Source organism: Rhinolophus ferrumequinum, chromosome 3 (genome assembly GCF_004115265.2).
Source record: "Rhinolophus ferrumequinum isolate MPI-CBG mRhiFer1 chromosome 3, mRhiFer1_v1.p, whole genome shotgun sequence".
In the NCBI taxonomy this organism is placed as follows: domain Eukaryota; kingdom Metazoa; phylum Chordata; class Mammalia; order Chiroptera; family Rhinolophidae; genus Rhinolophus; species Rhinolophus ferrumequinum.
In genome coordinates this window covers 20,203,153-20,274,972 of record NC_046286.1, presented here as the reverse complement: position 1 = coordinate 20,274,972, position 71,820 = coordinate 20,203,153, and the positions used below count along the sequence as shown (strand labels likewise).

At 41.4% G+C, this 71,820-nt stretch overlaps 2 protein-coding genes across 3 annotated transcripts; both read left to right on the top strand.

The window, feature by feature from the left end:
• The first annotated feature begins 26,589 nt into the window (after positions 1–26,589).
• MCM3 (minichromosome maintenance complex component 3) lies at positions 26,590–46,215 on the top strand. 2 transcript variants are annotated; one of them, XM_033103343.1, is made up of 17 exons: positions 26,590–26,836; positions 27,915–28,027; positions 28,441–28,649; positions 29,136–29,266; positions 31,553–31,791; positions 32,693–32,801; positions 33,580–33,733; positions 34,313–34,444; positions 35,234–35,442; positions 37,372–37,546; positions 37,939–38,065; positions 38,895–39,045; positions 42,027–42,167; positions 43,148–43,251; positions 43,705–43,790; positions 44,245–44,314; positions 45,488–46,215. In XM_033103343.1, exons 1-17 carry the CDS (start codon positions 26,759–26,761, stop codon positions 45,684–45,686), a joined length of 2,427 nt encoding a protein of 808 aa, XP_032959234.1. In that variant the 5' UTR covers positions 26,590–26,758; the 3' UTR covers positions 45,687–46,215. The 2 variants fall into 2 exon arrangements, with proteins under 2 accessions (XP_032959234.1, XP_032959235.1); XM_033103344.1 differs by lacking the exon at positions 27,915–28,027 and having other exon boundaries at positions 26,784–26,836.
• A 16,856-nt stretch (positions 46,216–63,071) lies between these two features.
• On the top strand, positions 63,072–66,840 carry IL17F (interleukin 17F). The gene is made up of 3 exons (XM_033103290.1): positions 63,072–63,080; positions 65,128–65,333; positions 66,576–66,840. The coding sequence occupies exons 1-3, from the start codon at positions 63,072–63,074 to the stop codon at positions 66,838–66,840; spliced, it is 480 nt and encodes a 159-aa protein (XP_032959181.1).
• Positions 66,841–71,820: the final 4,980 nt, after the last annotated feature.

Here is a 71,820-nt window from a genome sequence, read left to right as displayed (position 1 = left end):
TTCAGAAAAAAAAAAAAAAAAGGAAAGAAGAAAAGATAGGTCTGATTACGTGGCCTGAGACACTGAACAAGAAGATGTCTCCAGAGGGTAAGAGAACTGTCAAAAACCCCACACTGAAGATACAATGAACAATAGGAAGCTAAGAAGCTGAGAGCTGGGGAGCCTCAGTAGGCCGAAATGCAAATTCATTAATGAGGTCAGATTGAAAAAAGGCCCCACTGGGAAAAAGGGCGTAGATGCACGGCAAGTGTCTGAGTCCGTCCGGACTGCCAAAACAAAATGCCACAGACTGGGTGGCTTACACAGCAGAAATCTATTTCTTATAGTTTCACAGGCTGAGGAGTCTAAGATCAAGGTGCCGACAAAGTAGGTTTCATTCTGAGGCCTGTTCTCTTGGCTTGCAGGTGGCTATCATCTCGGCGAGTGTTCACATGACCTCTTCTTTGTGGGTACAGGAGAAAGAGGGAGAGAGAGAGAGCTAGCTCTCGGGTACCTCTTCCTATAAGGGTACTAACTCCATATCATGACCTCATCTAACTCTAAGTACCACCCAAAGGCCCAATCCCCAAATACTCTCACATTGGGGGTGAGGGCTGCAACATATGAATTAAGCAGGGGCATAATTCAGTCCCTAGCTGAAGGATCCTCCTAAAAGAGGACCGGCGTGGGCCAATATTAGAAAAAAATAAGCATTTTTTTTTTTAAAGGCATTGGAATAATGCAGAAAAGAGTGGGGGTTTCCTATTTAGGCAGACCTGGGCTGAATCCTATTTACTAACCGTGCGGCCTTAGATAAGTTACTTAACCTATCTGAACCATAGTTTCCATAGCTGTAAAATGCAGATAAAAATGCTTGCATCATGAGGTAGTTGTAAGAATTAATAAGATAGAGGGTTTAAACTACCTGGCATAGAGAAAAGACCTTTTAAAAGTTTTGATGGAACACGGAAGGTACAGTTAGTTATGTTGCTCAGGAGGGGGAGTTGTGATGGTAATATGTGACAAAAAGAAATTGTTAAGTGCTAAAGTGCTCTGTTTCATGAGTACTGGTCTCACTGAGTGGGAGGTAGGACTGAGTAACTTCTCCAGTACCTTCCAATGCTGAAGTCCTGTAAATCCATATATTCTATTCATCTCATCTGCTTTGTTGTTCCTTTCAATTCCTGCTCAGCACTCTCACAAATATTGTCTCATTTAATCTTTACTACAATCTGACAACAACAACAACAAAAACAACATAATCATAATAGCTATTATTACTCCCATTTTGCAGATGTGCAAACCAAAGCTCATAGAATTGGATTACTTAGCCCAAGATCATCCTGCTAGAGAATGACAGAATCTGGATTTGCATCCAGGATTTCCTGGCATCCACCTCGGAACACCAGCTTCCCTGCTCCAACTTTTGTGAAGTTGAGTATTCATCATACAAGTATCAGTAGGAAGATTGTAAGAGAACGCCTGGCTTTGAATGAGCTTATGTTTTCTAGCTTGGACAAATTCTGGCTGGGGTATCAATAGAATTTATATATGAGAAGACTGTTGGCAGTTTTTCAGGGACTGTGGAGCCAGGGAGGGGTGCCAGAAGACTGTAGATGGTACACACTGTTCCAATTTGTGAAAAAAGGAAGAAAGTTGATTCTGCAAACTGTAGATGCTAGTCCTGGGCAAGTTCTTGAAGGGCAATTTGTGAACATAAAAAAATGGAAGGAACTAATAATTACAAGGTGCTAACAAATTTCACTGAGAAGAAATTATTCCAGATGAAATTCACTCCCCTTTTTGATGAGGTAAAAGACTGGTATGATTTTATTTAGACAGTGCATTTTGCTCATTATGAGCAAGTCAGAAATGTGTAGACTGGAGGATAGACATCTGGATTCATAACAAGTTGAAAATTTATTTTTTTCTAATTAATAAAGAATTTGAAATTTTATTGTTTCCATAAAAATATAATTTTTTGGTTATTTACATTTAAAATTGAGAAATTGTAGATTTCCATGCACTTCTAAGAAGTAAAAGAGAGAGATCCTCTGTTTACTTTGTCCAGTTTTCCCCAGTGGTTGTATTTTGCAAAACTATAGTATAATGGTACAATCAGGAGACCCATATTGATACAACCCACTGATCTTATTCAGATTTCCTCAGTTTTACTTCTACTCATTTGTGTGTGTGTGTATGTGTATTAAATTCTAGACAATTTTATCACCTATGTAGTATTGCCTGTCCACCACCACCATCAAGACTGAAGAGCTCCATCTACCATCACCATCAAGACTAAAGAGCTCCAACTGGAAAATGATTTTTAATGGAGGATAAGGAATTTTAACTAAGCCTGGAAGAACAAAGGAGGGGAGAGATATTTCAAGTGAGAGAAACGCAAAAAAAAAAAAAAAAATCAGAGACAGGGATGAATATTGGATGCGGGGCAGGACATCAGCTCTATTAAAGGGAAAGTTTGCTGAATTATAGAAGAGGTAATTAGGTTAGATAAGATGGACAGCCACATTATAAATGGCCTTGAACATCAGGAACCATATCACTCATATTAAAAATAGTATACTACCTAACCCTTAGAAGGCATTCACATATTCATCCTTGCGGCCAAGGGTACAAAGAAGCATCAGTGTTTTGCACTTGCTGTTCCCTCTGCACAAAACACTCTTCTCTAGATACTCAGATCTGAATCCATATTATTATTCCAGTCTCAGCTTAAAGGTCACCTCTGCAAGGAGGACTTCCCTGATCACCCATCAAGGAGTGCCCACCCTACTCACTTTATCCCAGCTCCTTGCTTCATTTCTTTCATAGCACATACTATTTTTTAAAAAATCTTATGTGCTTGTTTACTTGTTTATTATTTCTTTCCCCTCCATGAATATATACTTTTTATGAGAAAAGAACTTTTGACTGTTTTGTTTACTGCTGTATCTCTCTGCTGAGAAAAGCACCAGCACACAGTAGGTACTTCATAGTTGTTGAATTAATTAAACAGGCTGCCTGTAGATGTTGTGGCATACACGGCTTTGAAGCTTCTTTGGTCTTGCCTCCCTCTTCCTATTTTTCCTTCCTATTCCCTCTGACATTGTGGGTTCAGAACAAATAAATATAAAATGGGAGAGTTCCATCATTACTCCTGTGTAGGTTTCCCAAATTTCACTTCAAACCATACAAAAAACATGTGCTGAGTAGTGAAGGGATAGAAGGATATTGTTTATTATGCAATCAGGCTCCAAAATAGTCCATTCATTGATTTACAGACTTTGTGCCCATATTAAGAATTAGGCAGCCACCAAGAGACCATATCTTCAAAAAGCTCAGAGCCCAATGCGGAAGACAGGCACATAAAATGATAGCAAGTGTGAAAAGCACAATAATGGAGGCATGAACTAGGTGTAATGCTGATAGCCACTTAACATCTGAGTCAGAAAAAGATTCATAGAGAAGATACCATTGAGATTGGGACTGGAAACAACAGTAGGTATTTACGGGATAATAAATCAGAACTAGAAAAGCACTGAAACATAGGGCAGCTTTACATACTCTTGAAGATAACTCTACCCCCTCCCCACCAGGATTTTTGGTTTTTTTCCTTCTTCTCTCCTTTCTTTCCTTCCTCCCTCCCTTCCTTCCTTCTTTCGTTCCTTCCTTTTTTCCTTCCTTCCATCATTCAATAGTTTTTGAGCATCTGTATCTATCTGTAGAGATACAAAAAGGCAGACTCACCTCCGTGACCTCAAGTTGTTCCGAGGTACAGACACCAGAGTTCCACTCTGGAATCAGACCTGGGTTCAAACCCAGCCCCACCAGCTCACTAGCTTTGTGAACTGTGGAAGTAACTCAACCTCTCTAAGTCTCAGCTTTCTCATCCATAAAATGGGGATAGTAACAGTACTGTACTAACCTTATAGGGTTGTCTTGTGTACAGTAAGTATTCAATAAATATGGCTGTTTTTATTATTTTCAATAAACTATGAAAAGCAATGGGACTAGAGAAGAGGAAAAGAAAGAACACAGAATCCCAATGTTAATCACGACCATATCCTTTCACACGTCTTTTTTTTTCATAGGTCTTTTGATACTCTTTTATCAGCTCCTTTTCGTTTATGGTGATGCATTAATTTACTATGGCCAAACTCACTTCTTTTTCTGGTCAACAATCAGTTTGCATAGGTTTTATATGAGGGCTTCAACTTGGCTTCCCCAAATATTTTCTCATGCTTGGAAGAGGCAGATCAAAGGCCCCAAAGAGTCCCTATGGGGTATGAGTGTACTCAGTAGAAAAGATGAGGGTCAGTCAGCCTTCTGGGAAGGGGCGCCACCAAGTGGTTAGACCTGGAATAGAGCAGAGGCCCTCGGCCAAATGCCCACAGGGAACCACCTAGCAGATAGCACTGTGTGAGTGCTTCTTGGTAAGGACTGTATCTATCGCATCTAAGAATTGGTTTTTGCTGATATGTGGAAAATATAAGTCCAGTATTGACGGAAGGTATGAATCTTTTTTTTTTTCCAAAAATGCTGGAAAACCAGAATTTTTGTAAGAAGTCTCCTACTTTTCTAATGTTAGCAAATGATTTTAAAAAATTGGAACAAAACACACCTGCAGGCAGGACTCAGCCCCCCTGGCCATGAGTTGGCCTCTGAGAATGTTTGGTGTTTCAGGGGCAAACAGCCTCCCAGCCTTGTACATGCTCCCTTACAGAGGAGGAAGTGGGCTCTGGAAGCCACAGGGCTGGTTGTAGAAGCAACAGGACTAGAACTGTGCTGACAAAGCCTCCATAATCTTGTTGTTGCAAGTTGAAGTTAAGCATATTTCTCTAACAAAGTCCTCTAGTGGTCTTGCACCAAGGACTATCACTTCTGTGAATTTGGTTTTGTAATCACTCAGGGAACTCTTGAATGCAAAGAGAGGAAGTGGAAAGCCAGAACTTGAAGGTTTTGTTTTGTTTGGGGTTTTGTTTGTTTGTTTTTTAATTTGAGTGCTTTTTTCTTTCTGTCTTCTCTCACTTTTCTCTCTTTTTCATTCTAACTGGCCGGTATGCAGGGTGGGTGCCAGTTGGAAGTGGACACCACCCCGACTACCAACTTCCAGTGCCCGCGGGTGTGGGGTGCAGATCGGGAGACAGCGGGTTCTCACTTGCCCTGTACTGGAACCCGAAGTTCAGGCCCTTTTCTGAGGTGAACCAGGGAATCAGGAAAGCAAGTGTTTCAGGTCAGTCCACGCTTCATCTATATCTATACTGCAAGGACGCAGTGCAAGTTGTCAAGTTTAAAACATCTTTTCCTTTAGAAACTACCAGGAGGGGTTTGACGTGGGCGGGGTGGGGAGGGACAGCAAACCTTTGGGAGGATGGAGGGATTCCAGCAGTAAGTAAAGGTGAACTGGGGATCAGCTTGTGTGAGAGAAACTTAAAATAAAATTCTTAAATTGTCTTTACCTATTTCTCTTCCTTTTTTTTTCTTTAAGGGTGTGTGCTGGGGGAAGGGAGGAGACAGGAACCCATATATGTCTTCCTCTTTTCACCAACTAATTAATAGAAAGAGGCTCGTTAGCAGCAGGACTTGCTCATAGGTAGACAATGGGATGAGGAGAAAAACAGCTGGAAACGCCCCTTCACCTCCATCTCTCCTCATGGGATCCAATGCGACCAAATCTATCACTGCTTAGAGGAGCTTTAAATGGTTCCTGAAAAGACCTTACATCTAAGATGGTTACTTGAGTTAATAATAACTAAAGAGGAAGTGAACTCACTAGACATGGGGGAGGAGGAATCACTAAAGGCTGATCATGACCATGTTTCATATCAGAGGAAATCGAAGGCAAAGAAAGCAGAACAGAAACTCAAGTTTTTCTCTTGATCAGTGGTGGGGGGCGGTCTACTAAGTTGTCATTTGCAAGAGGAAAATGTCAGAAAGTTTAGTAAAAGAGAAATTTTCCAGACAGGTGGGCAGGATATACTATTATAGCAAGACTACAGTAAGCCCCAGTGTTGTGACTGTGACTAATAAAATCTTTCCCACCCAGAAAGTGAGAGTTTTAGGAAATGTTTAATTACCGCATGAAAGGATTTGTCTAAATCATTAAAGGTCTAAGTGCCAGAATGTCCAGCCCTGCCCAAGTCAGGAATCAGCCCCCAACACTAAACACAGATTTTCCAGTTAGAAACAGCTACCTAGAGAGGGATGACTAAATCCTGCATATTCTTTCTCCAAGCTGCTGATCCAATCACCCACAGGAAGTTTAGTGCTATCTCACTTTATCCCCTGTGCCTATCATATTCCTAGCACATAATAAGGCTCAATAAATACTTGTGGAATGCATTGCCGAGTTCATAATGTTTACCACATTATATTTGTTAGACTACCTTAGAAACAAGCCCTGAGATGCAATTTCAGCCATACTGGCTGACATCCACTGGCATCTGGCCTTTTAAATTAACCTCAGGACATTAGAGCAGCAAGGGAACTTGAGGATCAGGTGAGTCCAACCTATGTGTTTTACAAGGAGAACACCTGAAACACAGTTCTCTTAGGAAGGTAACTTTCCTAAGGTCACACAGCCTGTGGAGCGAAGATATGAACACTGCTAGTTCTGCCTAGGATGGACTCCAGAGAAAGAGAAGTCCAAAGGATGCATGATATTATGGAAGCAGATTTTCTTTAAGGAAAGGAAAAAAAAACACAACCATCAGGAAAGGCATTACAGTGGTGTATGGGGGAGTCCTTTGCAGCCTCTTCGTACTAGTGTCAGGCAGCGCTAAGTGACTTGGCAATGTGAGAGCTCTGAGATCTAGAACTACCCTGTACTAATGTTAAAGTCTGTTCTCCCCGTCGTAGCTCATTCTGAAAACTCTAAGGAATAATTGATCTTTCCTTTCTTTGTATTCCTGTGAGGTAGGTCCTTCTTCGTAATAAAGAAGCTGAAATCCTGAGTGAAATAAAGAACGAACTAACCATTTCTTCACGTGCATCCTTGTGGGGACAAGTAAAACTGGTCAGGGCAAGTAAAACTGACTGGTGAAGTAGTCTGATTTTTCTGTGTTCTCCCTGATTTTAGTGTGTGGGAGGGGACTTCCCATAGAATTTCACCAATGTGTTTGCTGGATGAAGAGAGAAGTCTAGGAGAAATTAACAGTCCTTTAGAAGTAGTCATTAAGGAAAGGAAGTCAGTCTGTGATGAAAAGAAGGCAAACTGATATCCACACTAAGAACGTAGTCTTATCTGTTCTGAGCCATTTTGTCCTGGCTCTCGTCCTGCTCACTGAATTCATAAAAGAAAATGGACAGAAGTTGCTGATGTGTGGTTACACAGGTGTAATTACATTCATACCCTCGGCCAGCTCATAATGGCATGCCTGATATTCATCAGCTCACTCAACCCTGAGCTTCCTGGCGCCCACACCTGCCTGGGGGATAAATGTGTCATTGACCATTATCAGGAAAGGTATACACTCACACATCACTCTGCCCGACTCAGCTCAATGGCACCCATGACCCCCAAAGCATGCTTGAAGGATCCAGCGCAGGAAGGGCCGCAGCTTCTTGCACAAGCAACCAAGGTAATGCGAGCCACTGCTGTCACACCTGGCTGGGGCTGAGAGTGAGGAGACTGAGAAGGTGGCTGCCCTGGTCCAGGTTCACCTCAATCAATCTGTCCTCCATACCTGGGGGACCCAAGCAGTCATCCATTCTCTGCTTATAGATGCCTGCTGCGTGCCTCTCCCTTGGAGGATGAGCCCATAGAACGGGGGTGCTCCCTACACTATCTCATCTTTGGCAGGCCCTCTGAGCAGGTCAACTTCACCCCCAGAGGTGGAGGCAAGCCTTCCGATATCTCAGAGGACATTTTACTCTATGCGGCCAAAAAGCTGGCCCCACATATTCAAAGGGAAGCTACCCACATGAAGTTGCCTCTCTCTGTGCCTCAGAAAGTAGCCAGTGGAATGGATCAGCTGGCCTCCTTGGTACCTCCGCATTGTGTGGCTGAGCTCTCTGGGGTGGGCAGATCGAGTATTGATCCAGCATACCTTCTACGAGGTTGTGGGTTCCATCTGTGCTGCCTTTCAGCACCTCCAGGAAAACCAGCCTGACCAGGAGGTCAGGAAGAGGCTCTTGACCAAATATGGCTTCCTGATGTGTGCTGGGGCTATTGGAGGCACACATATTGAGGTGTCCTGCCCCAAATCATAGGAAACAAACTGTCCAAATGGGCGTCAGTACTTTTGAGTAGTTTTGGAAGCCATGGTTGGTCCTGACCTTTGTTTCACCCAAATGTTTGTCAGCTGCCCAGGATTCAGCCATAATTCACATGTGTTGGAGGCAAGTCAGTTTTGCCATAGAGGAGATGCAGGCACTCTCTTATCCCATCCAAGAAAAAATAGGAGGCCATGCCATAGGGCCTGTCCTCGTTGGTGGTGGAGCGTACCTTCTCCATCAGTGGCTGATGGCCCCATACCATCAACCTGTTACCCTGGAGGAGCTGCATTTCAATCACTGGCTCTTGGCTGTGGGGGGCACTGTTGAGCAGACCTTCAGGCAGTTGAAAGGCCAGTGACAGTGTCTCCAGGGTAAGGCACTGCGTCGGGCAGAGGGCATCTATGAGGTAGTCACGGGCTGCTGCTTGCTGCATGATCTGTGAGGTCTGCCCAGAGTGGGACCTGAGCCTCTCCCCGACTATGGCATGGAGCAGAACCAGACGGCAGAGTGGCATGCAAACCATGAGGCTCAAAGGCAGTTGGGGTCCCAGGTGGGCCCAACCATCGGTCGGCATCTGGCATTCTAGGTCCAGCCAACCCAGGGTGATGACTATCCATCCTGCTTTTCCACTTGACTTTCTCCTTCAGGCCCTCTTCCTTCCTTCCATGTTAAGCATCCCCTCTCCCTTCTGGGGGTTAATATCTGTACACTCCAAGGGTGCTGTATCTTTCTATAAAAGTGCCAAGAAAGGGCATGCGGCCCGATCATCCCCAGCAGAAGGGGGACAAATGGTCTGCACTGTCAAAAGGACCTGTAAGAAGCTTGTTATAGGTGTGTGGCTGCTTTGTAGCCTGAGCAATTTACAGTGGCAGATGTACTCATCTGTTGGTTCTACTTTACATTTCCTGAGTGCCAATTTTATCAGCCATAAAGACATACGCATTTTCATAAACACCTACATTTACACCTGTACACACATGCCTGTCCTTCTCTGAACCAACCCTGTTCAAATAATAATAACCTGTGCTTGTTTCCGAATTTCTGGACACCACCTATATGCCTTGACTTTCTTTCACATCTTTTAAAGATGGTGACCCCTTTCTCCACCTTTAAAACCAGTTGCACAGCATCTTCCTTCCTTTCTGATCTCTGCTTCTGTTACCATATCCCCTTCTCCATTCTGCTTTTCCAGCTGATACCCCGCCTTGCTTCTTTTGAGCTCTGAAGTTCCTTTTATCTCTGTCAATGATGCCGTGTTCCCCAGCTCAGACAGAGTGCTTAACAACTGGGAGAGGATAGAGGTATGCTGAAGAAACCCTTCAAGTCATGAAGCCATCTCCCAAACTCTCCTTCCTGGGTAGCGCATATACTCTGGAGATCATTCATTCACTGAACTTTTTATGTCCCAGATACGTACTAGGCGCTAGCAATGTGAAGCTGAAAAAGATGCAGATCTTGCCTTCAAGAATTACAGTGGGAGAAAAATGCTGAGCAAGCCAATAAAGAACAATAAGATATGACGTGAGAAGAGCTGGGCATATGGCTATCTAGAGGAGAGGCACCAAATTGAGTAGACCCCCTAAGAGTTTACCCTTGAGCTGAGTGGTAAAGGACGAGCATGGTGGAGGGAGCTCCAGGAAGTGAGACTTGCAGAAGGCAAAAGGGTGAAAGTAGTGTGGTCCTCTGGTGAGATGGAAGTGTGGGCCTGCAGAGGCAGGCAGGGGCCTGCATGCCAAGCTAACGGGGTTGGACTGCAAGGGGTGACATGATCAGTTGGGTCTTTTGAAAAGATAACCCTTAGTAATACAGAGAGATAAATTGGTGGGGGAAGAAAGGGAAGAAGCTGGGGACAGTAGGACCAGCTAGGAAGTCAGTGGGGGAATATGTGACAACTGGAGGCTGAACTGTACAGCCGTGTGTGTGTGGGGGTTGGGGGTGGGGAAGTGGTCGGGAAGTGAGGAAGATTTTAGGGTGAAAGAATATACCATAAGGAGAAAGCCCTACTAGTTGAAAAGTGTAACTAAAAAAAAAAAAAAAAGTTTTCGTTAGTCTTTTTTTATCTCTTTGAAGATTTATGGGTCATCTGAGGGGAGGTGACAGGTAATTTACAGATACCTTTTTTTTTCTTGCATATGAATTATAATTTTATTAAATTCTGTGGGTGGTGAACACACAACGGGATTCATAGATGATGTAATACAGAATTGTACACCTGAAATTTATGTAACTTTACTAACAATTGTCACCCCAATAAACTTTAATTAAAAAAAATTATGTTATCCTATGATATTGGAGGTACAGCAAAAAAAAAAAAATTATTAAATTCCGTGTAGTGAACTAAAAACTTGAGCTCTGTGGACCATATTTAAATAAAAATAAATTTCACATGAGTTTAGAGAAAATTTACATTTTAACAATAATGAGTCTTCTAATCCTCAAAAAATGGTATGCCCCTTCATTTATTTAGGTATTTTAAATTTTGAATCAGTAATATTTTTTGGTTATCTGTGCAGAAATTTTGTACAGTCTTGTTAAATATATCCCTAGATATTTGGTTTTTCATACTATTGTACATGTATCATTTTTCAATTAGATACATGATTCAATTAGATGAGATATTAATCTAATAATTTATTGTTAACATGTAGATGTATAATAATTTCTTATTATCTCTGTTTTTAGAATTTCTATGTACACAATAACACCATATGCAAATAAATGATTTCCTCTCTCTTTTTAAAATTCTTCTACCTTCTATTTTTCTTGCTGAGTAGGATCTCCAGTACAATGTTGAATAAAAGTGATGATAACTGACGTCTTTATTCTTTCCCAAACTCAGGGTTAAAACATTCAATATTTCAACCTTAAGTTGATTTTTTTTGGTGTATATTTTTTAAGATATCCATTATCAGGTTGAAAAAGCTCTTTTCTATTCCTACTTCACTAAGAGTTATTATCATGAATAAATGTTGAGTAAATGTGGGTTTATCAAATGTCATTAATGCATGTACTAAAGCATAATGCATCTACTAAAGCATAATCATATATTTTTTCTCCTTTATTATAAAAAGTGAATTTATTGATTCATTTTTCAAACGTTAAACCAACTTTATTGCTGGAAAACTCTAACTTGCTGCCTATTATTCTTTTTAAATGTTTGTGAATTTAATTTGCAAGAATTGTGTTTAAAATCTTTGCCTCTATGTTAATAAAAAATATATATTGGTGAAAAAAAATATAAGTTTCACAATACTTGTTATAGTCCGACCAATGTTTATGATGTACTGAGCTCCTAAGTTTTACCACTCTGCTTCACCAATAGCTTTTGCAATATAAATGCCTTTTAATGTTAATGATAATAATAAAGCAGAGAAGGAACCCTTTATTTTGGTTAGGGGACACTGTACTTGTTGAGGTAAGGCAGGTATTTAACTATTTGCCAATTTGGGGGTGAGGAGGAAGAGGAATGAGCCTTGTTCCTGCACTGGCTGAGGTTTGAGGTGAGGGAAGGCTGGTGGTCTTATGGCCCCAAGAATCAGTGACCAGTGGAGAGGTGATGGCACGCAAACCTTGGATCAGAAGAGTAAAACCACACCTCAGGCCCATCTTTCACTTGCCCCCACACTCTGCCAAGAGATAACTGACGGGAAGGTAGTGGTTCCTGTTGAGATTAAGGTAAACTTGGGTAAACCCCTAACTTAGAAAGGTTCTGGACTGGGGAGTCCATCTCCTAGGACCCCAAGGTCTTGGAACCTCTCCAAATCTCAGCTTCTTGCTTGTAACTTGACAGAGCTCCACTGAAGTCACCAAGTGTCCTTCTAGCTGTAGCATTGTATTACTTCTAGTATGAAAATGTCATTGTCTTTACTCATTATAGACCCAGCAGCTTTCTCTGAAATCTCAGACAAGTTTGAATGATGATCAGAGTTGATCTCAGTTCCTGGCTTATAAGAGACTTATAAGCTGGGTGGCAGTGGAAAGAGGGAAAGGGCCCCGTTTCTCCTGTCCCCTGCCATGATTAAACTTCAGGAACCACGGAAGGCAAGTGTATACCCAGAGTCCTGGGCCATGGCTACAGCAGGGCCCTGGGCTGAGTGGGGAATTGAGCAACTGAGCAGAGGCTGAGACAGTCAAAGGTACAGAAAGAGAAAAGCCTCACCAATGATCATTAGGCAAGAGAGCTTCAAAGGGAACCCTCTTCCCTCCGTGTAGAATGACACGTCCTTTCAGGGAGTTTGAAAATATCCACCAAAACACCTACCTCTAAGGATTAGTTGGAGATGAGCATTTATGAGTTAAGTGTGTGTAGAGCTCCTACTCTCTGTATAATACTGTCAATGAGATACCAAGAATGCTTGGAGACCTTAAGGCCTAAAAATAGGCAGTGTCCATGCTTAAGAGAATAAAAACAATCATACACAAAAGGGTTACCGCAATACCACACATACAAAAGAACGTTCAGGAGAAGGCTCAGGCAGTTGTCACCCTCAGCTCACTTTGTGCTTCAGGAAGTCCAGGGAGGAAGACAAGTTGGAGTGTTTGGTGATAATAAGGAGACTGGCTACCATTGCCATTTTCATCGCAGTGACCAGAGCAGGAGGCTGCAATTGAGTTGGTAGAGACTCATTCCCAGGACTACTTTACGTTTGGATAAGGGGTTGGGGAGCATGGCTTTCTCTGAAGAGCCTCTTGTCCCCAATTTGGCCACAATCAGAAAGGGCTTCCTGGATCACATAAAGTAGGTCTCATCCCTAGCCTCACCTGATTTCCCTTCTCGTTCATTTTCTTTAGAGCGCTAATCATTTATGTGCAGCTTTACTGTGTTTCCCCCAAAATAAGATCTAGCCGGACAATCAGCTCTAATGTGTCTTTTGGAGCAAAAATTAATATAAGACCCGGTCTTATTTTCGGGGAAACATGGTATGTATAATGCCAGGTGGATATCAGGGGGATCACTTCTTAAATTATATAAATGTCTAGCCACTTTCAGCTGTACACCTGAAATTAATATAAACTAACACTGAATGTCAATTGTAATTGGAAATGGGGGGAAACGGGGCAGGGGAATAAGAGGTCCAAATTTCCAGGTATAAAACAAATAAGTCATGGGGATGTAATGTACAGCATGGGGAATATAGTCAATAATATTGTGATCACGTGGTATGGTGTTAGATGGTTGCTAGACTTATCACGGTGATCACTTCTTTAGGTACATAAATGTTGAACAACTATAGTGTATTTCTGAAACTCATGTAATAGTATATGTTAGCTACATTTTTAATAAAAATCTTTTTAAAAAACCTGAAGCTTTACCCATAAAACAGTAACACCCCTTTGTCTCCTCCCCCAGCCTCTGGCAACCGTGATTCTACTTTCTATATCTGTAAATTTGACTACTTTAGATACCTCATGTAAGTGGAATCCTACGGTATTTGTCCTTGGGTGACTGGTTTATTTCACCTAGCACAATGTCCTCAAGGGGGCCAGTTTGTTGGCCAGGTACCTGCTCTCTGCCATTTCAGCTGCAGTAATGGCAACAACAGTCTCTTCACACCTGCAGGTCCTGGCTCTGAGCTGGAACTGGCACACTCAGCCTGCCTGTACTCCAGGGCACCCTGTAGACACCCCTGGAGTCTTTGGGGCTGATGATGGAGTCTCTCTCTGTGACTGGTTTCTGTGTGGAGACTGGCCTCCTCTGGGCTTTTGTTGGAGAAAAAGAATGACATTCTAGCTACTCTCCTTATCCTAGTCTTTCAAGGCCCCAGTTTTAAGACTGGAAAAGATCATCGTGATGGGCTGTTATCAACTACATTTAAGGCAAGAGCTAGTTAAAAGCCAGAGGAGGAATTACTGGGCTTGGGTCCTAGTGTCAGCCTTAGCATTAACTGGCAGTGTTACCTTCCCCAAATTACTTCCCTGTGAATTAGTTTCCTCATCTGTAAAACGCAAGGGTTGAAGATGGCATGGCCACCACTGTCCCTTCCAGCTTAAAATGCTGCCTCCAACACCTGTAGTTAAACCTTGCTTTCTTAAATTTTCAGCAACTTTCAGTGGATCTCAACCTTGGTTTTATCATTTGTGACTCCCTTCTCCATCCAGTCCCAAAGCACCAAGGTTTTGGTAGAATATATTTGGCCATTTATCTGTCCCAGTCCTTTGGATATCCTGGGTAAACTCCATCTCAGTTGTCTTGTCAGTCTGGGTACCAGCTGGGCTTTTCGGACTGAGGTCACTGGACAGGTCTAACGTTTCCACTTCTAGTTTAAAATGATACTCCATCTCTCTCTCCATCTCTGGTTCTGGTGCCTCCTGCTGCTGTTGCTCACTCATCTTTCTGCTCATTACCTTTTTTCCTTCCTTGGCAGGTGGTGGTGGTGGTTGAGATCCCATGCCCGCGTCTGCTCCCTGAGGTTGTCTGGGCTGCTGCTGCCCGTGATCTCCTTTGTAGAAGGAGCTGTCCGAGAATACAGGATGCCCATGTGGGCCTTCTTGCAGGCCACCTTGAGAGCCTTGAACTTGGTATGGCAGTGGTGTGCATGCCGGACACATCTCTGCTTCTGAAGGCTCCTGGTCATATCTGTATAGACTGAAGTGTTATGGTGAACTGTCTTCAGGCACCTTTTAATGGCAGGCTCCTTTGATGGCAAGTAGGTGCTGGATCTTTGCTGGAGCCCAGCGGACCCCACATGGATTCTGCTATGGTACCTGGGATGGTCCCACTGGCTCCTGGCCTGGGAGCATGAGGGCTGAGACCATCAGTGGAAGTCCTGGACTGGTTCTGTCAAAGCAAAATAGCACTGGACACTTGTAAAGGTGGCAAGGCAGATTTTATTCAGACTACTGCAGTGAGGACAAGAGACGTCAATACAAACTGAGCTCAACACCAACTAAAGGTGATGGAGGTTTTCTAAGGGGCTAAAGGGAGTTAGCCCCTTAGAGGTAACTAAAACAGGTTATAAGGGAGTGAAAGGGGAAGAGCAAAAATGGTCTAGGGAAGTCTATAGGGATCTGAAAGGGGGACTATGGGGAAATGGAAAATTACAGAAAGTAGGTGAGTGGAAAATGAATGAAAACAGTTGCAATGTGGTTGGGACAAAGTACATTTTGTAGTTTGGAAGAATTGTGTTTTCTTGAGCAAAGACTTAGTACAGGGACTTGGGGTAGCCTGCAGGGACGCAGCCTAGTACAGGCAGAAGCCAGGCTAACGTTTGGTCAAGTCTCTTGGCAGAGTGTCCAGGCAAGGTCCTTTGTGTCACGTGGAAGTTCCTATTTCACAGTTCCTTCCTGGCACATAGTCTCCCTATTGGAGCAGCCCAGAGGCTGAGGGCCAGTAAGGCTGGGATGCCTTTTCTTTCTTTGCAACCCCCAGTGGGTGATGGGAAAGTCAAGGTGGGCCACACCTAGGCCAGTTTAACATGAATGGCGCTGTACTCTGTTTCTACCTCTGTTGCAGAGTGGCTGGAAAGGAATGACAACGTTATGGAGGAAAGGACTCCCAGAAAAGCCCTTCCTACTGCAGAATTTGTTGTGGCTGCTGCTTTTTTGTGTTCCTTTAGCTGCTGGAGATTACCAGGGATGTGCCTGGTACGACAGACGATACTGTGGAGGTTCCAAGATAGTAGAGCTTGCTAATGTCATAGGCCCTTACGCTCCGCCCTGCTTCTCTCAAGTTATAGCCTATGACAGAGAGGGACAGAATCAGAGAGTCTTGGGTTCATCCACCCAGGCTGACCCACCAGAGACCCCAGACATGTCCAGGATCCAACAAGACTGGATCTCAGGTGGTTTCCTCGGCCGGTCACAGCCACTCAATCTGTGATAGGGAAAGGTGTCTTGCCCCTCTTGAAGCAAAGAGCAGGTTTCCCCTATGTAAGCCACAGGTGGCTCTCCCCACTGGTGTCTGCCTCACCAAGTATGTAAAAATCTGAGCTACATTTAGACTTCCTGCTTGACATGGCTCCAGAACAGCTCACTGCTAAAAGGTCAGCAGGTCTCCCGGGCTGAACGGCTAATGAGCAAGCAGGCTCTAGGTGGGGCCAGTCACCCTCCAATAGACCGTTTGCACAAATGTCTTTGTTGGAAAATCCCTTCAATTGCCAAACAGTTCCCACAGCACAGTAAACAGAAATATCTTGCCGGGCTAGACTGATGTCTCTGTTAAGATAATGCCACCCACAGCTGTAAGCAAATGCTGATTTCTCTTGAAAAGAGAGGGTTATTATCAGACCAGTGCTGGCTTTGGAAGGCCAGGACTGGGTGTGAGAGGTGGTTAGGGGCCCCACACTTCAGCTTGGAACACAGGGGAGGAAGGACATAAACACTAGGTGTCAGGAACTGCCACATCCCTCTCCTCTATCCTCTTGACCACAGCTCTCTGACACAGCTCCCACAGGGTAAAACAAAGTCAGGTTCAGGATTCTGTGCCATTCCTGGGGCCTCCCAGAAAGGTCTCATTTCCAGACACTGGCCCCACTCCATCTTCCTTGTCTTTCCTCTGTGAAGCCAAGAAGATGGTTTCAGAATTCCAGCTTAGAGCTGGTGATAGAGAAAGCTTACATGTTGCAAATTTTGAGGGCCTGAAACGGGACCCAAGAAGGCTGTAAAGCAAAAGAGAAATCCTTGAAGGGCTTAAACAAGAGGCCAGGAAATCACTTATCTGAAGTTGTGTATTCAATGTTATTTTAACAGACATTTATTAAAGCCTGCTCTATGTAAGGTATTGTGCTAAGCATTCAGGGTAAGAAGTCGAATAAGACATGGTCCAGTGGGGGAGACAGATATGTAAACAGTAATTGCAATACAATAAAAGGAGCACCACTAGAAAATGTCAAAGCAAAGAAATGAGGGTATTCCATCCCTCTTTCTTCTACAGGGATATGTTGGGGGATGGTTCCCGTGTAAGCAAAGTCAATTGGTAGCCCTCTACCATAATGCTATCTCCTCACTGCCTCTCTTTCTTCCTCCGTCACAGCCATCCAATGGCACCCAAGCACACTCACTGGTCCCACTAATAGAATACAGTGTCTTAAGGAAAAAGAACTTCCCAATGGAACTGGGTTGTCTAGCTCCTTATTCCTCTGCTGTGAGGACTCCTTATGTTAGATTATTATTTTATGGACAGATATTTCCTAAACAACAAGAAGTCAAGTTCAAGTTCTAAGATCTAAACCAATCAGACAGAAATCGTCCAACACAGAGAAAAGAAGAAAGTATCTGGATAGATGGTTTGGCTTAATGTGTTTCTTTTGAATTTGAATTTTCATTCATGAAAGTTTGAAATTCTTATCCGTTTCAAATGATATAGTTTGAAACCCAAGTACTTGCCACCTAGATTTTATATGTTAACATTTTGTCACAATTACTTCAATTCTTTCTTTAAAATATTTAGATTCAGCTATAGATCTACTCCCCTTACCTTTGCCCCTCATCCAGAAGAAATCACTATCCTGAAGTTGGGTTGTGTCATTCATTCCCATGTATGTTGTTAGTTTTGATATATTTATGTTAATAAAAATAAATAGTAATAAATTATATGTTTTGAAACTTTATATAAAAAGTTTAATACTGTACATATCTTTTGCTATCTGACTATTTCACTTAGTATTCTCTTGATATATGAGGCTCCATTGAACTTCTGTATTCCATTATAAAAATAAACCAGTTTATTTCTTATTTATTTCTATCGTACTTGTTATGCTTTCTATTTACCATGCTGTTCTTTGATTTATTTTTTATACCTCTTTCCCTGTTTTCTGTGTATCAATAGTGCTTTCTTTATTCCTCTTTTCCCTCTTCTGTTTTGGAAATCATACATTTTCTTCCAATTTTTCTAGTCTTTATCCTTAAATTTTAAACATGAATAACTACCTTCAAAATGTCCATTCTTCTTCCAAATAAACAAAGACCTTAGAATATTTAACTTCAATCTGCTTTAGCCATTTGTCATGTTATAATTTTCTAAAGCTGTGCTAATATGGTAGCCAGTAGCCACGTAGCTACTTAAATTAAGTTAATTAATGTTAAGTAAAATTAAAATTCATTTTTTGGTTGCACAGCCACATTTTAAGTGCTTAATAGCCATATGTAGCCCATTGGACAGAACGGATATGGAACATTTCCATCATTGTAGAAAGTACTGTTGGACAATGATAGTTATTTCCATCCAGTTTTTACTCCCCCTCCAAATTAGTCATTATTATTAGTATTGATTTTTAGAGCAAATACTTCTTTAGATTTACCTTCACGTTTACCAATTTCTTAACTCACCATTGTTTTTTTTCCCCTTACTTTTGTATTCAATTTATTTCTTCCTGAAATGTATCCTTTAGAAGTCTGCAATGGACTGAATTGTATATCCCCCAAATTCATATGTCCCCACTAATACTCAATATAATTGTATTTGGAGATAGGGTTTTTAGTAGATAGTTAAGGTTAAATGAGGTCATAAGGGTGGGTCCTAATCCAATAGGATGTGTGGACTTATTAGAAGAGGAAGATATTCTCTCTCTCTCTCTCTCTCTCTCTCTCTCTCTCTCTCTCTCTCTCTCTCTCTCTCTCTCCAAGTGCTTAAAGGCCATGTGAGGACTCAGCAAGAAGGTGGACATCTGCAAGCCAGAAAAAGAGATATCACCAGAAACTGAACCCTGTCAGACCCTGATCTGATATTTTCAGTCTTGAAAACTGTGAGAAATAAAGTTCTGTTGTTTTAACCACTCAATCTATGGTATTTTGTTATGGAAGCCCTAGCAGACAAATATAGAGTCCATTCAACAAAGGTCTGGAGTATTATTCCAAAAGTCTTTATTTTGCCTCAACTCTTTAGTAACATTTTAGCAAGGTATAGAATTCTAGGTTATTATTTATTTTCTTTGGTCGTTTGAAAATATTATTCATCGTTTTCTGGCCTTTGTTGTTACAGGTGAGAAACTGGCTGTCAGTCTAAAATTTTGTTCCTCCCTTCTTTTGGGTTGCTTTTAATATTTTCCCCATATTTCTGGTGCACTGAGTTTCACTACAGAGTGTCTAAGTAAAGGCTTAATTTTATATTCCTTGTTTAGGATTCATTAATCTGAGAATTCTTATCTTTGGTCAATTCTGGAAAATTCTTAACTATTATTTTTTTGTTTCCTTTATTTTTTTCCATCTGTAATCCCCACTAGCCATTTTTGAATCTTTTCATTCTATCATTCATTTCTCTTAACTTCTCTTTATAGTTTTCATTTTTCCTACTCTGCTGCATTATGGAAATTTTCTCAGCTCCATCTCCTAGTTTATAAATTTTCTTTTCACCAGTCCATTAATTTATTCTTTCAATAACTGTATTTTTCAATTCTAAAAGTTTGATTTGTTCAAATCTACCTTTCTTTCAGGGTCTTGTTGTGTTCTGAGAATTTCTTTACCTTAAAACCACCACCACCACCACCGCCACAAACAACAACATAAAAAAAAAAAAAAAAAACCTTTATTTATGTTAGATATATTGGTTTTTTTAGGATCTAACTGAATTTCTCTAGACTTCAATTGTCTAGACTACGAAATGGGGTTTTAGACTAAATGGCCTCTCAGATGACTTCCAGCTCTAAAATTCTAGTATTCACCCTGGTATTCATTTATTTTTTTTATAAATATTGTTGGCATACTTTGCATTTCCAATTAATGAAGGTGGCATTGGAGCATAGCAGTGAATAAAAAATAATTCTTTAAAAAGCCACCTTCCCCAGACCTCTAGGGCTCTGAACCAACACTTTCCATTTTCTCATATCCCCTTCTTGTATTAGTACAGAGAGAAGCAGGTGGCTAACCAGATGAACATAGGCCAGGGAAAATGTCCATCTGGGTTTGGTTTCAGATCAGATATTTTTTGGAGGCTCATCAAAGCATCCAGTGAAAGGCTGGGGAGAAGAGGTAAACACTAAACCTCTTTGCTTTTCAGAGATTTTTGTTTTGATCACTGTAGCACTTAAAATATAAAATTAGAGTGTGAACAGTTTTTCTACACTCTCTAAAACCCACAGAATATTGGAGGGCTAGAAGAAAACTCATGAAGGCTTGTATGTATTTTTATCTAAAGATTCCCATAAGTAAGCTAGAAAAATATAGGAAGGTGCTGGAAGTGAATTGCAGGTATGAAATGGAGTGGGGAACGGAAGAGGTGATCTTAGTATATTTCTATAAAAGGCAAGTGCATGATCAATACAAGCATTTCCGCACTTTATATCCCAAGATGCCTCACAAGCATCTTCAAATTCTGCTCCTATGTAGTCAAATGTTAAGTGAGTATAGGATACACAGAGATTCAGTCTTCCCAAACCCTGGCTTCTGGTCTATCACATTGTGAATGCTGTGGACAACAACTGCATCTTAATTAAATAGCATGAAGCTAATTAAAATCAATATTCAATTTACTTCAAAGAGCACTAGTTCTTCCTTCCTCCCACCCCAAGCTCGCCAACTACAGCTATGGTGCTTTTATGATACATTTTCTTTGCCTAGATTTTAGAATAAACTTAGTTAAGGCATAATTTATGTACTCTTTACTTTATTGAGGTATAGTTTATATATACTTTGCTTTAAAATTCAACAAAATACTATTTTCTTTCTTTTTCCGTACTGTCCTAGACAAAGTTTTGGAACTAAATATCAAAGTTTATTCCTCACCTGACTACTGGAGTTTTGGGAGACTTGGTTATCTCCTAAATTTCTTTTTCTCTGCATCTTAACTGCAAAACAACTGTCCATTCTAAATTAAGATCCAAATAAAGATGATGAACATCTAGATGAATTTTGTAAGCTCTTTTGGCACTGTGTGTGAGGCACATGTATTTATTATATATTTATTGTGTGTGTGTGTATAATTTTTATCCCTCTCTGTCCCTCATTCCTACTTTCATCCAAATAGCTTTTAATCTGTCCATTTTTCTTCTGAAATGTCTCATTCTCATTCTTTTCTATCTGTCCCTTCTTTGAACACCCTTTCCAGGCCTCATTTCTTTTTATCTGATTTAAATAATCCATTCTACACATCCTCTGGCCAGTGGTCCTAAAGCACAACTTTGAAACTGTCTTTCCTTTACTCAAAAGTCATCAACGGCTTCCTTTGGCCTCCTAAATCAAGCACAGTTGTCTTACTCCATTGGTCAGTGTCCTCCACAATCAGGCCTGATGCACCCGATTGCTTCCAGTCCTCCCCTGTACTCATCTCTCCCACTCACCCTTCATTCCAAACACCTTAATCTCAAGACAAGGACTTGGTCATTTCTGCCTTTACATTTTCCTTAAAATGTCCTTGCTGCTGCATTTCCCTAGAGGAAATGCTGCACACCTTTTGATCCTCAAATTAAATACGACCCCATTTCTTTAGCTTTCCCTCATCATTCCTGTGTAAATTTGCCCTTTTTAATGCATATGGCACTTTATACCATGCCTAGAAGACACAATGCTTTTTCTCATGCTTATTTGTGCTTGTACTTCTTTTCCATACTAGATCATAAAGTTTTGATCTTTGTATCTCCATAAATACCTTGCATATAATAGAATAAAATACAGACAGCATTATTTATAGTGTGAGTAAATATTAGCATTGCAAAGCCCTGTTGGCTGAATAAAGACAGGTATTTTAAATAGTTTGAAACTTCAAAATGATGATGTACAGCTTCCTTGATGGATAAGTAGAATAAAAACTGATTATAACTAATATATAATTCACTGTCTCATACATGGCTCACATATAATTGAATGAATGAATGAATAAGCAAATGTTATAGGACACATACAGATGCTGGCCCACCTGGAAATGAGCAGATGGTATTCATCATGTCCAGAGAAAGGTCTTTCTATATCTTACACAGTAAAATAAGTAACAAAAACTACGAGGTGTGATCAAATAGTACAGTGATTGTTTAAATAAAAAATATTTATTACAGTAAAAGACACATTGCCATTCATCCTCCTCAAAATACTCCCCCTTGCGTGAACGCACTTATCCCATCATTCTTGCCACTTTCTGAAGCAGTTCTGGGAGTCCACTTTCATGAGTGTCTTTAGTTGTGCTGTCGTGGCTGCCTCGATGTCCTGAATTGATTCAAAATGTTTACCTTTCATGGTCAATTTGACTTTGGGGAAGAGCCAGAAGTCACACGGTGCCAGATTCTATGAATAAGGTGGATGAGGACACACCATAATGTTTTTATTTGACAGAAATTGCCATACCAGAAGCGATGTGTGACATGGAGTATTGTCATGATAGAGGATGAAGTAAAGACACTCATGAAGGAGGACTTCCAGAACTGCTTCAGAAAGTGGCAAGAATGATGGGATAAGTGTGTTTGAAGCAAGGGGGAGTATTTTGAGGGGGATTAATGGCAATGTGTCTTTCACTCTAATAAATTTTTTGATTTAAGCATTCACTGTATTTTGTGATCACACCTTGTAAATCAATTAAAATATTTCAAAATATAAAATATCTGTTCCCTTAATATTTAAGTAAATTCTACTGAGTCTTACTCATTTGTCCTGTTTTTGTTGTTGTTGTTGTTGTTTTTTTTTTATGAAAGGGGTTAGAGGGAATTATAGGTAAGGGGGGTTATTAATAATGAATACTTTTTTTATTGGGGAATATTGGGGAACAATGTGTTTTTCCAGGGCCCATCAGCTCTAAGTTGTTACCCTAAATAAACAAAATCAGAAATGAAAGAAGGGAAGTTATCATGGATGTCACAGAAATACAAAGGATCATCCAAGAATACTATGAAGGACTATACGCCACCAAATTCAATAACCTAAAAGAAATGGACAAGAAACACATAGCCTTCCTAGGCTGAATCATGAAGAACTGGAAAAACTAAATAGACCAATCAACAGTAAGGAAATTAAATCAGTCATCAGAAACCTTCCCAAAAGCAAAAGTCCGGGACCAGATGGCTTCACTAGTGAATTCTACCAAACCTTCAAAGAGGATCTAATACCTGTCCTACTCAACCTCTTCCAAAAAATGGAAGAACAGACAGTACTCCCTAACTCATTTTATGAGGCCAACATTACCCTGATACCAAAACCTGGTAAGGACAACACAAAAAAAGAAAACTACAGACCAATATCTATGATGAATACAGATGCAAAAATCCTAAACAAAATTCTAGCAAATCAAATGCAACAATGCATTAAAAAGATTATACATCACAACCAAGTGGGGTTCATCCCAGGGGCACATGGATGGTTCAACATACGCAAATCAATCGGTGTGATATACCACATAAACAAAATAAAGGGAAAAAATCCTGATTATATTAATAGATACAGAAAGAGCATTTGACAAGATACAACATCCATTTATGATTAAAACACTTAGTAAAATAGGTATAGAAGGAAAATACCACAACATAATAAAGGCCATATATGACAAACCCTCAGCTAATATCATAATTAATGGTAAAATACTGAAGCCTTTTGCTCTATGTTCAGGAACATGACAAGGCTGTCCCCTATGACCTCTGCTTTTCAACATAGTACTGGAAGTCCTAGCCCAGCAATCAGGCAAGAGAAAGAAATAAAGTCATCCACATTGGGAATGAAGAAGCTAAATTGTCACTTTTTGCAGATGACATGATGCTATATATAAAAAAACCTAAAGACTCCACGAAAAAGCTATTAGAAACAATAAATACAGTAAAGTTGCCGGCTACAAAATCAATGTACAAAAGTCCATTGCATTCCTATATACTAACAATGAAATCTCAGAAAAAGAAAGAAAAAAACAATTCCTTTTGCAATTGCAACAAAAATAATAAATACCTAGGAATAAACTTAACCAAGGCTGTAAAAGACCTATATACTGAAAACCATAAGACTTTTTTAAGAGTAATTGAAGAAGACACAAAGAAATGGAAAGACATTTCATATTCATGGATTGGAAGAATCAACATCGTTAAAATAGCCATATTACCCAAAGCAATATACAGATTTAATGTAATCCCCATCAAAATCCCAATAGTATTTTTTAAAGAAATAGAATCAAAAATTGTCAGATTTGTATGGAATCTCAAAAGACCCTGAATAGCCAAAGCACTCCTGAGAAAAAAGAACAATGCTGGAGGTATCACACTCCTTGACTTCAGTTTGTACTACATGGTAACAATAATCAAAACAGTATGGTATTGGCAGAAAAACAGACACACAGACCAATGGAATAGAATTGAGAACCCAAAAACAAACCCACATAAATATTGACAGATAATTTTTGATAAAGAAGCCAAAAACATACAATGGAGAAAAGACAGCCTCATCAATACATGATGCTGGGAGAATTGGAAAGCCATGTGCAAAAGAATGAAACTGGACTGCTGTCTGTCACTGTGAACCAAAATTAACTCAAAATGGACCAAAGACCTAAACATAAGACCTGAAACAATAAACTGCATGGAAGAAAACATAGGTACTAAACTTATGGACCTTGGGTTCAAAGAGCATTTTACGAATTTGACCTCAAAGGGAAGGGAAGTAAAAGCTAAAATAAATGAATGGGACTATAAAAAGCTTCTGCACAGCAAAAGAAACCATTGACAAAATAAAGAGGCAACCAACTGAATGGAAGACTTTTGCAAATAACGCCTCCGATAAGGGACAAATATCCAACATATGTAAGGAACTCATAAAACTCAACAACAAAAAAACAAACAATCCAATTAAAAAATGGGCAGAAGACCTGAAGAGACATTTCTCCAAAGAGGACATACAAATGGCCAATAGACATATGAAAAAATGCTCAACATCACTAATCATCAGAGAAATGCAAATAAAAACCACAATGAGATATCGCCTCACCCAGTTAGAATGGCCATCATCAACAAGACAAATAGTAACAAGTGTTGGAGAGGCTGTGGAGAAAAAAGGAACCCTCATACAGTGTTGGTGGGAATGCAGACTAGTGCAGCCGCTATGGAAGGCAGTGTGGAGGTTCCTCAAAAAATTAAGAATAGAATTACCATATGACCCAGCAATCTGTCTCCTGGGTAGCTACCCAAAAAATCTGAAAACATTTATCCATAAAGACGTATGTGCTCCAATGTTCATTGTAAGTTTATTTACGGTGGCCAAGACATAGAAACAACCAAAATGTCCTTTGATAGATGAATGGATAAAGAAGTTGTGATATACATACACAATGGAATACCAGTATTCTGCCATAAGAAAAGATGAAATAGTGCCATTTTTGACAACATGGATGGATTTTGAGATTATTGTGCTGAGTGAAACAAGTCAGACAGAAAAAGTTGAGAACCATATGATTTCACTGATATGTGGTAGATAAAACTGAAAACAAAAGAACAAGACAAACAAATGTAGAATCAAAAACTCATAGACACAGACAATAGTTTAGTGGTTACCAGAGGGTGGTGGGGAAGGGATGGTAGAAGAGGGTAAAAGGGATCAAATATATGGTGATGGAAGGAGAACTGACTCTGGGTGGTGAACATACAATGTGATATATATATATGATGTATTACAGAATTGTACACCTGAAATCTATGTAACTTTACTAACAATTATCACCACAAAAACTTTAATTAAAAAAAATAAAAAAATAAAAAAAACAAAAAACACACGCTGGGGCAATGAGATTATTCTTTATTGTGCATTGGATGGTTACATGGGTGTATACATGATAAAAATTCATTGAGCTGTATGTACACTTGTTTTGTGTATTTTACTTTATATAAATTACACCTCAAAATATAAGACTAAAAAAGTAAAGAAACCGCAAAAAACTAAAAACAAACAAAACTTGGAAATGCAATTTATCTTTTAATTGTAATTTCAGATTCGCTGTATCTTACTGATTGGTTCTTAAGAGTTGGCTTGGCACACTTTTTTTTCTCTTTGTGTTTATCTTTCAATAAACTGTTACTCTATTTTCCATCCCACAGATTCTCAAAATTCACTGTATTTCCCTGGATGCCGCTTGAGGGCAGCTGCTTAAGAACCATATCGAGCACACCGTATTTGAACACATTTTAAAAACCATTTGCTTTTATGTTTTCATTTCCTTCTGTTACAAACCCCCATTCTCTAACGTTTAGTCTTTGAATCCAACCTCCTGGCTCAGTGGGTTCACCCTTCAGAGGGTGAGGGAACCGCAGATTGAAAAAAATCCTCAAAACATCCGGAAAAAGGGGGAAGACTACGATTCCCAGAATTGATCGCTTCCAGATCTCGCCGGCTCTTCGGGTGCCCAATCACCAGGCTCTACGAGCCTCCTTTCGACGGCATTGGTCAGCTTCCTCATCAGTGAGGGCGGAGCCGCGAGAGAACAGAGCGCCCCGGATGGTACTTTCCCGCCGCCGCGCGGCGCTTCTTGGTAAATGAGAAGAAGAAGAAGAAGAAGAAGCTTTCGATTGGATACTATCTATTCGCATCAGCCAATGAGAATGTGTGTATCCTCCCAGAGACCCCGCCCCTTCATTGAGGTAACTTTGGTGGCGGGAAAAGTTCCGCTGTTTTCGCGCCGGGGCGGGGCTATCGAAGACCCGCCGCGGGGCTCCGGGGAGGTAGTTTGGCGTCGGCCAGCATGGCAGGGACCGTGGTACTGGACGATGTGGAACTGCGGGAGGCGCAGAGAGATTACTTGGACTTCTTGGATGACGAGGTGAGGGAGGCGCTCGGTCGCTAGGTTCTCGATCGTGGAGCTCCTAGGGACGCGGACAGGCCGAGGGAAGCCATGCGTGACGCCGCCCCACGCCGAGCAGCGACCCGGCCGGGAGAGGTAGAGGCCCGCCAGGCCTGCAGACTGCCGCGGCAGAGGTGGCGGGCGCAAGAACCTTCCATCTCGGTCTTGTGCATTTGCTCGCGGTGGAGTCAGTCCGTAGTTGGTTTCCTGTAGGTGAGCCTTAGCGATCTTATAACTTTCTTCTAAATACAAGTGATGGCGGAGTCGCGCGAAAGGCTACAGGTTTCCTTCAAGTGCAAACAAAGTGGCAAAGCCCACTTTGACCTCTTCGAAATCACTCTCGATTCTCATAATTTGGGGGGTAGGGTGGGGGGAAGTACTGCTATTCGACCGTAGTGATCCGCGGCATTGTAGGGTTCCCAGATACTGGATTAGAGACTGACTTCCTGTTGGGAGGAAAAGACTTCCTAATTTGGGAGCATTCTTTTTCAGTACCAAGAGAGATGCAGACAAAAAATGTTTGTGATGCAGGTAAAGGTCTTAGGATGTTGGTAATGCATCTTGAAGGGTTGCTGATGCTGTATCTGTAAAGAAATATCTAAGGCTCCCAACTCCATTAGGTCTGGATATGAGAACTCTTCCTGTATTATACAGATATCGGGAAATTAAATATTTTCATTCTGTATACAATTTTTAAATGAAAAGTTATCTTAATATGAATATTAAAAGCCCGTTTGATTTACATATTAACCAGGTTAGTATTTGTTGTCCTTTTAGACTTCCTATGAGCTCATTTTAATTCCCCATTAAAGGTTGAGAAATGACTGCAGACAGAAAAGCTATTGATAATGGGAATAATAGCACGGACCTTGAGGGAGACATAATCCCTACACTGTCCTTTTTCAGTGTAGATGGAATCTGAGGCTGCTGAGTGAAACTATGGGAGAAATTGGGGTTCAGCCCTGCCGCAGAGAGTGACTTCATGTGAGAGCTGCCTCTGTTTAACAACATCTTATTTTTGATTTTGTGGCTGTTATATGTGGTGGCTATTTTGCAGGAAGACCGGGGAATTTATCAGAACAAAGTTCGGGAGCTGATCAATGACAACCAGTACCGGTTGATTGTTAACGTGAATGACCTGCGCAGGAAAAATGAGAAGAGGGCTAATCGGTGAGTGGCAAGGGATTCCAAGGGGATATCCTGGCTGGCTCTGAGTGAGAATTGCTCCTCTCTCTCTTTTCTGCATTGGAACCGGCCCTGGATGAAATGTTTCTGATCTTGAAGCCCTCATTGCCTCACCAGCTACTATGTTTTCATCTTCCCAAAGTGGGTGGTTGGCCTTTTTCTCTCAAGAGCTTCTCCTTCCTTCCATGTTTAGCTGAGTATCATTTCTACGTCTTTGATGAGTTGAGGTTGGCCTTCAGTTCTGGTTATTTTCCTGAGTCTTGTAGGGTGGCAGAAGAAAGTAGTTAGATTTTCACTCCTTGTTCTTGATCATCTAAGAATGTCCACTTCTGATTCGAGGGTCAGTTTTTTTGAGTGCTGCCCCCAGCCTAATCATTCTTTCTCTTGCCCCTATGCAGCCTCCTGAGCAATGCATTTGAGGAGCTGGTGGCCTTCCAACGGGCTTTAAAGGATTTTGTGGCCTCCATTGATGCTACCTATGCGAAGCAGTATGAGGAGTTCTACATAGGATTGGAGGGCAGCTTTGGCTCCAAGCATGTCTCTCCCCGGACTCTTACTTCCTGCTTCCTTAGCTGTGTAGTCTGTGTGGAGGGCATTGTCACGAAGTGTAAGTGGGTTAACGTAAGGGTCTAAGGCAGCGGAGGTGGGATACTCTTAGAGGGGCTGGGAAAAGAAAGCAAGAGAGGTGGAGTAGAGCTGGGTCGCGAGTGTGTGGCTTCCGAAAGATGGAGCATTGAAATTATGGGGGGAAACTTGGAGGAGCTCCGAGTGTGCGCAATAATGAGGGGGACCTTGGGTGCCCACCTGTGCTAGCAGAACAATGAATTCTGCTGAGAGGGGACGAGTCTTGGGTATTGGCAGTCTCTTCATTCTAACCTTGAACGTCTATTTCTTAGTTGGTATCAGTTGTATGTAAAGTTTTACACGGGTATGGTGATATAAATATAAAACTAAATAAATGACAAGTATTATTGAAATAGCTGAAACTAGTTGGAGGAATAGTATTTGGAGTCATCATGGGCTTGCCTGCGTTAGATCCCACTTCTATCACTGTCTAGTTGGATGACTGTATATGCATGTTTTCTATTCCTAGGCTCTCTAGTTCGTCCCAAAGTTGTACGCAGTGTCCACTACTGTCCTGCTACCAAGAAGACCATAGAGCGACGTTATTCTGATCTCACCACCCTGGTGGCCTTTCCCTCCAGCTCTGTCTATCCCACCAAGGTGAGGGGAGTGAATTGATTGGGCCTCTTGGAGGTTGTAGTCAAAGATACCTGTTTTAATGCGTAGTTGGATCAAATAATGTATTTTCTGGGTTAAAACAGGTAATAACATGATAAATGGGGGCAGCCGCTTAACTCAGTTGGTTAGAGCGGGGTGCTTCTCACAACAAGGTTGCCTGTTTGATCCCCACATGGGCCACTGTGAGCTGCTACCCTCCACAACTAGATTGAAACAACTACTTGACTTGGAGCTGATGGGTCCTGGAATAATATACTTAAAATAAATAAGAGTTAACAAAAAAAAAAGTTTGCTATGTTTTAAAAAACAAAAAGATTAAAAAAATGCAAGTAATTGGATAATATTTGAAGTCTTTTAAAAGTAGGTAGGGTGACAAGTAAGCATTAACCTAAAGGAAAGTTTGATTGTTAGCCAGAGCTTAATATGGAAAGCTCACGTTTTTAAAAGAAATAATAAATATTCACTTTAGAAAATTTAGAAAATTATGGAAGGGTTGAAGGAAAACAGTCATCTAATCTACGTCAATCTTTTAGCAAAGTTATAATCATATAATTTTATAATTACTTAAAGTAATATGGAAAAACACGTATAATGTTACTATGTGCTTTTTGCAGGTATTTTACTGAAGGTTTAAGAGAAGGTTGACATAGGAAATGGCTTTATTCTTAGTGTGCAGTTTGAATTGAGGATGATGCGAGACTTTAATGAGATAAAAGAAGATGATTAATATTGATTACTTGATGTCTGAACTCATTCTATGAAAGACTACCTGTCCCCATATCAAAAATTTTAATTGAGAGCTACTATATCCAAAGAATTGTTAGGCATCCTGGAGGACACAGTTATAAATAAGACCCAGTTCTTCAATTTTACCAACTTGTGGAGGAATCGTAAACAACAAAAAACAAAGAGGAATATCTGAGAATTATAACAGAAACTTACTTTGGAATTATTTCGTGTACCTCCAGATGGCATGTTGAGGTTCAGAGGTTAAGTGACTTGCTTATGGTCTCCGTTAGTGATGACCCTAAGGAGAAGGACCTGTGTCTTTACTGTGAGGCCAGTTGCATTTCCTGTCATCTTAGACTCCTAGGCTCTCTGGAATCCTACGTGCTAGAATTTCTTCTCCAGGAAGTACTCAAGAAGTACTGTTCTACCGATTACTGTGGCCAGGCTTCTTTCCTTGAGCCGTGAAATTTACTGGACCTTGTCTCCTGGAAGTGTCTAGTGTGGTGCTTCCAAGCCTGGGTTTTGGAGTTTCACCTGCCTCAAGTCCCGGCTCTGCCACTTACGGTGTGATGTCTGAGGGAACTTGTTTAACCAATCCCAGCCTCATTTTTTTAATCTGTTGTAAAACGTGGAGAATACCTGCTTTGCTGAGTTGTGAGGGTTACATGAAACAGTTCCATGGTAATAGCACAGTGTTTTGTACATAGTAAGCACTCAATAAGTAATAGTAATTGTGGTGTTTTTTTTTGAAAATTAAATACCAAGGAAGTGAAACTTTAAAAGTGTTTTTATTGAAGTTTTAACGTACATACAGGAAGGCTCACAGAAGTGTACAGCTTGATGAAATTTCAGAAGCTGAGTATACCTGTGAGATCAGCATCCAAAACAGGAAATTGAGCCTTACTAACAATCAGAAGTCCCTCTTGAGAGCCCACGCTGCCCTGTTTGAGTACCCTGACGTATAACAGCATAGGTTACTTTTGCCTATTTTTATATTTTATCTAATAAGTACTCTTGCGTTGGCTTCTGTTTGTGAAATTCATCCATGTTGTTGTGTATAGGTGTGTTCCATACATTTTCACTGCTGTCTAGAATTCAATTGTGTGACTATACTACATTTATTTAACCACTGTGTTGCTGGCATTTGGATATTGTGTAGATTTTGGCTGTTAGGTATAGCGCTGCTGTGAACTTAGTAGTACATGACTTTGGGTGAATGTTTCTGTTGGGTATTACTAGGAGTGAAAATACTGCGTCGCAATAAGCATATATTCAGCTTTAGTAAGGGAGGTAAGAATCTTAATTTAGATGTTAATACAGCCATGGTCCCTTCAGACTAAAGATTGCCTCTTCCATTTAGGTGGTTGGTTATTAGAACAGATAAGGTTGGAAGAGCTAGAGAAAATATTTGGCTTTTGTTCCTGGACTCTGAAATCTCATGAAGTCATCTCCAAATGATATCTGTTTCCTACAACACAGGAGTGTGGTATTTCTAAGACAGGGCTGAGAAAACTCGGCTTTTCTGTGTGCTTTTTCTAGGATGAGGAAAACAATCCCCTTGAGACAGAATATGGCCTCTCCGTGTACAAGGACCACCAGACCATCACCATCCAGGAGATGCCGGAGAAGGCCCCCGCCGGCCAGCTTCCCCGCTCTGTGGATGTCATTCTGGATGATGACTTGGTGGACAAAGTGAAGCCTGGTGACCGAGTCCAGGTGGTGGGGACCTACCGTTGCCTTCCTGGGAAGAAGGGAGGCTACACCTCAGGCACCTTCAGGTAAAGGGTCAGTCATGAAGTGTTTGGAATGCTGCTGGCAGCTTCCATGTCTGATAGTATTCTTTTTGCTGTTTGGCATATTCTGGAGAGTTGTAACAGACAGATGGAGCACTCTACCTGCTTGGGAGATGGGGGTACCTTTTTCCTATGAGATAGAATGGGTAACACTGTCTTACATGAAAAGTGGGAGTTACTGCTGATATGATTATAGCCTCATGGCTTACCTGGGAGTTTCTCACATATTCCCACCTTTTTCCCATACACACTTCTGTCTGAAGCTCTGTGGGTCCGCAAGAGATAAACTCCTGAGATGATGCACCATCAGCATATTTAGATCATGGATGAAGAGAGAATCAGTCGTTGAATTCCAAACAGCTTTTTTTTTCTTTTTTTCAATTTGTTGTTCTAGATTATTAGCCTGAAAGACTCTGAGGTTAGAAATTGAAAATATCAGGATCTTTTTTTTTTTTAATTAAAGTTTATTGGGGTGACAATTGTTAATAAAGTTACATAGCTTTCAGGTGTACAATTCTGTATTACATCATCTACATATCACATTGTGTACTCATCACCTAGAGACAGTTCTCCTTCCATCACCACATATTTGATCCCTTTTACCTTCATCTACCCCCTCTCCCTTTACCCTCTGGTAACCACTAAACTATTGTCTGTGTCTTATGAGTTTTTATTTCTTCACTTGTTTGTCTTGTTCCTTTGTTGTTTTCAGTTTTATATACCACACATCATTGAAACGATATGGTTCTCAGCTTTTTCTGTCTGATTTATTTCACTTAGCATAATAATCTCAAGATCCATCCATGTTGTCACAAATAGCACTATTTCATCTTTTCTTATGGCAGAACAGTATAACAGGCTTTCTCTTAATTCTCCTCTGTCTCAGGACCGTCCTGATTGCCTGTAATGTGAAGCAAATGAGCAAGGACAGTCAGCCGTCATTCTCTGCTGAGGATATAGCCAAGATCAAGAAGTTCAGTAAAACGCGTTCCAAGGTCTGGGCATCCTTTAGGGATTTGAGGGTGGGCATGGATTTGTACGGGTTGTATTGAACATGGTTGTCTTTGTACTGGAGCAGGAGCGGGGTTCAAGGATTTTCCTCTGAAGTATTTGGTGCTAGCTTCTAATTTTGACCCAGTCAGCAAGTAAAAGGGTGTTTTTGCTGTTTGTTCTTGAATGTTTCTGTTGTGCTGGGCTGAATGAGACCTGCTGGGCTGCTAAGTAAACCTCATACAAATATGAGAATAGTAATATCTTCTTTACTGAAGACATTAGTGATACATTGTTACTTAAATTTAAAATTTTACATTATTTTTGTTTTAGTCCTCCAATTTCTTTTTCTTTTTGAAGACAATGCCCACATTTTGAATGGACAAAATATATGCATGTGTGATAAAAGTTACTGCTAAAGCACAGTATACATTCTTATTAAACCTAAAATATTTTGAACCTGGAAATACTTTTTCTGGCTTAAAAATTAAGATAATTTATTGACTAACATCAATGGAGAGTATAAAAATAAACATTTAAGTTTCGATCAGGGATCGTTTTTTTTCTTAACGATTAAATCTCTAAGCAAGTTTTGGAATCTTGGCTTCTTCTGTATCTGTTGGTAATGGTCTGATCAATATGATTTGTTTTACGATTAGAAACAGTATCTGGACTTGCGTATTTCTTTAAACATTTTCTGTAGGCTAAAATATAAAGTGGAGTTCAGACATATCCCACTGATTCTCATTAGGCTTTTTACTTCACTGGTTACTCCTCCTATAGGATATCTTTGACCAGCTGGCCAAGTCGTTGGCCCCAAGTATCCACGGGCATGACTATGTCAAGAAGGCAATCCTCTGCTTGCTCTTGGGAGGGGTGGAGCGAGTCCTAGAAAATGGCAGCCACATCCGTGGGGACATCAATATTCTTCTAATAGGTATGGTGTTAGGGATTTGCTTCAGACTCTTGGTCTTCCCTTGTGGAGTGTGTTTCTGGGAATATATTACCTGTAAGATGGTGTATTCTGTACGTGGCTGTGTTTCAGTCCTATCAAAGGGAAAAGACTAAAATGAATCTTTATTATTATCATTTCTGAGTTTCCTGCTTTAAGTATCTAAAATATATTCTTCCACAAACGGTAAAGGCAATGTGAAGGAAATAATGTTAACCACCTACCGTGATTCCCCCAAAATAAGACCTAGCCAGACTGTCAGCTCTAATGCATCTTTTGGAGCAAAAATTAATATAAGACTGGATCTTATTTTACTATAATTAAGACCAGTCTTATATTGTATTATATCTTATATTGTATTATATAAAACCAGGTCTTATATTAATTTTTGCTCCAAAAGACGCATTAGAACTGATAGTCTGGCTAGGTCTTATTTTTGGGGAAACACGGTATTAGTACTGTATATTTCTGTTATGTCAGGAGCTGTGCTAGAAAAGCAGAATTTGCTGATGGGAGGCGGGGGGAGTTTCCTAGAGAGTCACCACTGCCCCCATCCAATTACAGGGGACCCATCGGTTGCCAAGTCTCAACTTTTGCGGTACGTGCTTTGCACTGCACCCCGGGCTATCCCCACCACTGGCCGGGGCTCCTCTGGAGTGGGTCTGACGGCCGCTGTCACTACAGACCAGGAAACAGGTAAGGGAGGGTGTGAGGGTCATTGGCAAAGGTCCAACAGTGAGATCGAGTATTATTTGTTGAGCTTACGCTAGGTGTGGCTTGTGTTGGGAAGATACAGTTTGAGAGGTTAGTTTGGGCTAGTAGAAGACTGAGTATGTGGCAATAGGGGGTGATTTGACGTGTTTCCCCGAAAATAAGACCTAACTGGACCATCAGTTTTAATGCGTCTTTTGGAGCAAAAATTAGTATAAGACCCGGTCTTAATTTTACTTGCATAATATAAGACCGGGTCTTATATTAATTTTTGCTCCAAAAGATGCATTAGAGCTGATGGTCCGGTTAGGTCTTATTTTCGGGGAAACAGGGTATTTAAGTCTTTAAGTGGCCCTTTATTGACAAGAATGTCTCCAAGAAGGCTATTTGGAAGCCTTTTAAAGGAGAAAGCTTAGCAAATTAGAAGGGAAATAAAAATGAAGATTGTACTATTTCCTAAATTAGAGGAAGGGGTTTGAAGACTAGTGTGAAAAGAACAGAGCTCTAGTTGGGAAATCATTTGAGGATGAGGATGAAGAGAGAAAAATCTGTAAAGGAAGTTGGTTGGAGGTTAGCTGCTTAGGGTCAAAGTGGGACAAAGAGAAGCTGTTCAGGTTGGAGCTTGAGAGGGTAACCCACCAGGGGTTCCTCTAAGTCTCTAGGAGCGGGCTTTACTATATTCTCATGTGCGATTGTGAGAGGTGCCTGGGAAATCTCTCCCCCTTGACCCCTACGATCTGGACTGTACATGTCCTTTACCTCCCCACTTCCCAGGGGAACGCCGTCTGGAAGCGGGGGCCATGGTCCTGGCTGACCGAGGTGTGGTTTGCATCGATGAATTTGACAAGATGTCTGACATGGACCGTACGGCCATCCACGAAGTGATGGAGCAGGGTCGGGTCACCATCGCCAAGGCTGGCATCCACGCTCGACTGAATGCCCGCTGCAGTGTTTTGGCAGCAGCCAACCCCGTGTACGGCAGGGTCAGTGGAATCAGGCACTTACATAATCACTGTCCTCACCTTCATTTAGTTTTGCTGAGTCCCTGGGCTGAGAAGTTTATTCTAGGTGACCAGGGGAACAAAAGGCCAAAGACCAAACCAAGTAAGCTCATCATCTTGTTAACTGCCCTTGGTTTAGGGCTATGGTTCCTCACCCCTTCATACACATCAGAATCCCCTGGAAAAGGTATTTATTTAAAATAACTTTTTAAAAATACAAAGAAGAAAAAAATGACCTGCAGTCTCACATCCCAGGTAACCTATCTTGACATTAAAATGACAGTACTACATACACGAGGCAGGAGGATTTATAAACAGAATGGAGAGATAGAGTATGGAAATGAAAAGCCATTCTTTCCCTGTTTCTTTCCCAAGAGAGCCACTAATAGCTCTTGAGTGTTTTCAGGAAACTTAAGCATGTACCAGCATGCCATCTATCTTTGGTGTTTAGTATGACGTGGTTAGATGTAATCTTTTATATTTATCCCGTTTGGGATTTTGCTGAGTTTTGCCTTTTTTAAAAAAACAGCTGCCTAGTATGGATTTATAATAATTTGTTTAACTAGTTTCCATTTGATGGGCAATTGGTATTTTCCCTTTTTTCCTCTCTGCTATTATGAATGAAGCTGCAATGAACATCTATTTATGTATGTTTTGTCGTGCGTTTGGGAATATACTTGTATGGTGAATTCTTAGCAATGTAATTATTGGATTAAGAGTTAACATGCATTTTTATTTTGGTAGAGATTGCCAAGTTGTCCTCTTTGAAGATTATTCCATAATAATACTACTAACTCATTCTTATAAATGCTTTATACTTACCAATTCCTTTCATCCTCACAAAAACCCTGTAAGGTAGGTAGTTATTTTCCTCATTTACAGATGATAGAATGGAGGCATAACAGTTTTAAGTAACTTGCTCAACAGTCATAAACTGGAAAATAACAAGAGGCAGGATTTGAACCCAACGCTCATGCTATGCTCTGGCAATTTATGATTCCACAGTATGTGGGAATACTTGTTTTGGTGGGTTTTTAAAAAACATACAGGTGCCTGATCCCCAGCCCAGGGGTTCTGAATCCAAATCTCTGGGTTGGGGCTCTGGGTAACTGGTTTCGAAAGGCTCCATAGGTTGCTTCTAGCACATAGCCTGGGTTGAGAACCATAGGTTTTCAGATTAATGCTAATGTGTGTTTACATCATTCTGAAGAATTACACTGGGAAATGGAGGGAGAAAATGGCAAGTCCTGAAATGTGACCACGGTCAGGATCATTATTAATCTTACCCAGAAGGTTGCCAGGCCCTCTGGCTGTGAAGTACATGTGGGTGGGATGGCATTAGCCCATTAGGCCCCTAATTGAAAGATAACAGTTCTTGAGTCCCAGGCAAAAACTCCCATGATCCTTAAGACATCATAATTTGTATATTATTGACCATTTCTGTTGAGATTCTACTCATTACCTTCTGAGTAAGGGACTCCAAAGTTTCCAAGTGCTTCTGGATTAGCTAGCCTATCCTGTCTTTATAACAGGTAAGGAAGGGAGAGGGAGTCATCTTTCAGGGCTGGTCCTGCCGTGGGAATGAGAGGAGCAGAATGAGGCTTGGGAAGGAGGAGGCTGGTTTTTAGACCCAGGCTCAGCCTCTTGGAGGCTTCTAAGCTTGGTGAGGCGGTTTTTCTTGGAAGGAAAGAGGTGGGGCTTTGAGTTCCCTCAAGTCACCTGAGCTTCATTTAGAGAAGGGTTGCAGGTAGAAGAGATGAATTAAGTATTTTAATAGCTTTAAAATACTTTATTTCACTTCTTCTGATTGGTTTTCTCTTTAAGGTCTAGTCTTCTATTCTCACTCCCAGAATCCGTCCAGCCTCCTGTCCTTTCTTCCTATTGATTTTCCTTTTCTTCGTGTGTCCCCAGTATGACCAGTACAAGACCCCCATGGAGAACATTGGGCTGCAGGACTCACTGCTGTCCCGATTCGACTTGCTCTTCATCATGTTGGATCAGATGGACCCTGAGCAGGACCGGGAGATCTCAGACCATGTCCTCAGGATGCACCGTTACAGGACACCAGGGGAGCAGGATGGTGATGGTGAGGCCATTTGAAGAGTAAGGAAGGGAAAGGAACCGGAACGGATGCCCTTATCTCAGGCCCCACCCAGAGGGCCGTGGGTGTTGCAGTTTCTGGGTTGAAATTGAAGGTGCCCTTGCCTGTCTGGCGCCTGCTTCTTGCTCAGTGGAGGTTATCCTAAGGTGTGTCTTTTGTCCGTTTCTGGGTCTGGGAACAGCTTTGAGCATCTTCTGTGGGCCAGGTGGTGCTACCCTCCTTACTGGTGGGCGTCCCCTGTCTGTTTCCTTCTGGGTCCATGCTTTATGAGTCTTGTCTCTCTTCCCTTGCTGTGCTATAGAAGAAGCAATTTTCCTTGGGTTAAGCTCTTTTTTACCCTCCTTTCTCTCAACTTGGGTTTTGTTTTTTTTTTTTAGCCATGCCTTTGGGTAGTGCTGTAGATATCCTGGCCACAGATGATCCCAACTTTAGCCAGGAAGACCATCAGGACACCCAGATTTATGAGAAGCACGACAATCTTCTTCATGGGAACAGGAAGAAAAAGTGAGCATTTCTTATCCTCGTCCCTCGAGGGAACCTGAGATTTGTGTCATAGTAGAGCATGTTTAAATCTACTGTTGTAGCATACCAGAGCATGTGTATGTGTATATGCTGTGCAGGCCGAGATCGTGCTTGGAGTCATAACTATGTGGGCCTGTTCTCTTTTCTGGATCCTCAGATACCTTCTTCCTGACCAGTTGCCTTGTAAACGTTTGTGGGTGATTATGCTTAGGTTCTGATCTTTTCCTAAAATTGGGTGGCTTTATGACATGCCTAACCAATGGTGGGTGTGATTTCATCCTCATGAAGGACTGCGCAAGTCATGTAGTCATTTATGTTGAGTTCATGGTGAAGGGTCAGTAGATAGCAAGCACTGGAGGCTTTGCAAGTGGATTTGGATAAAGGGAATCTGTGATCAGGTGCTCAAAGCACGAAATGTGAGATCTTATACCTCTGTCTTCGACCTTGGTGCAGTAGGAAGCATAACATCTTCTTCAAACCTGTTGGTTGAAGAACAGAATTTGGAGTCAGAAAACTGAATTTGAGTCTACTTAAGCGTCTCTGAGCCAGTTTTCCCACTTTTAACAAAATATGGCAAAAAAAAACTAAACTTTCTGTCTCAAAATAATACCTGAGTGGTCCCTATAGAATTTCAAAAAATATGTGAAGGGGCCTTCTACGTGTTCCCTATAAATGAGATTTATGATAATGGATTCTAGACTGTATTTGCTTTGCCACTTGACCTTGACTTCTCTGAGGAGAGGCAAAGCCACTGTCCCAGGCAGGTGCTGGGCTGTGGCAGGGAAGTGGAATGCACTGTGTTTGGGTCCAGGGAGAAGATGGTGAGTGCAGCGTTCATGAAGAAGTACATCCACGTGGCCAAAATCATCAAGCCCGTCCTAACACAGGAGTCAGCCACCTACATTGCAGAAGAGTACTCACGCCTGCGCAGCCAAGACAGCATGAGCTCGGACACCGCAAGGGTGAGTCCCCAAGGGGAAGATGGCCCTGGAGGTCCCTTAAGTATACGGCTGGGGAAGCAGTCCCTACCATCTGGGAGCTCTGAAAGCATTTTAACTTAGTGATGATTCCTTCGCTTTTCCTTTCTGGTCTGAAGGGCTTTCTGACACAATTTTAATCATTTCCTTTTACAAAGGAAAATGAAATGCGAAACTCCATAGATAACATGTATCTGACTAGTTCAGATTGGCCTCCAGAAGTTTGTGATCCATTCAGCAAACATAAGAGTGACTGCTGGGAACTGAATTAGTCTATTCTCACATGCAGTGTTAAACTAAGAGCTTCCCTCAAAGAATTCAGATTTGGGGTGGGGAGGCAGAAAGGTAGGTAGAAAGATTATATATTCATACTGGGGGGTGCCAAAAAATGAACACAGTTTAAGAGATTTTACCTGTATTTTCGAAGTTGAATTGAATTATGGTAGCAATGTGTATGTAGTATGACGTTCGCGCAAAAGATGGCATTAATCAAATGAATACTAACGTCATTCATTGTATTACAATTTTAATACAGTTTTTTTCCTTTCTTTTTTTTTCAATTAAAGTTTATTGGGGTGACAATTGTTAGTAAAGTTACATAGATTTCACATGTACAATTCTGTAATGCATCATCTATAAATCCTTTTGTGTGTTCACTACCCAGAGTCAGTTCTCCTTCCATCACTATATATTTGGTCCCCTTAACCCTCATCTACCACCCACCTCCCCCCTTACCCTCTGGTAACCACTAAACCAGGGGTGTCCAAACTGCGGCCCACGGGCCAACTGTGGCCCATGATCCATTGTTAATTGGCCCGCAGCAAATTCCAAAAATGTATTTAGTTTACTTAAATAAACCAGGTGAGGCAATACGTACTTCACCTCGAGTGAGTGGCCGGCTGTTTGTGTATTTTACCTCATATGGCCCTTGGTGAAAAATGTTGAAAAAAGTTTGCACACCCCTGCACTAAACCATTGTCTGTGTCTATGACTTTTTGTTTCTCATTTGTTTGTCTTGTTTTTTTGTGTTTAGTTTATATACTTCCTTTCTTAAAATGTGTATACATTTGCCACAGTGTAATACCTAAAAAGGACTGAATGTGAAAGGCTGTTGGAGTACAGATGAAGAAGCTATTAATTTTTCCTTTAGACTTTCCAGAAGATATGAACGTCAGGAAAAGATTCCCAGAGAGTCTGATATTAGAACTGGACTTTGACAAATGAGTAGGAGTTGGCAATTGTGATGGTTTTCCAGAGCTACTTCTAGAAACCTAATATACCAACCTATGAATTTATCTGAATCTTTTGGGGCAGTTTAGGTCATGTAGGATTTCACAAAGAAAGACCCAAGTCTAAAACTCGCATCATGCGATGTAGATTTATTTTTTTTATTTTTTAATTTATTTTTAATTTATTTTTTTATTGGGGAATATTGGGGAACAATGTTTTTTTCCAGGACCCATCAGCTCCAAGTCAAGTCTTTTTTTTTTTTTTCAATCTAGTTGTGGAGTTGTTGTTTTCCATCTAGTTGTGGAGGGCACAGCTCACTGGCCCATGTGGGAATCGAACCGGCGACCTGGGTGTTATGAGCACTGCGCTCTAACCAACTGAGCCAACCAACCGCCCAAATGCGGTGTAGATGTAGACATGATCCCAGGTCATCATGTGCTCACACTGAGGACAGGAATTCAGATCTTCTGGAACTCCTGCTAGCACTTCCTTGACACCTCCAGTCACAGCATGCCTAGTACATCACTTCTTTGAAATGTTAGCATACTCTTCCACTTACTGAGCTTAAACCTGCTTCCCCATGACTTCTGTCCTTGAGTCTCAGTTTTGTTTTCTGGCGATTTTGTGTGAATTGTCTTCAAATGAAATAGCCCCCTTTCTTTTTTAACTGTTTCTCCCATTAATGTGAACACGTTCACATAATGTCTAAAAGGCCTTCTCATTGAACATAATACACCCATTGGAGCTTAAAATGGAGTGTTGAACCTCCAGACTCCTGGTACGAAATCATTAAAAGATTTGGTAAACTTATTTAAATGTGAATGTATTTGTCTTTGAATGTCAGATTGGGTATAAATGAGAATTTTGAAAACTTGAAAGTAGAAAGTAGAAGTGACCATCCTACAGTGGGAGATGGGAAGCTGTGAGAGAGAGAACTAACCCTTTGTTCTGATCCCTTCAGCTAACTTTTGGACCTTGCACAAGTCCGTTCACCTCTCAGGTCACAGTTTCCTTATTCGTAAAGTAATGAGAAGGTAGGGTAATATCAGGGATGCTTACGTAGGAGGACACGTCAGCGTCACCTGGAACTTGAAAGTACACATGCGTAGTCCGAAACACAGACTGATTCCTCGGGCCAGGGGTGCCATTCAGACAGTAGCATTCTAAAAAGATAAAGGCAGCCCCGTTTGGCGTACATCCACCCCTGTGAGAACCAGTTGGTAACGCGTCAGAGTTCTGCTCTTTCGGACTGAAGCGAGTTTACCCAACTTTTAAAAATTTGTCGTCTGATGACCTCTGTCCCACCCCTCCCTTGGTGTGTGACCTTGGGCAAATTACTTGAAGCCTTCAAGTCCCATTTTTCTCATCTATAAAACTTCTCCAGGTAATGAAGAGTGTTAAAGACACAAGGAACACAAAAGCAAAGTTCGCGGTGCATTGTGGGCCTTCACTTTTGTACTTTGTCTAGGCTTTTGTCTTTCCAGCTGTAAGATGCCTGATTTTCTTCCCTGTTCACCTCCTCCTTCCCTCCACACTCTCACACACATCTTCCTGATAATTTTCATCTTTCAGAATTTTATATGGTCGTTATAGGGACTACAGAGCTCTGTCCTTTGCTTGGACTTCTTAGAGCTTTTCTGGTTGTGCCATTATTTTCTGTGCAGTGGGAGTGATGGGCGTGCCTAAGGAAAATGTATAATTCTGGGTCAGCAGTCCTCTCTTGTTTTCTTCCCTAGACATCTCCAGTTACTGCCCGGACGTTGGAAACTCTGATTCGATTGTCCACGGCCCATGCCAAGGCCCGCATGAGCAAGACTGTGGACCTGCAGGATGCAGAGGAGGCTGTGGAGTTGGTCCAGTACGCTTACTTCAAGAAGGTGAGGGTTCAGATGCTTGTGGTGAAAGGTTCTTCTGAGTACATCGTTGGTGCTTGGGCCTCACAGGCCCCCACGTCTGCCACCTGCGTTGGGGTTGCCAGCACAAAGCGGCGTCTGTCTGCCAGTGTTCAGCCAGCCTCTCTCCTTTCTCTGGGACCTGCAGCACCGCTGGTTCTCGGTACCGGCTGCATGTGAGAACTAGCTGGAGAGCTTTAAAATCCCCATGCCAGAGCCCCGAGAGGTCCCAGAGATTCTGGTTTAATTGAGGTGTTGTACCTTCCTTGCTTCTCTGTCTATCCCTGCTTCCTTTGCCTCTTAAAAAGGTAGGTGTTCCCAAAGGATCGCCATTGATAATTTTCCTCGTCCCTCTATCCTTTCCGCTTGGCAGTCTCTTCAGGTGTCCTATTGGTACCTCAAAAACTCAGGTCAAAAGTAGAACTCTCAAACTTGCATCTCATCCAGTTTCTCCATCTCTGCTTGTGACATTGCATCTCTGTCATTTTAGGGACCAAGCCTTGAAACCTTGACTCCCTTTTTCTCATTGCTCCCAACCCCTATCTACCAGCCCTTTGGGGTTTGGTTGTGGGTCTGATGAACATTTTAGGCTGTTTCTCTTTGCTAGGGTGAAGGTACTCTTAATTAAATTAAGCATTTGATTTATAAAGAAATGAATTGTTTCCCACTTAACCACTATGGGCTGGACTTTTTCTTTTTTTTTTTAAATTTATTCCTTTGTTCAGTAAATGCTGACTGAGTACTTATTGTGTAAAAGGCAGTGAGCACACACACCATCCAGCATTTTTAAAGATAATAGCAACCTGTCCCCTGGTCCTGGGACTTGGGGACAAGAGAGGTTAGGTGAGTCATTAGACCTGTTGGCATTATTTCTGCTGATGGTGCAGAAGGGACTTCAGAGTTCTTTATTCAGTTCCCCAGCATCAGGGACCTCTCCCGCCCACACATACGTGGCTTGATCCTAGGTTCTGGAAAAGGAGAAGAAACGTAAGAAGCAACATGAGGATGAAACAGAGACAGAAGATGAAGAGGAGAAAAGCCAGGAGGACCAAGAACAGAAGAGGAAGAGGTAAGGTGGTTTGCCCCTTTGAGAGACAAAGACTCCAGTTAGGACTGGGGCAGGGGTGGAGGGTGGATCAGGTTCTTCACTAGACCTGCAGGGTTTGAGAAGGAAGGTAATGGGACAAAGGACAGAATGAGCGAGCCCTCTCTTGTCTTTAGCATGATGCTTTTGACCTCTTTCCTGCTAAAGAAAATGATGAACAGCAGGAGCACTAACCCATGCAGAGGTTTTTGAATATTACATTTCGTATTTTTCCCCCTCAAGATTATTTGTTCCTGTCAGGCCTGTGGTTGAATTTGTAAGGGAAAAAGCATTGTGAAGCAGGAAAAGTCAGTTTATACAGGCCTGGGCCTAGTGTTTCACTTTGATTGTAGATGGTCCTCGTTAGTGTTTTCCATGGTCAGAGGCACAGGGTGGGGCTCGCCAAAGCTTTTCTTTTAACAACCGTGGGTATTTTAGGAGGAAGACTCGTCGCTCAGGAGCCAAGGATGGGGACTCATATGATCCCTATGACTTCAGTGACACAGAGGGGGAAATGCCTCAAGGTAAGAGCGTGGCCCCTACTGATAAGGCAGGTGTTCCTTTGACTCCTGACTCTTAAACTGCACTGCATGTTTTGGTGGGCTCCCATTTGGCTCTGTTTGGTGCCCTGTGTTCAAGAAGTTTGTCTCGAGAGCCTTAGGAAACCCACAGTATAACTTTGGAAAAGAAGCTTTGCTCAGGTGTTTGCTTCCCTCCTCGATGAATTGTGCTCTTTGCCAAGTCTAGTGTAAGCATCTCAGATAGCGTATGTGGAGGGTCTCCTGCCTGACTCCATTCTTACATCCTTCATTCATTGGAGATTTCTCTTAATTGCCCTGCCTGGCCCCAGTAGAACCCTAGGAAATGGGGTTCAGCAGGATCAGTGGGGGGGTGGGCGGGAGAGAACATCATTGCTCTGCTGTTCAGGCAAACGGCTTCACCGTGTCTCCCCACTGCCTGCAACCATTTATCCTCTAGTGCACACTCCAAAGACAGCGGACTCGCAGGAGACCAAGGAATCCCAGAAGGTGGAGTTGAGTGAAGCCAGGTGAGTAGGGAAGTTAATTCCACATATCGCTGATAACAAGGATTTCTTCTGAGCGAGAGGGTACAAAACAAGCTGCTTATATCAATAGAGGGCAAAACTAGCGGCCCAAGGATTTTTAAAACATTTTACATTTTGATTATAATTTCACACTTAAAAAAAGTTAAAAGACAGTTTGTAGACAGAATTCTAGTTCTTACGCTTTACCACTTGCTTTATAAATAACTTTCTGTGGAAATTTTCAATCTGATGTCCTCGCGAGGTTAGGAAAAGTCTTAGAGCCAGGATAGAGTTTGTCTTCCTGTAACCTTTGGTTTTTCTCAGTGGGAGATAACATATTTTTCTCACTCAATTGTCATTTGTTTTGAGATGAATTTTTACCACTAGAGTTTCAGAAACGGTTTTAGCTATAAATTTTATATTTACTCGGCCCCAAAGAAACTCCATGGCTAAGGTTTGCTTTTTTATGTTAATACCTAAACATACACACACCCGGCACAATATGTTTACTGAATAAATTTGAAACATTGAAAAGTATTTAGTAAAAAACATTAAAATCAATTATAGTTTTACTTCCCAGAAGCAGTCATTGAATGACCTATATCTGAAAACACTTTCCAAATCAGCTCATAAAGATCTGTTTTTAATGACTGCGGGGTTTCCATAGTATGGCTGTATAAAGTTTTACTTGTGTTTTCTAATGATGGACATTTAGGTTCCATAAATCTGTTTACAGTAAAACATTCTCATATCGATCACTATACACTTGTGCAAGTGTAGCTGTAAGGTTAATTTCTAAAAGCAGACTCCCTGAATCAAAGGGTATGCACTTTAAAATTTTAGTACATGTTGCTAAATTGCCTCCCAAAGGTGCAATCCTAGTTTACGTTTTTACCAACAGTATATGGGAATGTCAAAGTGGATACGCTTTGAAAGCCCTCTTGTTTTTAAAATGCTGTTATTTCTCAATGTATTAGGAAGCTCTATGATACAGTGGTTTAACTTTAAAGGAGGAGACTGAGGCCCGGCGCAGCCATCCGAGGCAGCTGTGTGTGTGTGTATATAGGGGCTGGTTATACAGTATTATGACACCTTGGGTTTTCCCAGCGTAGATCTTGCCTGAAAGCATTTGCGCTTGTTCACGCCTCTCCTACCCGTTTTTCCTGTCTTGGGCAGGTTGAAGGCGTTCAAAGTGGCTCTCCTGGCGGTGTTCCGGGAAGCTCATGCACAGTCGGTGGGCATGACTCGCCTCACAGAATCTGTCAACCGGGACGAGGAACAGCCCTTCTCTCCAGAGGAGATCCAGGCAGCGCTGAGCAAGATGCAGGATGACAACCAGGTCATGGTGTCCGAGGGCATCGTGTTCCTCATCTGAGGCCGCGTCTCTGAACTTGGGGCTCTGCAAAGGAAGCTTCCCCAGGGCCCCCACCCCCCGTGTCGGTCTTGGCCTTTATTCCCTGAATAACAGTGTTTAATTGAACTGCAGTTGAGGGACACGGAGTGAAGCTGAATGAGGGTTCGGTGGACGCTTTGGGAGTGAAAGCTGCCATGAGGTAAAGCAAGAGGAAGGTGGGGAAGGACTGCGGCTATTGCCTCCTCATTGCAAAAGACGATCATACTCCCACCCCTAAACAAACCAAACCATTCTTTGCTATAAATAGCGTATGATTTCCTGAGTATTTTGGGGGCACAGCTGGGTTGTTTTCATACTTTCTGTGCCTGTTGGCTTTTATTTTTCACTTGCACTTTGGTCTAGAACAGGCTCTGGGTGGTTTCATGCTGTGGATAGAACCAGAGCCCAAGAAAACATTCTTTGTAATAGCACCGGTTAAGACTAATATGTGCTTTTGATCTCAGTATCCAAGACATTAAATAAACTTACCCATTTTTATACTGTGCACATACATGGCCTTCACAACACATTTTATTTTGTTTTTTTCTTGAAAGCTCTGTTCGCAAGATTTGCTGTTCCCGCGTTTGTAGCAAGCCACCACAAGGTGGCAGCATGCTGCTGTGCGCTCTCTAGGAGTTAGGTCTTGTCTTCAGGCACTTTTCCTCAGTGACACCAGCATTTATCTGTTAAAATTGTACACACCAAACCCTGCCAATTTGAAATAGCTAATCACAGGAGGCCAGTGAATGTAAGTCCAGAAAAACTGACCCTCTGTCTGCCTTTTCCAAGCCTGACTCAAACCTCTTTCATAGAGAAACTATACCTGATATATCAGACACCTCAAAATCGTGTGACTTTTGCCCATAAAGAGATCCCCTTACAGGATTCATGTGAAGCCACTTATACCTGGGTGTCTAGCCCTTGGGATGTGTTAGTCTGTTTGCACAGAATGGCAGCACTTCTCGTGTTCTATTGTATGGTTTGAATAGCTTCCAAAGAACATTTAAGGTTACTTGAATAAAAAGAAAAAACAAAAACTGTGTGACTTTATGGGGACCTGGGTCACAGGGATTAGAAGCCGCTCTGAAGAGAAGAGGTGCTGGTTCTCAGCTGTAAGACGGGTGAGGTACTTCATTTTTGCTGGGAGCAGCCCCTCACCGTGAAGTCATGAAGCAGAAGAGTTTTTTTTGCTTTCTCATGGTGTAAGTTTTTCATTTCTTAAGGGAAGACAAACTTGTTGGGGAGTTCAGTTTCACATCTGTGATTTCACAGATGTGAAATCCAAGTCCTTTTGGAAGTGATGTGGAGAGCGTAGTTCCAAGGTGGAGGGCAGCAGTACCAGAGGGAAGAGTCTAACGTGAGTTGAGTACCGGCAAGGAGTGTGACGCTGTGCTGGGTGCAAAAGCAAGACCTCATGCTCGAGGCCGACAGGCTGGGGATATGTATGTCTAACGTGTCAGAGTTCTGTAAATAGAAAATATAATTAGATACCAAATGACACAGAATAAGAGCTATGGTAATTGAGCTATGAGAGTGTCGCGAGGGAGGTGGAAGCTACTGATGGAGTACTGGTACGAACTAAAACGAGGGCTTTCAGGGCTCTCCTCAAACAATCTGTTCAGAAAGACGTTTTGTCAATAGGACTGTTGCTCTCTGTCCTTCATTCCTGTGGAAATTGAGGCACAGAGTGGGAGAGGAACTAGGTGCACCCAGCATTTTGGTAGCACCTGTAATACCAAGTTTACCTTGCTGACAGTTCAGCTCTGCGAGCCAACAAAAGAATAGAAGGCAGAAGACAGTTTGCAGCAACCACGACAGATACTGTGTTTAAACAACTTATAAGAACTCCAGGGACCTACAATTGAGTTTTCAAAAACGTGTATAGTTTCTCAACATACAGCAACATAAGAAGTTGATAAGCTCTTAAAGAATAGGTTCTTATTCGTTACCAAGAGGTTGCTCAGGCAGGGGAATAACTACCGGTCGGTGGTCCCTGTGGGTTTTGCTGTTGCCACACAGTGCTGGAATTGCAGCGGTCACCCAGATGCATCAGAAAAAGGAACACATGCTTCCTTCCAAGAGAAGGCTGTTTACACTTAGGTTTGCTCTCTGACATAGTTAAACTAATTTGTGGGGCTTAGAGAAACAAGTTGTATCTTGAAAGATTGCGCTACCTTCTTCTTTAACTCTCCTGGATAAATGAAGTATCCAAGTGAAAGGGTAGTTTTCAAAAAAATCAATTTGGTAAGTGTCGCTGGAATCGTCATGATGCTGAATAACTTCTGGTAATCCAGTAAATTTTGTGCTGCTTGTTCCTTCATTTGTAAAATGGGATAATTACTGCCTTGTAGGGTGCTTGTGAGACATAATTGAGAATAGGTGGTGTGTGCCTGCTGGCATGGAGCTGCTCCCTGATACTTTCATTATTACCACAAATACCAAGTTTCACTGAAACAAAAGGATTCGTTTTGATTCCCGAACTCTGTTCCTTTCTCTGTCTTTCCTTACCTGTCAGTGTGGCTCTGACTCTAGCACCTCACAAAGAGGATTCTTGCCTCTAGCTTGTGGCAGTGGGTTCTTCAGCCTTCTCCCAAGAACTGGAATCTTCTGTCCAATGTGGGCAGTGTCCCCTCAACCCTCAGGACAGCCCTGTGACGTAGGAGGTAGAGTCATTAAGACAACATGGAAGACGAAGATAAAGGCTCCCAGGAACCAGAGAAGTTACCGCTGCTCATCTTCCCTGAGTTTTCAAACTACACCAGCGGTCCTAATGGTTCCAAATTTTTTCTGAGTTGACATCTACCCAGAGGGTGTGGCCGGTGGAACATGGCAGGTGTGTGCTGGCTGCTTCAGTCCTCACAGCAGCCTTGTGTGTCCTTCCCTTTCCCTGCCGTCGCCTCTGCCCTCCTCAGGAGCCAGGTCTGTCCCCCTCTGCTTTACAGGTAGGGAGGTGGACAAGTGGAGTGCTTTGTCCTGGTTGCACAGGGAATTTCTCCAGCGAGCCCAAAGTTGGCAAAGGGAAGTGAGCCCCGCCCTGGGAAGCAGGGTGCTGAGTTTGAGTTCCCCTTCTGCCAGTATGTGGCCAGGCTGGGCGAGCCACTCCCTTAGAGGGAAATGCTTGGTTTCTTGGTTTCTTTATCTGGAAAAGGAGGTGGTTGAACTGAGTGATCTCTGAGGTCCCTTCCCATAACGCATATGACTCTTTAACAGCTAGTGTCAGGTATACCCACATGACACCGTAGCCCTGGCACCATTTGGAGCCAGGTCAGAATGAGTCCTCCATCGTGTTGTTAAATGGTTTTTTCATGGTAGCGATATCCGTGCCTTTATTTTGTGGGTAGGACTCCAGAATATTTCAAATTATCTCAAGAGATTTAATTCCTAGAAAAACTTTAGAACAAAATTAATTTTTGTTCAACTGCACTTGAATTTGCCGACGTATAAACTTGTTCACTTTCTTTTGCAGGGCTGGTGTCTCAGTGATGAGCGCTGCTTTTTGCCGCCTCCATCATCAACCAGCGTGTAACCCTAACTCATTCTCTTCAGTCTCTCCTCAACGGAGAGAGTTAAGATTCTCAACTTTTTTCCTAAACATTTTTACTATTAAATCCCGAGTATTTTTCCACAGCCTGTAGGAGGATATTAGCCTCTGCTGAGATTTACCATTCTGGTAATAGTTCTCCCAGCAGGTACTTTTCGTAGCAAGCTAAGCTTTCCCACCTTTAAGTGCCAGTACTTAACCTTGACATAGAAAGGTCAGCTCATGCCATCTTGCCTATGTGTGCTGCTGTTGTAGTCATTTAAGTGGATGGAATCCTGAGTGACAGCTACAACACAGCCAGATAATATCTCCAGAAACACAGCCTAAAGTTGGATTTGTCTATGTGCATTGGTTCTGGTTTTAAAAAATATTGTTAAGACTAATAAAATCTAACATGAACTGTTTAGGGAAACAGGGAACAGAATTATAACTACTATAACTTTTTTGGTGAACTTTAAAACCAGTTTTCAAAGTGACACGTCATAGTATATCCAGTGTATTAGCAAGTTGCAGGTTAGGCATTTGAGATTGGGATTAATAAACAGTAGTCTGCAGTGTAGGGACTAAGAATGTTTCTGAAACTTTGAATTTAAAGTCAGATTTCTGGAAATCGATACTGCAGAATAAATGCAACAGTTCATGTCACATTGAACTCTAATAGATAATCAAAACACAACAACAGCCAATGAGCGTTAATGTAGGGGTGTTATATAATATGAAGGTTCCAAACTCCCAAACAGACTGACTCCCAGAAACTTCATGCACCTAGTGATGGGGGCAGGTGCGCAGGTGTGGTCCTGCTAATAGCCATCGTTTGTTAAGTACTAAGCACGATATAAATGATCTTGTTAAATCTTCCCTGCAATCCTATGAGTAGGTTTTATTATCCCAATTTTATAGAAGAGGAAATAGGCTTAGGAGAGGTTAGGTAATTTGCGCAGGGGTGGACTCTAGATTCAAATTCAGGGCTATTTTGATTCTTAACTGCCTCATTCTAACCACCATACTGTGCTGTTCCCTTTATAAGGCTTCAGAGGGCTGAGAGTGTTCTGGGCGCTGGGGGTGATGAGAACTACCTCTGTGAGTGAAGCTGGTGTGACAAGGTCTGTGGATGCCAGTGTGCAGAGATGAAATTGAAGACCTCGCATAGCTGGTAATGCTCTCTTAGCAATCCCAGCGATTTGCCCTACGGGCCAAGAAGCTTACGTGGCAAAGACTGGTGTTTGCAGAAAGCTTGTGCTATCGTGAGCACTATAGTTACCAGAAACTACCTTTCTGGAACCTGTTGAAAAATTTTTTTAATTAAAAACTCAAATGTAATTTTTTCTTATTATAAAACAGTATCTTTTCATTAGAGAAACAGTAGAAAATAACCATAAGAAGTAAATAGAAACACGTGTAATCTAGTTACCCAGAGAAAACATACCTTGCGTTTTGTTCGAGCTACATCCATGTGTATGGGTAGATAGTTGGCACTTGCTTATTTACTTCCTTAGGATAATTTCCTAGAAGTGTAATTGTTGGACCAAAAATATGAACATATTTAAGTTTCAGATATAGTTCACTAAATTGCCTATTTCTGTCCCCACATATCAAGGATGCCCTTTGTCCTACATCCTTGCTGACACTAGATATCCCCACCCCCACCCCCACCTTTTTAAAATTGCCAAATTTAGTCTGGTTAAGATGTTAAGTTCAGTTTTAAGATGTCATGTACTTTTCACACAATACCTTCCCAAGTACTTGCAATTCAGACTTTTGGAAGTGGTTTAAATTTCTCCCTACAGTTAACATATAGCAAGTACAGGTAAGGCTGCTTTCCACCATTATATAATTTTGAGAACTGGAGGTCAAAAGAATTGTCATGCAGAGGTGAAAAGTAAGGCATCTTATGAGCTGTCATCGAAACCATCTGGCCAGATCTTGTTTCCATTTATCTTGTTAATACACAGATAAATGTGCAGAAGGTAATGTGAAAAGACTAGAAAGCATTCAGAATAACAAAAAGACTGGTTTCATTTCTCTTGGTCTTCAGAGTAAAGGCAGAATCGCTCAGGTGTCCTGACTACGGTCCAGACGTCACTTAGAACCTGTTGCTCGCTCTGCAAGTCTGATCCCCGGACAACTCGTCACCTTTCCGCCATGCCCTGGGCATCTTTTCAAATATTCTCCAGCCCGTATCTGGGGGAAAGTTATTTTTCCTTCTCTGGGCTTGGAGTCAGAAGCCCAGAGAATTTCAGCTCTGCTATTGAATAGCTGTGTGGCTTTGGACCGTTTCCATGCACTCTTTAAGTCTCAGTTTCTTGATCTGTGAAATGGAGAGATTTATCTGCTGTTCCTCATGTGGAATTGTGGTGAGAATCAAATACAATCCTGCAGGTGAAAATGCTTTGTGAGTTGTATGGCTTTATCTAAAATGTCAGGCTGTTAATATTATCATCATTTTCCTCCCTGGGCAGCACTTTGTTTAAGAGGAAAATGGCCCTGGAAGAGTGCGAGAGAGGGATTACTTAGTTTGCAGATGGAGACTAGAGGGAGCCAAAAGTCCTGGGTTCAGGCTGGGCTCCTCTCCTGGGAACTGTCTGTAGGAAAGCCATCCAAACTTCATCATCAGCCGAGAGGGTTGGACCAGATTATTTCTAAAGATCCATGCAGCTCCTGAAATGTATGATGGAGCAAAAGTGAAGAGAAGTCTACCCGCCTTGATGGCTCACTTGGGTGCTAGGTGAAGCGGTGCTCTGGACACATGAACCTGTAGGGTGTGAGAATGTCACAGGATAAACCCAATCGGCAGTGGCATTCTGCTCCGCGTGACTTGCTCAGCATAAAACCTATGTAATGGACATAAACCTGTGCAACCTACAGGAAGCTTTCTCTGCAACTTAAGTAAGTGCTGGAGTCTGCATGGCCAAAAACCTTCTTGGAATAGTTTTTCCTTGAAATTCTTTTTCATCTGCTTTCCTTTGATCTCCCCCTGGGTCAAGTGCAGCAGAGAGAGCAGTGGAACGAGCCCTGCTAGATTGGGAACACCTCTCTGCTTCCCCAGCTTCCACTTTTCCTTCCCACATCCCTTCTCTTCTATCTTTTTATTTCCTGTCCTCCACCCTTCTCCTTCATACATCCTTCAATTCCTCACCTCTGCAAAGCTGAAGAAATGTCCCCCACAGGAAACGGATTTCATCCTATTGTTCTACAGCGTTTCTGTGAAAATTAGGAGAACCTGAGATGTATCGTTGGGAGTCAGTCCCACGCAGGAGTGAAAGTGGCACGTTTCCCGGAAGTGTGTTTGTTCAGTGCTTCTCTCTTCTACCCCTCACTCCCCAATTCATTCTCCTCTTAACCTGCATCTTCATGGAATCCAAATAGTTGGTGACACTTAGAAGTTTTAGCACTTGGATTCATGTGATTGTTTTCCACAGAAAGAGGGGGGAAAAAAAACCCGAAGACAAGGGCAGAAGACACATTACTCCATTCAACCAGATGCACCAACACTCACGCACACATGTGCACACTCACACGCACCCCTACTCCCAAGCCCGAGGCTATGTTTAATTAAAATATCAATACTTTTTTGTTTGTTTCCAGATGATCCTAAAGTTGGAAGAGACCTTGGTGATGGTCCAGTCCAAACAGCCCCCTGATGCATGGTTCCCCTCTGGAATGTCACTGCCGGATGTTCATCAAGCCTTGGTGTGACCTTCTACTGACAGTCCAGTCCCTCTCCCTTTAAAAAAAAAACTTCCAAATATTTGAAAATAATATTCCTTATAAGTTTTCTCTTCTCCAAAATATCCCTTTTTAATTAATTTTTTTTTTTTGACGACCCCTCTGATCTATTAGGAATTGAAGGTTAATGTAGGAGAGGAAACACTTCTTTCTTTACTCTCTTAGGTTTAGTATCTGGGGTCTTGTCAATTAAACTGACAAAAGACAGATTAACAGGAGAAAGGAATTAGATGTACTGAGACCTTCGCAGAAAAGAAGTGAAGGTCCGAAGAAGGGGTGAGACTGGGGGGCTTACATTTTAACAAAGCGATAGAAGGAACTAGACAGGAAAGGAGAGGGGTTTGGATTTCTAGCAGATGTAAACTGTGGGGAGGTAAATATATGGGGGAAACTAATGGAAGCTAAGTGTCATTTAGTGGGGATTGTAATGCTGACTCAAGTTGGTGCCTACTCCATTGATAAGAGTTGTCCTCTTCCTAATATAGGAGAGGGAGACACCTTTGCAAAGAGAAATTAATGCCCTGCTTTTAGACAGAAAGGGGGAGGCCAGGGAGACTTTTCTAAGTCTGTTTCTCAATTGCCTTCAGCTCAAACTAATCCTTATTCCAAAGTGGTGTATTTTGTGGTGGCTTACTCTTATATGGCATCCCCATACTAGCGAGAAACTAGGAGGAAGAAGAATTCACTAGTATCAATATCAAATCCAATCAAGTGAATAGGTATTCACTGAGCATGAGCTATGGGTAGGATATTTCGCTAGGGATGTGGGAGTGGTGGGAGCATAAAAAAGAAGTCACAGTTGTCTCCTTTAAAGACTTGAAAATCCAGACAGCAGATTAGCAACGAACACCTGAAAATTTACAAAGCAAAAGTACACAGCAATAGCCCTTCAAATGGACAGTAGAGAAGTAATTGCTAAGTGAAATGCCATGAGAGTTAAGCTGAGAGTTCAGAAGAGGAAAAGACACAAGTATGTTGCAGTTTCGAGGAGATGAGTTTCAGGGAAGAGGCCGGGCGTTTAGGTAGAACCTAAATGAGTAGAGAGAACTGAAATGGTCATTCCAGGAAAAGGGAACTGGCCTGGAGACTGTGAGGGTTCAGAAACAGGAAACGATTTGTGGAGCAGAAGCTGAAAAGTGAGTTTTCTCAGGTGAAATGTTTGGGAAGGTGACTTTTGTTAATAAACTAGGCTGGGGCCACCCATTAGATTTGGGCCAACGTCTAATAAATCGGTCATTTAATCTAGAAGCAAGAATGGAATGCGAGGTCATCTTCCTGGGGCTAGACTTGCCATACCAGCTCATTACGTCAGAACTTTGTTGGTTTTGTCAGTATGATGACAGTTCCAGGAGCAAATATTGCTGGTCCCCATTCCTGTATAAGCTGGTAGAAAAAGGCTGAGGAGAAATTTTGGTGGGAGGAAGCCAGGAAAATGCGACAGTGTTTGACAGACACTCACATGGGCTTTCCCCAGGCATTGGCACTCGGTAATATGTTGACTAATTCCATCCAACTTGATGCAGGAAATCAGCTTCGCTGCTGAGTAAGTGAAAGTCTGCACGAAACCTTGAGTCGCCTGCAGCTAGCCTGTGGGTAGCTGGGTGAGACCAGCCCAAAGCAGCTGCTGCTGAATTTTGACAAGGAACAACCTCATTTTCCTATTGTTCTTTCCATCCCTGCCCTTGCCAAGGAAACCTCCAGAGCAGGAGAACAAGTATGGTTCTTAGCTACAAGGGAGTGCAGCTATGAGATTTAAGGCTCCTGCTTGGTATCCCAATCGCTTGTCAAGGATGCTTGGATTCTCAGTTCCTCAGTTTCAGAACCTGGAATGCATCTTGTAAGCCCCGCGGTCATTTATGGGAAGTCTCGCCCTTCCTTTCATGTTCCCTAAAGCAGTGCATCCCAGGCTTTCATGTGATATGAATCACTTGAGGATCTTGTGAAAATGCGCGTCTGATTCAATAGGTTTGGGGTAGAGGCTCGAGAGGCTACGTTTTTTTTAACAAGCTCCCAGGTGCCAGCAGACCAGATGCTGCTGGTCCCAGGATGAAGTGCTGAGTAGCAAGGCCCTCCTAGCTGGCCGGGGTGGGGGATGGTGCCGACTCTCTCCTTCCAGATTCTCTTTTTTTTTTTTTTTCATTTCAGGTTCTTGCTTGACCCATTCTTGCTGTCTCCCATCCTGAGGCTGCTGCTCTCTCTTCACATCTCTTTGCTGCTCTTTTGTATATAAAGCCTGTTTCGTATATAAAGCATTTTACCTTAGACATGGAAATAATGGAACAGAATTAAAGCACAATGTAGACATGGAAACATTTTGAATGCAGAGCTGAGGACTCAAAAGTTCCCTTGCCACGTCAGCTACTGGAAGTCTCTTACTGGCATCTCTTTCCATTTCCCTTCTCTCCAGGGATAACTCAAATTCTTTTCATTTGTATGTGTAGCAATTTCTCTGTTTGTACTCTGCAAGAAGCTCTATCTTTGCGCTTACACAAGGAACGAAGGTAAATTCTCTCCAAAACCGAAGTGCCATCTGGTCTGATATAAAGTTCACAGCACTTCTGGATAGAGGAAACTGTGTGGTGACGGCTTTCCTTTTCTTTTTTCAGATAGTACTTTGTTTTTCTTCCTTGTATCCATGTTAAATACCCTTCGTAATGACTGACTGGTACCATGAGGGAGTTTAATACATGGTGTTTTTGTTAACAAGGAGATAAAAGTCTGGTGCAAAAGCTTCCATGGGTCTGTAGAATAGATTCACAATTGATAGGTTCCTCCATTCGATCTGGAACTTTCTCCAGTGACATCAACCCTGTTCTGTCAAGGAATCTCATACAGTATTCTGGGGAAACTCCTTTCTTAAGTCTTACCCCTCACCTCTTACTTTTCTTCTTTTTCAGCTTTTGGTCCAATCTCCTTCCTTTATTTCTCTCCCCTGCAACTCTTTTCACAGGTCCTTCATTTGTTTCTTCAGAAAATCAAGAATTATACTCTTTGAGACAAATCCACAGACAGTCACGAGAAGAGAGAATGGGAGACAGTTACAGATGGAGAAGGGAAAGGGCTTCTGTTTCTGTGTCTTATCCTATATTAATCTAACCCCAAGTAATTTCTAATCCCACAAACATCAGCATAGGATGACCCTGGCACAGTATTTTCATCTAACAAATAATCATTATCATGATCTGTCTCTAATTTTTAAACCAAAAGTAAAGTTGTTTTGTTCTTAAAAATCTTTTCGTTGTGAAAATATGTTGATCTTCAAGAAATGGGACTAATTGCTATGACGTGTGATTTTATGGAGAGTCCAGCAAGTACATATGGGTGTGAATATTTGACTCAAAACAGATAGGTAAAACTGAATTGTCAGGTGCAAAGAATCCTGAATCTGGAAATAATCTTTCGCATTGAAAAGGGGGGTGGGAAAGGATGGTATGGCATTGGTGAGGTTTGTTGCTTTACGGTAACATACTGTCATATCACCACATTTTTTTTTTTCTTCAACAGGGGACAGAGTTGGGATTTTGAAAGGGAATGGAACATGGACTTTCTAAATGATCTAGGGATAAGGACTTAAAAGACAGATAAATTATCTACTTAATATGCTTTAATAGCCCAAGCAGAGGAAGAATAGTTGTGCTTGAGGGAGAGAAGAGCTGCAGGAGGCTGAAAGGTTGGGAATAAAAGCCATAACACTTTGAGGCCATTCTGACTTACTGTTCGTAACCCTTATTCAGAAAAGTCTGATCCTAACATAAATAAGTGTTCAGGGAAATTAGAAAGAAGTGTCTTAATATCATTTGGAGATAAGGCTGGGGTGAAAATAAATTATAGACTAACAGCTTTTGTTTAGTGAGTGAGATAGCAAATGATAGCCTCAGTTTTTTTTTTTTTTTTTGCATTTAATTCTTTATAACTATTCTTTAAATTGAATAGAGGATAACATTGTTTAACTGACTATTTTCATGAGAAGTCAGAGTTCTGATAAAAAGTAAAAATAAACAGAAAAGCCTGTAAACTCATTTAATGTCTCTTATCCGTCCGTTTTGACGAGGATTTGCGACAGTAAGAATCTCCAAATCACAGTGGTTTACGAGAACACATCGATCATGCTTACATGTCCAATGTAGGTCAGCGGGGAGGCCCACCTCCTTGTTCTCATTCAGAGATGCAGATTCTCTTACTATGCTATCATTTCCCCACGTTACCCTAATCTCCTGAGGCAGGGGAGGAGAGGTCATGGAGAAGGATACATAGGTTTTTGAGTCTTCTTCCTAGATGCGAAACACTTCTCTTCCATTCACATTCCTTTGGTCAAAGCAAGTCACATAGGGAGGAGGAAAAGAAGTGCCATTCTCCAGGTTCCTGGAAGTAGAGCACCGCATTTTTGTGATTATTAGAAGTGGCTACCATAGTCTATCCTTCTGTTCACCAAGTACTTGGTTCACTCTCCTTGCGTACATCATATCTTCACCTTCTCCCTAAGGGAGAGCACCCAAAAGTCCCATCTTATCAGAGTATCTAAATGGTATGTATACATACTATCGTGCTCTACATAAGGTCTGAGCGGGTAGAATAGAGCAGGAAAATAGCAATAAACACTTCCATTTGGAAAAAGAATGAATGGGAGATGCACAGTAGTTTGGTCCATAGCAACCTCGAAATCCTGCTTGGTTAACTGTCGGGATCCCAGGGCTTGTGGAATGTTCTTTGGTCAGCCCAAGATTCTGCTTTTCAAGAGGGGCCCAACTCCCAGAGACTCTTTGTGATCTCTGGCTTCACCCCTTGGAGATATACCCGCCCCCCGAGTCATCTCTTTGGCCACATCAGAAATAGTATTGGCAAGTATACCTTCCTTAGGGCCTTAATTCCTGCTCCTAGATGGTTAGGGGACTGAGGGTTGGTTCATGATTAATCTTAAAAGCTCTTTCAGAAACTTAGTAAACTTCTTATCTGAATCTGTTCTTTTTGTGCCATAATTCCCAGAAAATGTCTATTTCTTTGTTTTTCATTCTCATCTCTCTCTCTCTCTCTCTCTCTCTCTCTCTCTCTCTCTCTCTCTCTCTCTCAATTTAATGGTAGTTTACTAGAACTCTACCCTTACAGTCTTTATTCTGAGTCCTTTTATTCAATTAAAAGAATGTACCAGACGCTTCATCTTGATTTTTGCCCGTAGGAAATTTATTTGGTCAAAAGGTTTAACTGGGAATTTCTCCCTTAAAGCCTTTCAATATTATCTTTTGCTTTTGGGGAATAGAAATTTTGGTTTTTTTCAACCTTGTAAGACTCTGAATTCTGGACTCTCTTCATTCTTTTTCATTCTTGTTTGCAAACCTTCCATTTCCTTCCCGAGTTCATCTCTTTCTTGTATTACCTTGCCAAATGCAGTCACTAGCATCCAACACACCCAACTAACATTCTGTTTTGCATTCTTTTCCTCTAGAGCTCTTGTACTTCTAGGTACAATATCTGCCTCTTAAATTATTTCAGGCAATAATTTTATCAAATGTTTTGCTATTGCATAATGTGGGTCATCATTTATCTATCCTATAATTTCATTGTCATCACAGCCTTCTGGCTGACCTCTGTTGACAATGCCACTGTTTTAGCCTTTTGCTATGGTAGAACCTCACTTCTAGGTATCAGTTTCTATATCCATATTATACACTGTTAGGTTGGGCTGCATATTTTGATTAGATTCACCTTTTTTTTTTAGTGAATATAAAAACTCTTGAGGGTTGGATTTATAAAACTAAATGTGTATGTATAACTATCTATCTTCAACAATCTTATGTCATTATCTTCTTTGTTAATATATATGTGTTTGCTTTCTTTCCATAATAAGATTTTAAACTCATTAATGTAGAGGCTATAATAGAACGGTCTATTACCTGTAATAGCCCCAGTAAACATGTAGTACGGCTTCCAGCAGATGGTCAGGCATTAAAAAGTCTTGCTAACTTGGATATTTGACCAGCTGTAATATTTTACCTCCTGTGAGGCTCTGTGTAATTCATTCTTGGAACTTCAGAGTCTCTTTCTGTGGGCTCTTGAATTGTGTGTGGAGTGTCCTAGCTTTCAGTGTGTTGAATGCTGGCTTCACTTGCATTATGGAAACGCTTAAAGCTGGTAACAGCTTGGGTCAAGGGTGGTACAGGGCCAGTTAGTGAAGGTCTACCACCATCCTCAGGGATGTGCTCACCATATATTCATTATTGTGTCCCCAGTATTAGCACTTGATTTACAGTATAAAAATGTTCAGTAAATGTTAGATGAAATAATGATCTGAATCTGTTGATTCGGTTCAAACTTGGTAAAAGCTGATTACTAGTTGGACATCCTGACAAGTTAGTTATTTTTGCCTTGATAGGAGAAAACGCTGTCACCACTGGATATAAAACATCCATGTTGCTTCCTTGTTATACAAAAGGCCATTTTCCCCGGCAATCCAGAAAACTCTCTTGTATTAAATTAAGCACTATTAATTCAAGGTGATTTACTTATTCCTTCTTTCAAGAGAGCTGATGTATTCTATGTATAGAGAGGTATGGCTCTGAATAGGTGAGAGACCACTGAAGAAAGTGAGTGACTCAACCACTCAATTTAATATGCTTTTACGGGCCTATTGCACATATTGCTTTGGTAGCATGAGTGATAGTTGAAAACATGGCTCTTGATTTCATGGTGGTAGCTTCACTGAGTATATGGAAGGGCCTATCTGGTGAGGTCTTAAAAAATTCTCTACAAGATGGGCTTAAGGGTTTCAGTCTAGCTAGAAGGGATTGGGTAGTGGACTTGTCCTGAATCTGGGCATGCATAAAAATACACTGCTTTAGTTTAGGTCATATATTTGGGGTTATATATTTAGAGAAGGAGGCTGGTGGAAATTATTGGGGAAACTATAGTTACCCCAAGTCAGTGAAGACCCCAGAGACTCATCATAAAACATATAAACAAGTGTGAGATAAACTAAATATGAGCACAGAGGTAATGTGGAAGAGTATGATGCCTGAAAGATGTTTCAGGGAAGTATTCTTATAGGAGTTAAACTTCTGATTGTTCCAGAGGAGAGGTGCAGAGAAGACTCCACAGGTGTGGAGAGTAGAAACATGGATGAAAGGCCCATGATCACAGAATTTTGATCCAATACGGAGGGTCTCCCAATGAACCCAAGAGCTGCGGTCTCTTCATTTCCTTCACTTAAAGAAAATGGAGACAAGTTGTTCAAACGTGATAGATGGAAATAACTGTCTTGCTGGAATGTGCCTTGCCTTTTTAAAAATGCGTGAGTAATTTTACCTAATCTTAGTGGAGATACAAAAAAGCAAGTTACCGTTATTTCAGAAATCTCTGTGTACTTCTAAGGTACAATGCCTGACATATAGCATTTGCTTAATAAATATTTATTGACCTGAACTTAACTGAGACAAATTAACTTTTATAGTAGGTTGTTTAAAATGACACATGAGAGCATTTAAAGGCTCTACTTGCTAATCCATTTTGGTTAAAAAAAAAATCATCATCAATCAGAAATAGCCAAGATAGTGGGCCCTATATGTTTTATGAATAATGATTATTTAAAACATCAGTAGAAGTCTAACCATGGGGTTAAAATAGAATTAGTTTAGGTTGACTACGAGACTCCGGGGGATATAATTTTGGAATAGTTCATTGATGTCTTTCATTTCTCTGGTTTTGTTTTCCCTTCATGAAACATTGCTAGAGAGAGGCCTCTCATTTAATACCAAGGCTCCTCTAAAGATGACTTATCTCCCAGTTATATCATGGTTCATGTTACATGACTGGAAAGTAGAACATACAGTGCGTGACAAGAGCTCTTAGCCATTTGTAGAAGAATATAAAAGATCATGACAGCAATTAGTAACTTGGTTCATTTCTGTTGTAAATTAGTTAAGATTTTTGCTGTGATTTGAGGGCAATGGGGGTGGAAGTGGGGTAGAAGAAAAGAAAGCCTTCGTCTTTTTTCCGTCAACCCTTTTTAGGGTACCCCTTTGATTCCCCTTCAGGAAGTGGAATAGAAAAAAAAGACTATATTCGTCAGTAACTCTGGGGCAACCACATCTTAAGATGGTAACCAGGTCAATTAAAACAAGGACAGTGATTGCTATAAAACCAACAGGTACGCTCCTTAACACAACCCAGGAATACACAGGGTGACACATACACTGAAAGAGCAACCAGAGCAAAGCAACAACGACCATCCTGCATAACACAGCCATGGTGAGTAGTAAAAATTTCTCTTTTTAGGTAGGTTATCCCTAGGATTTCAGGCAAAACAGATTTCTAAGGAATTAGGCTTGATTGGCACCGTTTTGGAGGTCATTTCTTTAAAAAATAAAGCTGATTTTAATTTTGACCCCTGTTGGTAGAGAAAAAGAAAAGAAAATAGCTAGAAGTTATAATGAGGTGCAAAATATAGGGTTTTACCTGATGGTTTTTGCACGGTTGGTGTTAGCTTGCTTAGGTCTTGGTGTCACAAATGGCATACAATCTCTCCTGTGGCCACCATTATAGAGTTAGCTTGGTTTAAAACTCTAATCTCATGTGGGAGCTTACGAGCCTTTGAGGATATGCACATACGTATTTTAACCAAGGATGTTGGGGCCTCAAATGATTTCATGATTCTATCAAGACTAAAGGTAGAGAAGGAGTGCCCTGGATGGAGGCGGTGAATGCACCCAGTGATGAACTCTGGACAGCACCCAGAGGAGGGAAATTTACCGTGTCTCTGACAGCTGATTATTTTTGCCTTGTTTTGTTCCTCTTGGAGGAGAGAGAGATGTGAGTGTGATGGAAACCTACCTCCTTTGCATCTAGTATCTTGCCTGGCACTAGTCAGGTAAGACCTGGGAAGGATTTAATACAGAGGAGCATGAAAACAATGCTTGGGAAATCACTCATAATCTTCTTGTTTTAAATTTAAATAACCCTCTTTTTTCTCTGTTTATAAGCCATGCAAGTTAGAAAAGCTTGGATTTTAGTAAAAAAGTCATGGCATATGGTGAGGATAATACTGCGTTATATTTACATATTGTTTTAAATATGATAAGAAATGCAACAAAGTGCAGCATTTCGGGGGCATAGGCTTTGGAGTCAGACCTGGCTCCACCACTTACTAAATGTGGGATTTGGGGTAAGTTACTTAACCACACTGTGCATTATTATTCCCCTTATCTGTATGGGGGAATACTAATGGTATCTCCCTCACAGGATTTTGGTGGGGAGATTAATTGATATCATTATAAGTGACTAAATCTCTACTCTGAAACAGCAGATCTATGCATACGTAGTTTTTAGTTAACCCGGCCATTTTAATGTAACAACCAATAAGGATAGAGAAAGCATTCAATAAGTGTTCTATACTAATATTAATACTATTATTATTTTTTACCTCTGAGACTCTCATCAACCCAGTGAAGTAGGTTGGGAACTACTTTCCCCGTTATACAGATGAGCAACAGATCAATTAAGTTCAGAGAGTCAGCATCACAGGGTGCTGTATGCACAGGAACTGGGACATGAATCTAGGTTTCCTGGCTCCAAGGACAACATTCTTCTCCTCGAATGGTTCAGAGGCAAGACTTCTGAGCCTCTCAGAGAAGAAGTGTTGTATATATAATTCTGAAGAACCAGCAAGAGCCTTAGCAGACCCCCTATTCTGTATTGCATAACCACTAAAACCTACCGTTTCAGATCAACAGCTTCGTGGAGCAAACTAGACAGATTTGCAGATATAATCTGATTTCCTAATAAAGGGTCATGTGACCTACAATGCTCATACAATTCTGACGCAGCTGTCACATTGCTTAAAATGCTTGGTTCCTCCAATGGGGCAGGAGGAACACCCAGAAGACACATCTGTGAGATGAAACATCTGTGAGTGGCTATATGTTGTTAGTAATAATACGGATCTTCAACAGCAATAGCTCTGGCCACTGACACCTAGGTTTGGGTCCCCAGACTAGCATTAATAGGCTGGCGAACCCAACCAAGTTATTTGTTGCCTCTCAGACACAACTTCTCACCTGTCCAATCAGGGTAATTAATACTAACATGACCTACCCCACAAAGCAGTTGTGAGAATGCAGTGGGTAAAGAGATGTGAAAGTGTTTTCTAAAATGCTCTAAGAATATAAGTGTATGGAATAACGACGTACTAGAAGCATGGCAATTCTTGCTAACTCAGACAACCTCAATGTACAAGGACTTTAAAGCTGTGATAACGAAAATTAAAAAGGATTTAGTGAATATGATACAGAAAAGAAAAACCTAAAGGCGGGATTTACGTAAGAAACCTAAGGAAGTGATTGATGGGCTTGGGGAGCTATCTAAGAACACTCTGGTCTAAGCAGGCGTCCTTTCACTTTTTAAAACTACATAGTGCTATATCTAGATGGAAGGTGCACGAGGGCAAATTTCACATCTTTCCTGCCCATTGTGTATCATCAGCACCATGTCGACTGAATACTAGTCACCTGCACTGAATATTTACCACATGCTGGCCCTGCAGTTTAGGCTTTATATGGGTCATAATATCATTTAATCTTCACATTTTCTGGTGGAGGAAACTGAGTCGCAGCTAGTAGGAGTCCTGGAACTGAGTTATGGACCCAGGACATCTGATTCCAGGGTCCATGTCCTGAATCACCACACTAGAGAGATGAGAGAGAGCTGTTGAGTGAATGAATGATTGTGGGACATGAAAGGAGATGACTGCCGATTATCTGGAGGCAAATCAGCCTCATTCAGGCTTATCTGAGTCAATATTGCTTTCAACTTCTTTTTAGTATCAGCTACCTTGATACAGCAAGTTGACACCATAACCTTTTTGTTTACTCTTATCATTTCTTGCCTCCAGCATCCGCAGAATATAAGACAGGAAGTCCCTTTAACCAACATGTCTAATTGCCTTTCCTACCTTACTTAAATCATGAAAGGTTGAACAACACTGAGCTCAGAGAATGAAAGCAATTCAGCTTTAGTTCTTGTTCTGCATTATTTTGAGAGTTAGTGACGGGCCTTGTTCATCCCCAGTGAGGGTCAGTGGTGATGGTGGGGGGAGCAAAGCACTGTCATGACAAAGAGAAGCTGGAGAAAATTTTAGGTCTTCACAGATCACTTTCTTTGTGCATTCCTGTAACACCAGATACACCAATATTTCAATGTAAGTATAAAAAACTATGTGCTCCAGAGTTCAAGAGAAGTAGTTCCCATAGTCTCTGGTGTTATGCATTATTAGTGCCCCTGTTTCTTTCAATTAGCATGGATAATTGGAACTTTGCTATCCTTGCTTTTGCAAAATGCTTTTCTTAACGTGTTGAGCTTAACTATACTGTTCATTTAATTGTATTGTTTTGTTTATTTATTCACTCATCCACTTTTTCATTCATCCAGAAAGTATTTATGGAATACCCATTCTGTGACACGTTCTGCTGCATGAAGTTGCGATCTAATAGGTGTAGATCTGACACGAGCACAAATACCGCATTTCCAGACAATAAAGAAATGCTGCTTGAGTGCTAGATGGTAAAAGCTTTCTGATTTAAGGATAATTAACATACTTCTAACTGAACTACTTTAGGGACCGGTCTGGAGGAGACCACATTCTGAGTGGGGCCCTGATGGAAGGGTAGGGTTTGGAGAGAGAAAGGGGGTAGTGTATTCTAGGGGGAGGAATGGCCAGGAGGAAAGGTTTTGGGAAGGATTCATGGAATATGAGTTTGGAAATAAGGATAAGAGCTATCATTTAGTAAGCCTCTATTTTTGTTAGACAGATTTATAGGCGCTTTACATAGAACATTTCATTTAATCCTGTGAATATTATTATAAAGCAAGTATGGTAATCCGGTTGGAAAGAAGAAACTGGAGGCTCAGTGAGGAGGCCAGTCCCAGATCCTGATACCTTTCTGTGTCACTGGTTAGGAGCTGTCGTACTGTGGAGGGCTCAGTCACTACGTTCGGCACCCTGACACTTTCATGTATGGCCATTCCCATTTCTAGGTGAGGATCTGAGGTTCAGAGAGAGGACCTGATCCCATAAAGGACCAGGAATGCTGAGTTCAGCGAAAGCGTGAGATATGTCTTGCCAGAAAGTGACACCAGAGTCCCTAACCAGCTGCGACCTCCTCTATTTTCCAGGTCAAGTCCCTGCTGCTGTTGATGCTGGGGCTCATCCCCCTCCGGGAGGGGGCAGCTCAGATAACCCCCAAAGCAGAGGATCCTGCCCTTTGCCATCCTCTGGAGAATAATAGCATAAGGGTTGACATTCGCAACCTCCATCAAAACCAGGGTGTTCCCATTTCACACGACTTCCAGAACCGCTCCACCTCCCCCTGGGATTACAAGTAAGTGCAAAGGAAAGGGATCTTCACATTTTCTTTTTGAAAAATATGTTATTCGGTTGGTGCAAAAGTAATTGCGGCTTTTGCAATTATTTTTAACCTTTTAAACTGCAATTACTTTTGCACCAACCTAATAATTTATCCTAATTGTAGAAAATTAAAAAAGAAAAGAAAAGAAAAGAAACACTGAAAGCCCTCACATTTCCTCTTAAGAACAGAAATCTCATTTTACCTGGGAGCTCACATTTTTCTTGCTGTTTTGGGCTAGGTCTTCCCAACTGGTCGAAGGTCTTACTGTTTATTATGTATTTATTATTATGTCTTACTATTTATTCTGCTTCATGCAACCCTGGATCGGACTTGACAGACTTTCTGTGTTAGAAGAGAGGGCTCTTTAGAACAGCTCACAGAATCATCTCTGTATGGGAGTAAAGTGGGAACCAGCAAAGGCAGTTTTAAGAGATTCCCTCAGATTTGCTAGGTCTTTAAGGAGTGGGAGGAGGGCAGCATGGAGGGGAAAGGCCTGTTGGGGAAGTGGGATGCTGGGTAGCAATGTTCAGGGTACAGTCCTGTGACTTTGTCTTACGTGTAGGTTCTTGGAATATCGCGCACTCATCTGTGTTCTCCAAATATAAGTATAAAAACGATTCCAGGGACAATTAGAAGTGCTCTGGCACTGCCTGCATTGCTTCCCACATGAAGGGAGTGTGTATGGTGGCTAGCTGGCAGGATTGGCTCGGCTGCCTTTACCTCCTGGCACAGGGGTTATCGAGGGGGAAACAGAGAAGGCACTGGATTCACAAACCCCTGGGGCTATTTTTTTTTTCCCCAAGCAGCAGGCTTTGTAGACTGTATACTGGGAGACCTCCTAGTGATTTAACTCTCTAAGCAAAGGATGAATAATAATTACAATAATAACAATGTAAAGAAAAATGAAGTAAAAGATCTAACATTTATTGAATGCCAACCTGGTACAGTATGGCGTTTCATATGCATTTGTATCATTGAATGCTCTCAACAATCTTAAGAGAGAGGTGTATGATAATCTCCATTTTATAGTAGAGGAGACTGAGCTTTAGGGAGTTAAGCACCGGCCAGAGGGTTGTGTATGAATCCGAGCTCTCTGTTCCAAAGCCTGAGTGACAGCCCTGAATTTCTCAGAACGACCTCCCTGTAGGCGAGCGCTCCTTTGTCCACCTTCCCCTGTTTTGTCTCACCATCTGCTTTTGCCTGCTCCTCCTGCAGCATCACCCGGGACCCCCACCGGTTTCCCTCTGAGATTGCAGAGGCCCAGTGCAGGCACTCAGGCTGCATCAATGCCGAGGGGAAGGAAGACAGCTCCATGGACTCTGTTCCCGTCCAGCAAGAGTTCCTGGTCCTCCGGAGGGAGTCCCAGGGCTGCTCTCCTTCCTTCTGGCTGGAGAAAGTGAGGGTGACTGTTGGCTGCACCTGCGTCACCCCCATCGTCCGCTATGTGCGTGGCCTGAACATGGCAAGTCAACTCAGCTGAAGAAGCTGTAGAAATGCCACTCCTCATCCAGCACTCCGCAACAAGTCCTGTGTGGTCCCCCATTCTCTCCACGTTCACAGGACTCTTAATGAGGTCTGCATGGAATTCTCAAAGCGCTGTATGAGATGTAGCATTAACTTTCTGGGGTGCTTCCAGACCCTAACATAGTCCTGAGATGTTCTAATGTTCCAATGTCCCACCCCCCTGAAAATGGGTGGAGGAGAATGAAGGAGCCCTTTGTCCACTGTCTATGTGCTGCGATGACCACCGTGCAATCACACGTGATGACCAACCATGGAGTCACTGTGATACGGTGCCATTCCCTGGTTGCTTTGTTGGTAAAATAGGCCTCTCTTCGGAAACGCAGAAAATATACCTGCAATTTAAGAGTGTGTGGGAGGGGCTGTGTAGGAAGGGGTGGGAACGACAGGGATAAAGATTTAATACATGTGTTTGTTGGGCATTTGCTGAATATAGATGAGGTTGGCTCGGTATTTATTTTGTAAGGAAACTGTTCACATATTTATGATGTACCGACTATATAGAATTTTAGGAGACAATTAATATATCAAGTACTGATCTAATAAAGTATTAATGATTAAACAATACTGTAGGTGTTCATCTCAGCTTGTACTCACAGACCTTGTAGCCCTAAACGTTTTGAAATTCTATATACCTGTCATTTGGTTTTCATATTTTCTCATCAGAGTGCTAGTACTAGAATTATTTTTTTTTATTATTTTTTGTGGGATCTTGGTGATAATACTTTCCCCCCAGCTTTCCTGAGGTATAATTAATTGATAAATAACACGGTGTATGTTTAAGGTATACAGTGTGATGATTTGATACACGAATATACTGCAAAATGAGTATACAATAAGTGACCCCTGACATAGTTACCTTTTTTTCTGTAGTGAGAACATTTAAAATCTATTCTCTTAGCCAATTTCAACTATACAATACAGCACTGTTACATATGGTCAGTATGCTGTACATTAGGTCCCCCGAGCTTATTCATCTTATAACTGAAAATGTGTACCTTTTGTCCAACATCTCCCCATTTCTCTCATCCCCCACCCCTGGCAACTGCCAATCTGTTTTCTGTTTATATGAGTTGAAGACTTATTTTATTATTCATGGTTCTTGGGGGTTACATGGACAGTTAAGGAAAACGGTGCAAAGAGAACTCATGTTCCCTGGTAACTCTTTACTGATCCATCTTCCTAGCTACATTATTTTACAAAGTGAATATTTTTTGGCCACTGTGCTAGCTAGTAGAGATACAAAGAAAATGCATATGGAAATGCATATAGAAGGGCCACCGGAATGGTAATGGCCATGTACAGAGCCCCTGGTCATCAGTGACGGTGGTCACTTAGCATCTTCCTCATTCTGACTGGTTGTCCTTCATCCATCTCTAATCCTTCTTGGGGACACAGAAGTTTCCAGATTCTGGTCTCCATGACACTCAGAGATGCTGTTATCCCTCTCTTGCCCAGATATGGCACAGCATATTTTCTCCTTTACTGCTACCGTACAACTGGTTCAGATATCTGCATTGCGGCTGCCTTCTAGGACCCAGGGTGGAAGTGGGGCATAAGTTCTTACTCCTCTATGCAACTTGCCTTGAGGATGGGCTAGTGGCAGGAGCCTGGCACCCATTTTTAACTCTTTAGTGTGGGAAACTTTGGTCTAGTTTATTGGTGGGGGTGGGGATGGAGTAGTTTGCTAGGCTGGCTCTTCATCTCTCTGTTTCAGAATCTTTTGTTTATGGTAGAAACATTGATGTTTGTATTTTAAATGTTCAGGCTCTTGAAATCTAAAAAAAACACATTTTCTCTCATAGCTATCAGCTTCATAAGTTTTCTATGAATCTCACAAGTCTTTTCTGGTGCTCAAAATTGTGTAATGAGTCTTCCTTTTGCTCTTCTCTTCATTTTGGCAGTAATAGCCCTACCCTGAGTGTAATATATATAAAAAGCGCCTGTCTGAGTGGTGGGAAAGGTATAGAGATGAAGGAAATTGCAGAGGAAAAAAAATTATACCTCTGAGTGTGTCAAGATATTAATCTGCTACACACGTACACATGTAATTTCAAAACAGTGTGCTAGGTACTATAATGAAGGTATGAAATGTTAAGAAAATACAGAGGATAGGTCACCAGGAAATTTCAGAAAGGACAGGACTTTTGCACTGAGATGAATATGAGTTGCTCTAGAGGAAAATGGGGTAAAGAGAGAAGTATAAACAAAAGCAATAGAGGCACAAAAGAACTTGATGTGTTAGGGGACAGCAAGTAGTCCGTGTGCCCAGAAGTGTGTGGGCATGGGTTCAAGTGGGGATACATAATAAATAGTTGTTTTTATTTTTTAAAGATTTTTATTATAAATATAGTTAGCATACAATATCATATTAGGTTCAGGTGTACACAATAGTTATTCAACATTTATATACCTAAAGAAGGGTATTACAATGAGAAGTCCAGCAACCATCTGACACCATACTACAATGTCACAATATTATTGACTATATTCCCTATGCTGTACATTACATCCCCATGACTTATTTGTTTTATATCTGGAAATTTGAACCTCTTTTTCCCCTTCAGCATTCCCCCTTCTTTTAATTTTTCAATAACAGTTGATATTAAATATTATTGTATATTAATTTCAGGTGTACAGCATATGGTTAGACATTTACATCATTTAAGAAGTGATCTCCCTGACTAGTCTAGTCCCCACCTGGCACTATACATAGTTATTACTATATTATTGACTATATTCGCTGTTTTACTTTACATCCCCATGACTATGTTGTAACTACCAATTTGTATTTCTTAATCCCTTCACATTGTTCACCCTGTCCCCCAACCTTCATCTATCACCCTGATAAATCTAGTACTTATCTGACATCATACGTAGTAATTACAGTATTATTGACAATAATCCTTATTTTATACTTTACATCTCCATGAATACTTTGTAACAACCAATTTGTACTTCTTAATCCTATCCCCTTTTTTACCCATTCCCCTCATCTCCCCCCAGTTTGGCAACCATCAAATTGTTCTCTGTATCTATGAGTCTATTTCTGTTTTGTTTGTTTATTTTGTTCTTTAGATTCCACATATAAGTGAAATCACATTGCATCTATCATCATTGCATCTATCGTCACTGTCTGACACACTCCACTCAGAACAATACCCTCCAGGTCCATACATTCCGCTGCAGAGAGCAAGAACACATTCCCTTCCCTGGCCAAGTAATATTCCATTGTATATATGAACCACCTCCTCTTTATCCATTCTTCCATCGATGGACACCCAGGCCGGCTCCACATTTTGGCCATTGTAAACAACGCTGCAATGAACATAGGCATTCACATGTCCCCTCGAAGTAGCATTTTGGGTTTCTTTGGTTAAATACCTAGAAATGGGATTACTGGTTCCTTCTTTGTCTCTTGTTATAGCCTTTCTTTTAAAGTCTATTTTGTCTGATATAAGTATTGCGTATATTTTTGTTTGTTTGTTTCCATTTTCATGAAATATCTTTTTCTATCCCTTTACTTTCAGTCTGTGTGTGTCTCAATCTGAAGTAAGGTTCTTGGAGGCGGCATATGTAAGGATTTTGTGTTCTTATCTATTCAGCTTCCCTATGTTTTTGATTGGAGTATTTAATCCAGTTACATTAAAAGCAATTGTTGATATATATATGTATATATATATATATATATATATACACACATATATATATATATATGTAGTTACTGCCATTTTATTATTCATATTTTTTTTAATCTTTTTTCTCCTCATCTTACAGAAGTCCCTCTAACATTCCTTGTAATACTGGTTAGGTGGTGATGAACTCCGTTAGGTTTTTCTTGTCTGGGAAGCTCCTTACCTGTCCTTCAATTTTAAATGATAGCCTTGCTGGGTAGAGTACCCTTGGTTCTTGTATTTCATCACCTCGAATATTCTGTGCCTGTCTTTTCTAGCCTACAAAGTTTCTGTTGAGAAATCAGCTGACAGTCTTGCGGGAACTCCCTGGTAGGTAATTGTTTTTCTCTTGCTGCTTTTAGGATTCTCTCTTTGTCTTGAGCCTTTGCCATTTTTATTATAATGTGTCTTGGTTGGGCCTATTTGGTTCATCCTGTTTGGGATTCTCTGTGTTTCCTGGACTGTACGTCTATTTCCTGCACCAGGTTAGAAAAGTTTTCAGTCATTATTTCTTCAAATAGGTTCTCAATCCCTTGCCTTCTCTCTTCTCCTTCTGGTACCCCTATGATGCAAATGTTGTTACGCTTATGTTCACCCAGATGTCTCATAAACTCTCCTCATTTCTTTTGGATTCTTTTTTCATTTTGCTGTCCTGATTGAGTATTTTCTGCTACCTTGTCTTCCAAATCACTGATTCGAATCTCTGCTTCATGTAGTCTGCTGGTGATTCCTTCTAGTGCATTCTTCATTTCAGTTATTGTGTTCTGCACTTGTGACTGGTTCTTTTTTATGGTTTCTGTGTCCTTTTTTTTTGTGCTTGCAATCTCTTTGCTAAAGTTCTCATTAAGTTCCTTGAGCATCCTTATGACCATTATTTTGAATTTTGTATCTGGGAGGTTGCTTACCTCCATTTTGTTTAATTCTTTTTCTGGAATTTCCCCCTGTTCTTTCATTTGGGACATATTTCTTTGTTTCTTCATTTTGGCTGCCTCTCTGTGTTTGTTTCTATGTATTAGGTAGGGCTGCTATGTCTCTCAGTGTTGCCAGGTGGCCTTATGTAGTATGGGTCTTATGGCCCCAGTGGCACAGTCTCCCTGGTCACCTGAGTTAGTTGCTCCAGGAGTGTGCTTTGTGTGAGATGTATGTGCCCTCCTGTTATAGTTGAGCATTGATTGCTGTTGACATGTCAGTGGGTGCTTTTGACTCTCAGGTTGACTAATTGTGGGGTTTGGCCATGTCCATAGCTTATGCACTACTATGCAGGG

What these genes read in the sequence shown, in the direction of transcription:
- MCM3 (XM_033103343.1), top strand. Translation starts at nt 26,759, where the DNA reads ATGGCAGGGACCGTGGTACTGGACGATGTGGAACTGCGGGAGGCGCAG. An exon ending in TACACCTCAGGCACCTTCAG is followed by an intron (nt 31,792 to 32,692) that starts GTAAAGGGTCAG and finishes CCTCTGTCTCAG; the next exon opens with GACCGTCCTGATTGCCTGTA. An exon ending in CAAGAACAGAAGAGGAAGAG is followed by an intron (nt 43,252 to 43,704) that starts GTAAGGTGGTTT and finishes TGGGTATTTTAG; the next exon opens with GAGGAAGACTCGTCGCTCAG.
- IL17F (XM_033103290.1), top strand. An exon ending in ACCTCCCCCTGGGATTACAA is followed by an intron (nt 65,334 to 66,575) that starts GTAAGTGCAAAG and finishes CTCCTCCTGCAG; the next exon opens with CATCACCCGGGACCCCCACC.